Source organism: Helianthus annuus, chromosome 16 (genome assembly GCF_002127325.2).
Source record: "Helianthus annuus cultivar XRQ/B chromosome 16, HanXRQr2.0-SUNRISE, whole genome shotgun sequence".
In the NCBI taxonomy this organism is placed as follows: domain Eukaryota; kingdom Viridiplantae; phylum Streptophyta; class Magnoliopsida; order Asterales; family Asteraceae; genus Helianthus; species Helianthus annuus.
The window spans coordinates 136,107,163-136,179,251 of record NC_035448.2 but is presented as its reverse complement, the minus strand read 5'-3'; the positions used below and the strand labels follow the sequence as shown (position 1 = coordinate 136,179,251).

General features: G+C 36.9%; 4 protein-coding genes across 6 annotated transcripts; 1 reads left to right on the top strand and 3 right to left on the bottom strand.

Moving 5' to 3' along the window:
• Positions 1-4,149: 4,149 nt before the first annotated feature.
• LOC110917210 lies at positions 4,150-5,454 on the bottom strand. 3 transcript variants are annotated; one of them, XM_022161806.2, is made up of 2 exons: positions 5,370-5,454; positions 4,150-4,856 (listed from the first exon to the last, which is right to left on the bottom strand). In XM_022161806.2, the coding sequence occupies exon 2, from the start codon at positions 4,830-4,832 to the stop codon at positions 4,215-4,217; it is 618 nt and encodes a 205-aa protein (XP_022017498.1). In that variant the 5' UTR covers positions 4,833-4,856; positions 5,370-5,454; the 3' UTR covers positions 4,150-4,214. The 3 variants fall into 3 exon arrangements, with proteins under 3 accessions (XP_022017498.1, XP_022017497.1, XP_022017495.1); XM_022161805.2 differs by having other exon boundaries at positions 5,292-5,414; XM_022161803.2 differs by lacking the exon at positions 5,370-5,454 and adding an exon at positions 5,066-5,279.
• A 24,285-nt stretch (positions 5,455-29,739) lies between these two features.
• Positions 29,740-31,135, bottom strand: LOC110917372. The gene is made up of 2 exons (XM_022161941.2): positions 31,003-31,135; positions 29,740-30,387 (listed from the first exon to the last, which is right to left on the bottom strand). The coding sequence occupies exons 1-2, from the start codon at positions 31,088-31,090 to the stop codon at positions 29,852-29,854; spliced, it is 624 nt and encodes a 207-aa protein (XP_022017633.1). The 5' UTR covers positions 31,091-31,135; the 3' UTR covers positions 29,740-29,851.
• Positions 31,136-50,597: 19,462 nt separating this feature from the next.
• LOC110916795 (light-induced protein, chloroplastic) lies at positions 50,598-53,339 on the top strand. Its single transcript, XM_022161451.2, has 3 exons — positions 50,598-51,118; positions 52,602-52,797; positions 52,885-53,339. The coding sequence occupies exons 1-3, from the start codon at positions 50,679-50,681 to the stop codon at positions 53,197-53,199; spliced, it is 951 nt and encodes a 316-aa protein (XP_022017143.1). The 5' UTR covers positions 50,598-50,678; the 3' UTR covers positions 53,200-53,339.
• Positions 53,340-57,324: 3,985 nt separating this feature from the next.
• Positions 57,325-60,614, bottom strand: LOC110919656. The gene is made up of 3 exons (XM_022163919.1): positions 59,092-60,614; positions 58,583-59,046; positions 57,325-58,112 (listed from the first exon to the last, which is right to left on the bottom strand). The coding sequence occupies exons 1-3, from the start codon at positions 60,612-60,614 to the stop codon at positions 57,325-57,327; spliced, it is 2,775 nt and encodes a 924-aa protein (XP_022019611.1).
• Positions 60,615-72,089: the final 11,475 nt, after the last annotated feature.

Sequence of the window (72,089 nt, the reverse complement as noted above, 5' to 3'; positions counted from 1 at the left end):
TAAAGGTTAATAGACACGCCACTAAGCATAAAGCCATGGCGGGAAAACCAACGGTTATATTTTTAATAATATAGACACATTACGGGTGTACGCCTACACCCGTGTGTCGGGGTCGTGGCCATTTCGTAAAATGATGCGAAGGATATCCGGGACATGATCATTAAGCTCCCAAAGGCGTAAAGCCAACAAAACAAGTTTTTAAACGGGTCACATTGATAATACCCAACTACTAATGAGTTGGGGTCAATTGCCCGACCAAGCGGTATTTTAAATACCGTAACCCAAGCCCGTATAACGGAAAATAAGTTAAAAGCATTTACCTGAGCAAGTATTAATCCTTAATAAACAATGCAAGTTTCTTTTACTGGTCTCCTATTCTGGAAAGAAGGTTTAAATCAACCTATTAGAATCCTGACGGGTCTTTAATTTAGCCTTAGCTTAGACCGGTCAGTTTCAAAGGATATTTACGGTTTAATCGCGTGAAAGGCGAAAACCGGGAATGGAATGTGATTCAGACCCGACAAGTTTGAAGACTTGTTTTATATGGGTAATATAATCACACTCTGGATTTTGAGGTTAAAACAATAAGGTTTGACCCGTTTCGGCTAGTTTATGTAAACTAGTTACATAAGCCGAACCGTGCGCGCAAAAGGCGTAACGGTAAACCGTAAGAGTCCTACACAAATTTCCTAAGTCAATATGCTTTAAAGAAGTTGTGGTATCAGTAGGATACCTTCCATAATGCCCGTAACGAGTTTTAATCCAATATGTGCCCCGTAGGGGTATTTCGGTCATTTTAAAGATCATAAAAGAGGTTTCTGAGTTCTACAGGAAATCTGAGTTTTCCGATCAGTTTATAAAGTCCAAAATACTCTATTTATTATTTAAAATCAGTAGCAACTGGAATCGGGTCAAAATACTTTGTAGAACTCAAGTTATGCTCGAAAAGGGTATATTCGGTATTTACCGAACCGATGCCATAACCGCAGGTTATGAGTAGGTTAAAAATCATTAAAAATCTTTAAAAATCTCCAAATATCATTTTACATCAGTGGGTCAAAGGTTTGGTGCCGAAATTTGGGTTTAGATAGGCGTTATGCTAATTGCGCAATTTAATTACTAAAGTTTTCGTAATTGCGCTATTTAGCATAACTCCCATTCTAGACCTCGGATTGACGTGAAATTTTAGGGACATGCTTAGAAATCAGTAACTAAAATTATTGTCCTTTCACATGTCCAAATTTCTCGTTTTAAAGTGAAAAGGGCGTTACGGTCAACTTTTAAGCATTTAACGGAAATGTGTTAAAGACTTGGACAAACAACGAACCGGTCACAGAGGGTTATACCATCATGTAACCTGGTCCTAAGAGAGTCCTAAGGCATATCTAAAACATACTATAACGGGCCAGAATTGAAGTCAAAGCAAAAGTCAAAGTTTTGCGACTTTCGGTTCCGAACCGGGTCAAAACAGTAAATGGTCGGATCAAACAAGCTTAGACTAGTTAATATACTTATTATCATGTTATATGAGTGTTACACCAAAACTTGTTTATTTTTTTTAAAATATCTACTCGGCGCTTTTTTGATTTTTTTTGCCCAAAACCCTTAAAAACATGTATATAACATGTGTAAAATTTTTCAAGAAAAAAAACATCGGGAGCTTTGAGTTTCCCGGGTTTTCTAAATTAAAGTGGGTTTTCTGTAGATACTTACATTATATATATATAGGGGAAGGATTATATATAGGGGAAGGATGTATAAAACAATTATACATATATAGATTATATATGTTTAAAACAATTATGTTTAAAAGATTATATATATATATATATATATATATATATATATATATATAGAGAGAGAGAGAGAGAGAGAGAGAGAGAGAGAGTTTCAATGGTTGGTGTGCAACAGCTTGGGGCTTTAATGAGTATTAGGTGTTGTCAACAGCATATAACACATTTAGTCTTGTAAATGGCCCGAAGTACATCATACAAGTATTCTATTGACAAACATCACCTTAAGGCTTAAACTGTACTTGTTTGTCTCCTACATATTACAAAAGGTGTGAACCTTCAACTAAAAACTACACAAGTCAAGTTAAAGTTCTATGTGTGCATTAAATGCTTTGATCTTCAACATATACACTTTTAAGCAATAGTTTAACATACGAAATAATCTCAACCCCCAAGAATCATTTTTCTAAGCTTGGATAACAATTCCTTCAAATCATAGTTAAACTTGAACAAGTCTTGCTTATTCGGGATTGGGGTAGAAAAAATGAAGTCGAAAATATGGCTAGTATAATAAAGTGTAGAGTGGGTGAAAGGCCGTTTACGTTCCTTGGCCTTCCAATCGGTGCAAACATGAAAAAAAATATAAAGTATTGGAAACCGATTCTCGACAAATTTAATGCAAAACTATCGACATGGAAAGCAAAAACTTTATCGTTTGCCGCTAAGAGTAGTTCTCACAAAGGCGAGCCCTACCAAATTACTATTTCTCATTGTTTCGGGCCCCCAAAAAGTTATATTGATGCTTGATTCAATAAGAAGGGATTTTGTGTGGGGGTAGAAAAGATGGAAAAGATAAAATAAGATGGATTTTGTGGAAGAAAGTAGTAGTACCCAATAGTGATATGGAGTGGGCTCAATGGATAGATCTATTCTGGGAACTAAACAAAGTCGAACTAAAGGAAGAACAAGATACATGGAAGTGGAAAATAGATAAAAAAAAAAGAGGAATTTTCGGTGGGACTAGTAAGGAATCAAATTATGAAAACAACAAATGTTGAACAACACACATGGGTTCAATGGAATAATTGGGTGGCACCATAAATGAACTACTTTGTTTGGAGAGCAAGTCTGGGGAGAATTCCGGTAAAAACTAAATTGCGAAAGCGTGGAATTAGCTTGCCTGATCAGCGATGTCCAAGGTGCGAAGTTTATGATGAGACGGCAAATCATGTTTTAACAGAATGCACAAAGGCGAAAGAAGTTTGGTGAAATGTACTAATATGGTTAAAACTTCCAACGACAACAAACATCAATACATGTGAAGATGCAATGAAGGCTATTGAGACAATGGCAAGGTCAAAAGAATGGAAAAAAGTGGTGAGCATGATATTTATAATAACCACGTGGCACCTATAATGGCGAGAAATGATAAAGTATTTAATAACTATAATAGCTCGGGAGACAAGACAATAGAGCGCATCAAGGAAGACTCATATCTTTGTATTCAAGGAAGGACGAAATATAGAGGAATACCATAGGATAGGTGGGAGGATTTTAATGTAAGAGATAAAATATTATAATCAAAGAAGTGGGGGTGTATGTAGTTAGTTTCTATTTTAATTTCGCATGTAACTTTGTTGGTTTTTACAGCATTTGCTGCTGGCCGATTCTATAATCATAATATCCAACATGCAAAAAAATGTACTAAGGAAGCAGTTAAATGCAAATTAAAATCTTGACATACAAACTAACATAACGGACTAAGCTATTTTCTTTAACTAGAACACTAATAAACACACAATCGACGCTAATCTACCTATCGTCTTAAACTAAATTCCCATTTCCAAAAGTTTAATACCAGATCAAATCTTGGAAATCAAAATCAAACCCGCTTATATTTGGGGATAAATAGAAGACAAATTAAAGTCTTGACATACAAATTAATATAACGGACTAAGGGGGTGTTTGGCAAGTTCTGAATGGTTAAGTGCTGAACCAGTAAGAGGCCTGAATTATTAAGTGCTAAATCAGTAAGAGGTCTGAACTATTAAGAGCCCTTATAATGCGTAACCATTCAGAACCATTTGACCTATTCAGATTAGAGGTCTTAACCATTCAGACTCTGTATAATGTTTAACCATTCAGAGGCAAATGTCTGAACCATTCAGACATGTGCTCGCGAAATAAACAGTCTGAACCATTAAGTGCTAAACCAGTAAAAGGTCTGAACAATTAAGAGTCTTATTAAGAGGTAAATAAACAGCCTCTAAGCTAATTTCTTTAACTAATCTACCTAACAGTACAGTACTAATACCGCACCATCAACTCTATCGTCCTAAACAAAATTCCCATTTCCGAACGTCTAAAACAATATCAAAGCTTAGAAACCAAAATCAAATACGATTATATTTCGTGATAAATAGAAGAAATCTTTTTAATTAAAAATAAAACTGATTTTTATAACAATATAACGAGGGAAAATTAATAAATGTCGAGAATCTCAAGGATAGATCGGTTACAAAGGGGACAACTACCTCGGTTCAACCATAACTCCCTACAACACACCCTACAAAACGTGTGTCCGCATGGAATCAACGCTGCACCCTTCTTCCTTCCCATGCACACGCAGCACATCTGATCCTTCCCCAAACCCTCATCCCCATCATCCTGACCGTCCGTTTCCCTTTCTGTTTCTTCCAACAACCTCATCAATGATATCCTCAACGGTGTCCCTACATCCGTTGACATCATAAACACATCATTGTTGTCAGTTCCGGAAACTGTTGCTGACCGGAACTGACGTTCAGCAGCCAATGCGGCCGCGAGATTCATCCTGGGAGATGGGTGGGTGCACTCGGGTTCTGGGTTGGTGTCCAGCCGGGTGAGGTTGACGTCCATCACATTTATTTGTTGATGGACTGATTCGATGATGCGGTTCTCATTGTAATTGTAATCTTCGTCGTTGTCGCTGTCGTTGTCGTTTTGTACGCTCATGGCGGACGCACCAAAGCCCCATGTGGACCCGCAACAGACGATGCTCTTTAATCCTAGCCGTTGATGGAGACTCTTCCGTCGTCTTAACCTTCCACCGCGGTCCATTGCTCTCTCCGTTTCTTCGCTTTCCTGCATAAACAAAGAAAGTAGTTCATGAAATCGATCAATCTTAGAGTTTTTGGTGTAGTTCAAGTCATGAATCATAAAAAAAAAAAAAAAAGTTGTGTTATTTTACTAAAAAATCCCTATCACTTGCCCTTAAGAATTTGGTTAAACCCTGATCGTTCCCATAAAAAAAATTCTGAATCCGTCACTAATACGAATAAAATGTAACTTTCCTGTAAAAACAGAGCGAGTAGTTCACCAAATCGACTCATTGTATTGTGTTATTTCCACAATATAAATCAATCTTCAAATATTTGGTGGTAATGAAGTATGAATCATGAATAGTGAATCCCAATAAAAGGTGATGGAATTGATGAAAATTATCAAAGTAATGCACACCCGTAAACTTATGTTTGTATAAATAAGAAAAGGGCGTGGAGATCGAGAAAGAGGGTATACGTTAAAACGTAGTGTGAATGGATTCACGTGAGATTCATCAAAAATTGAGAATGAAATTGATGATGGCGCGCAACCCACCTCCAACACCACCTTTGTGATTCAAAAACTGCAGAGAAAGTGATAAATGCAGAGAGAGAAAGATTATAAAGACAAGAGTGGGAAAGAATGAAGTCAAAAGGGAGATGGGGGTACGAGCTTTTTTATATATTCATCCTTTTTATTTTATAAGTTGTCAAGAACTACCCCTATACTATATGTTACTTTGTGATATAAAAATGAAAGTGAGAAAATAGCAAGACAAGAAAAGAAGCCAGAGTCAAAAGATGACAACAAACTAGCATGAAGATAAAGGATCTAAAGGCAGATACAAACAGATCTCAAGAGAGGGTAAATTATGTATATTTGTATCTATGTAGAATGATGTAAAATAACACTACTCGTATTTTTTCATGTTGAAAGATATACATTATAACTTATTATATTTAAAGAAGTGGAACCTGAATATGAACATGACCCATTTAATTTAATTTATTTATCTAAATGAGTAGATCGGTGGCGTGTTGTAAGCAAATGGATTAAAGTTGTAAACAAGTTAATTAAAAGGTGTCATAACCCCGGTTAAGAGGTTATAAACATGTTGTGATAAAGTTGTAAATTAGTTAAATGGGTTATGTTGTTAACTCAATACACAACATGTTTGTTAATTAGGTTATCATGACCAACCTAAAATCTAATTGGATGTGTTTCTTGTGAGAACCACCACCCCTATAGAGAGAGAGGAAGGGGAAAATAATTAAATTAACCAATTTAATCAAAAAAATTAAGATAATAGCCTTGACTTTTTGGAATTATCAAAATAGTCATGACTTTCTTCTCATGTGCCATTAACTTTCTATCTCTTGAGCCAAATCTTAAGTTTAATGCGCCATTAGTTATGTCTCCTGCGACATATGGCGGATCACATGATATTCTCCTGCGCCATCTCTTAGTTTTAAGCCCCCATAGCTTCCTCCTGCGTCACCATTTTTTGATGCGCCAATTCTTTGCCTCCTGCGTCAAATGGACACGTGTAGTACCCTAGTAAAGTGGTAATTTAACAAACTCCATGGCTATTTTGTTAATCTTCTTTGTTGATGTTGCTAATTTGGTGATTCTCCCTCTATACGGTTCCTATATTGATAAAGTATATTAAAGAATTGTTAGCTTTCGTCTATCCTATATTGTGATATATCACATGTTCATGTGCAAAGTCTAAGACGTATGGGATATTATGCAAGCATATCTTAAATGTAGTGTCGAAGAAGTGGCATGTGGAAACCATTCTTGATCATTATGTTTACCTAAGTGAGCACTTGATGTTAGGTAGAACTTATTGAAGATACACATAGGGAGAATGGAGTTACTCCATTAACGTTACGGTGTTTTCGATATATTTAAAGTTAAAAAAGCAATCGAATGACCCGTCTAAGATAAAGAAATTACATATCAACTTCATGAGAGCTTTAGAAGAACAAGGTTTTCGAGCAAAGTTCAGATAGTTTGAGATTGCATCACAAGATACTCAAGAGGGAAGTTCACAAAGTAAATAAATAGTAAAAATAATGCTTCAAAAATTTATTACAAATACTAAACATTCTTTTTATGAACACTTTAATAAATCTGGGAGACGTACAAGGAAACAAAGATTTTGGATGCAGTTCAAATTATTATGTGACAGAAGCACTTGATTTGTCATACCTTATAACCCTTTTTTATTCTTAATTTGATGCCTTGGCTTTCATTTTTATTTAAAGATGATGAAGTTGACGAGAAAAAAGATAATGTATTTTTTTTGTCTTCTTTAGTATGGTCGTGTTAGGTGATTAACGTAACACATTTTTTTAAAGAAAGAAAAGAATGACAAGCTACATCGTCTGATGATTAAAACAATATTCGAGAGCTATCTGTGAGTTTTTATTTGAGATTATAGGAGATTGCGTATTGTATTATTTTACTCTTTAAAAAGTTTAGGAATAAGCAATTTAGTAATGACAATCAAGGAATCAAGGAAGAGCTCGCTTAGGTAGCGTTTGGTATGCAGGAATGAGAGCTGGAATGAAATGGACCATTGTGAAGTAATGAAGAAAAGAGTGTTTGATTGGTCAATGGCAATGTTTTAAAAACCGGTTTTTAAGTCATACCAGGTTGGGCTTTAAAATGGTTTAACCGGTTGAACCGGGTTGTATCAGGCCGTTGAACCGCATTACTAGTTAACTCTATAAATTCCATAAAATACCAATTCATCTCAAAAAACAATCCAATCTCAACTAGGATTTATGTAACTGATCATAGTTTTATCTAAAAACAACTATTTTTATTGTAAACTATTAAGCATTTTAAGAAAATTTTTATTAGTTATAAACAATATTGCAATGTATGAAATGAGTAACAGTTTCAACAACGATGAAATATTAGAATAGAAGGCACTAGGTTAATTACCGGAAATATGGAAGATCAGTATTACCTTAATATCGTATTTTATTAAAATTAAGAAATCAAACCTTAAGATAATGCAAACCGGTTCAACGGTTTGAACATGTAGAACCAGATTTACCGCTGGTACATAAGACATACGGTATTTGGTTTTGCCGGCCTTTATCGTACCGATTTCGTGTCCGATATCCGGTTTAACTGGTATAACCGGCCGGTTCATACCGGTATTTAAAACATTGGTCAATGGAATGGAATCGTCCATTCCAAAATGCATTACATTCCTTCAAAATCATTACATCCATCCCTCCTGTTTTTTTCCATTCCATTCCCTCTTCACCATTCATTCACAACACCACAACCCATCACCGTTGCCACCATCCACCACCACCGTCATCCGCCGTTGTCACCCACTTCCGCCGCCACCTCCCACCGCCGCCACCCACCGTCCGTCCCTGGCACCGCCATCGCCGCTACCCACAGTCACCGCTGCCACCTCCGATCACCGCCACCACCCACCTTTGATCATCGCCACTGCCACCTTCGATCACCGTCGACGTCGCCACCAACCTCCGCCACCGCTGTCAACCGCCACAACCTACCGCCACCGCTGCTACCACCTACGACCACCGTCATCGCCGCTACCACCTCCGACCACCGCTGCCACCCACCACCGTGGTCACTCACCACCACCATTGTCACCACCTATTGCCGTCTCCACCCACCACCGCCGCCGCTACAACTGCCACCTATCACCACCCACCATCACCGTCCATCGTTGACCATCGCCATTCAATTTTATTCCTTCGTCTTTTCTCGCATACCAAACAAAAAAAGTAATGCTTCATTCCATTCTCACATGGCAACCAAACAAGACATTGAATGGTAATGATCCATTCCATTACCTCGTTCATTCCATTACCTCGTCCATTCCATTCCTCCATCCATTCTATTACCCCATACCAAACATAAAGTATAGTTTAGGAATATAAAGTATCCTGAGTGATTTTAAAATAAAATTACATAGTACTTGTAGTTTCCTAAAAGTAATACATGTTGTATTAAGTTTTTTATTAACAAGTTCAGGTAATATGGTTTTAGTTTTATAATATCTTTAAGTATTAAGGCTAACCCTCATTAAGTCCAAAGGAGGTTGGGGGTTTAGGGATAAAAAAAATTAGATATTACTAATCAGACGCTTTTGGTTAAGTGGTTATGGAGATATAAGAATGAAGACCAAGCTCTTTGGAAGAAGATGGTTGATGCGATTCATGGTAGTCGGAGGAGTTGGGACTTGGTCCCGGTTAATTCTTCTTGCGCAGGGGTTTGGAAAAGGTTGGTGGACGTTGCCAAAAAACTAAGGGTTAATGATCAGAGATTCTTTGATAATATGGAGGTGGAAGTTTGCAATGGTCGTGCTACTCGGTTTTGGATAGACAAATGGCTTGGACAGTACTCGTTGAAGGACAAATACCCGGCTTTATTTCGGTTGGAAAGGAACAAGAACACTACGGTTGATGCAAGAATGAGTCGATCGGCCCGTGGTGTTGTTTATCAGTGGGATTGGTCGGTTAGTCCATCATCAGCGCAGGAACTTTTGGAATTCACGGATTTTTTGGAATTGACAGATAACAGGTTACAGAACGACGATCGGTTTTTAACGAATAGGAAAGACAACTGGTACTGGATGGCTAACAAAGAAAAATCATTTACGGTTGCTGACGTGAAGGCTTGGATTGAGAAAGGAGTCGTTCGAGACAATTGGTACAAGATGGAGTGGTGCAAGTGGCTACCGGATAAGTATAACATATTTTGGTGGTGAGTAGAAATGGACAGAATTCCGATTAAAAGTGCTTTAAGGTGAAGAAATATTCAGGTGGGTAGTGAGCTTTGCGTTTTTTGTGAAGATATGGAAGAGACAACTGAGCATCTTTTTTACAGTTTGCGCGTTTACTTTTGGGATTTGGCAATGTATCTCGGGGTGGTGTAATATTCCTAGTATATTTGTTTTCGATATTCATGACTTGATAGAGCATCACAAGAGGATTCCTGGTTCGGATTTGAAGAGAAAGGTGTTTCATGGCATAGTTATCATCACATGTTGGTGGATATGGAAGGCTCGTAATGAAAAGATTTTTTCAAATAAATCGGCGACGGTGGCTTCTATTGTAGCTGATATCAAAGTTTTAGGATTTCTGTGGTTTAGAAATAGATTCAAACATACATTGGTGGATTGGAAGAAATGGTGTAATTTCGATTTCACGTGATTAGTGTTTGTATTGCCTTAACAGTCTCCGCCTTGGAGGTTGTTTTGGCGTTTCGTTGGTTTTGTTATTGAAAGTTACTTTTCAAAAAAAAATTAAACCTTTTATTAAGTTTAGGTAAAATAACCAAAATACCCTTCTAGTAAAAGAAAAGTACATGGAATATTCATGTTAAAATACTGAAAACAAAAATATCAGGTTCATTTGTGTAATTTTCTTAGATTAAACAAAATAATAAAAAGAGTTAAGTGTCATTTACGTTCATGTGGTTTGTTCATGTTTGTCATTTCAGGTCAAATTTTAAAGTTGCACCATTTTCGTCCCTGACATTTTGGAAATGTGTCATTTCAGCCCAAGAAAATAACTACAGTTAAAAAATTCAGTTACCTTAGGGGTAAGCCCAGTCAAAATTGCAGCTGGCCGGGATCGAACCCGTGACCAACTGCTTAGAAACAAACGAATTTGACCCCCTAAGCTAACTAAATTTTTTAACTGTGGTTATTTTTTGGACTGAAATGACACGTTTCCAAAATGTCAGGGAGGAAAACGGTGCAATTTTGAAATTTGGCCTCAAATGACAAAAGTGAACAAACCAGATGGACGTAAATGGCAGTTAACTCTAATAAAAATGATAAAGAATAGAACTCTCCTCCTCATAAGCCAGTCCACGTTAACTACTCTGTAACACCCCAAAACCCGAATGTTTATACTTGTCGTATGTTCCTATATAACTTAGTATGAAATAACTAACTAGGCTAATTAACCTAGTTAAGTGTGTGGTTAAAAGTCTTAAATGACCAAAATAGTGCAATTTATGTTAAGTGACAAAGATGAGGGGCCAAATGGAACAAGATGAAAGTTAAGTTACTAAATAACAAAACTCTCACACACAAACACACATATCATGTGTTCGAGAATGAGCAGGAAGCTCCCATGGAGCCAAGAACCCTAGCTTCATCCTTTTCATCAAATTGGAAGGATAAATGAAGCTCAAATTCAGAACCGAGCGCGAATTTGTGATCACCTACACTAGGGGATCATAAGGTATGTCTTAGATTCTAGATTTGATGATTACCCACGAAGTGGGTTATGTTGTAGATCATGAATTGGTATAAAATTGAGCATGAGTATGTGTTAGATTCATCATTTGGAACATGGATTATGCATGGTTTAGGTTAATTTGATGTTTAAGGGTGAAACCCGTTTGTTATGGTGAAGATGATGACATGGGTAAATCATCTATGTCTAAATTCTTGCTTAAAATTGATGTATTTTGATTTGTAAGATGGATTCTTATGAGGGGAATTGAAAGAAATGTGATACTAGTATGTTTGATGTTTATGCATGTATGATTCATGTTGATTAGAAGGAAGAAATTGATGAATTATGTATGAAATTAGAAGGATATGCATGAACTAGTTGTACACTATGCTTACAAGGTAGTACACATATCAAAAGTTTGATGAAATTATGAAGAACTTAAGATTAGATCACTTGTAAGTGATTAATAAGTAGTTATGAAGTGGGTTTTAGATGATGTAATGTAAATTGATGATTTGCTTATGTTAACAATGTTTGGAATCATACATGTGTGTGAGTGTTTAAAGAAATTGGATAAGAAATGGTGAATTGTTGTTAGATGAAGTGAACAAAATGTGATGATAATATGTATGATGTTTAATTTTAAATACCACATGTTGATTAGTAGAAGGATTTGATGAACTATGTATGAATTTAGAAGATTGTGCATAAATTAGTTGTACGTTATGCTTAAAAGATGGTACGCACCCCAATCGTATGATAAAATGTATGTATTGTCGTCCGTATAGTCGATTATGATGTTGCGGGTATATAATGATAGGTCAAAAGTTAAACTAAATGAACCGTTGACTTCTAAAAGTCAACCGTGTATAAGAAGGATGGTTAGACGAGTTGTCATAATTGTAAGATTAAGGTAAGTTATATGGAGCGTGTTTGACGAATGTGTGTTTAATGCGATGACATGATGGTTTACATGAGTTTGAAATGATATGAATTTGGTCACATGTATTATGCTTGCTAGAAGTAACTAATGAAAGTCAAATAGGAATTATGCGATCGTTATGATCGTTAACATGCACAATTATGTATGCTAATAAGAATGTGATTTCGATGACATGGAAGTATAGGAATCATGTCGAGACGGAATCAAGCACGGAAGGCTAACGGGTCAAAAGTGGCGAGGAAACGAGTATGAACATGGACGCACGAGGTAAGTGATTTTTGTAATCACTTCTTAGTTGTTTATGTAAAGTTATGTGCAATTTAATTAAGTATGATGATCGAGGTCAAGTAGGAAAGAATTGTATGAGACCGATGAAGTATTAAACGGATCTTAGTTTTGATCCGAGCGAGGTATGTGTGATTAAGAACTGTAGCTAAGTAGTAGGATTGGTTACTTATGCAAGGGAGTCCTTTGTTGTTAAGGATAGAGCAAAGTTGACAAAAACGCCCTTGATGGGTAAAACAAGCAAATGGTCTTAAAAGTTGATTACAAACAAGCTATTTGATTAAATGAATGTTTTGAAAAAGCAAGAAAGCGAGAAGTATGGTTGTTGTAAGCTAAAGACCTTAAAATGCGCAAATACCCTTAACGGGTCAAAATAAGCTCTTGAGCGAAAATGGGTCAAGAGGATGCAAGACATCCGAGAATTTAATCTTGTATGATATACAATGTTGACATTATTAGGTTCATAAGAAGTCTTGGTCAAACAAACAAGTTTTGTGGATGAAGGCATGAACGGGTCGAATAAATCATAAATGAATAATAAGGCGATAGCGTGTAAGTTAAGAATTTCCTTAATCCGGATATGGGATTTTAAGTTCATATGATAGAATGTGAATTTACAAGCATGTAGGAAGAAACGGGAGGTCAAACGGGTAAACGGTTCAAAAGTTACGCGCGTTTTAGTGCGTACGGACGACGAAACGAACCTGCAGAAAACTGCAAAAACTAGAGGGCGTCGCCGACGGGTAGGGGGCCGTCGCCGACGGGCAAGGGAAAATCAGTTTTTGTGCTGACGGGTTAATTACCTGTCTACGGGTTTTTGGGCTACGGGTAAATGCAAGGCCCGTCGCCGACGGCCCTAGGGGCGTCGGCGACGGCCTTCCCAAGTCCCAAAAGCTGAAATCTTGTTATTTAAGTTAATTTATGTACCGTGGGCTTCGGTTTGATATCCGTGGACTACGGTGGACTTTCCAAACATGATTTTGATGGTTCCTTAGATGTTTATGGGCTATAAAGCTAAGTCTAAGACCCATGTTCATAATGTATGATTATGTAAGAGGTACGCGTGATCTAGTACGTGTTCGTTAAAGTATGTACGTATGTAGATGTGTATGTATGTATGTATGTATAAAGATATGTACGAGTGTATGCATGTACGTAACGATGTAGGAAGGGTATGTATGTATGTAGAGGTGTATGTATGTATGCAAATGTGTATTTGTGTATGTATGGAAGTACGTGTGATCGTAGGCATGAATGTAGAGACGTATGAATGTAGGTACGTATGTAAAAGCGTATTTATGTATATATGAAGATACGTATGATAGTATGTATATATGTGAAGGCGTAGAAATGTATGTATGTATGCAAATGTGTATTTGTGTATGTATGGGAGTACGTGTGATCGTAGGCATGAATGTAGAGACGTATGAATGTAGGTACGTATGTAGAAGCGTATTTATGTATATATGAAGATACGTATGATGGGGAAGGTTCAAATGAAAACCACTAGTTAACGCGAAAACTCGAAAACTAATTAAAAAAAGCCAAAAAAACATGCAAAAAAATTTTTTTTTTAAAAATTTTTTTTTTCAATCAAATTTTCGCAGGTTTTTTTATTAAAAAAAAAAATTTCAAAAAAAAAAAAAAAAAAAATTTTGTGTAGTGCACATGTGTAATACTGCACATGTGTCTGTGTACTACACATGTGTATTATTACACATGTGCACTACATAAATTTTTTTTTTTTTTTTTTTGAAAAAAAGTTTTTTTTTATATATAAAAACTAGCGATTTTTATTAAAAAAATTGAAAAAAAAAAAAAAAAATTTTTTGTGTGTTTTTTAGGCTTTTTTTAGTTAGTTTTCGAGTTTTCGCGTTAAAAGTGATTTTCATTTGAACCATCCCCTACGTATGATAGTATGTATATATGTGAAGGCGTAGAAATGTACGTATGTATGCAAATGTGTATTTGTGTATGTACGGGAATAACTGAATATGTATTATTAGTAATCAGGGCTTATGCTTTATTTTTTTGTAAAAGATACATATTAAAACGTACTTTCAAGTAAGTCATGACGTTAATAATGAAAGAAATTTTATGGCATGAGTTTCCGCTGCGACTTTTTGTCAAATATGAATTAGGGTGTAACATACTCCGGTAACCACTCCGACGGCCATGCAAAATCAACTCCAAACTAAGTCCATGTTTGGCTTAGCTTTTCAAAACAACTTATAACTTTTTGGAAAAGTTAATAAATCACAATGGAGTGACTTTATTGACTTTTCCCCTCACAAAATAGTTTCACCCAAACACTTTTTAACTTTTCAAAAAGTTAATAAGCTAATAAGTTACTAAAATAAGCAATCCCAAACACCCCCTAAGCCACATCCACCCCATAACTTCAACTAGGGCTCCCGGAAATTCGATTACGGGTGCGATCAAACCAACCTCACACATATCGCCATTCTTCTCCACCAAATACCAAAATTGATGGTCTTTAATAACCAAAAATATATCATCTTGGCCTATCTTATTCTCAAACAACATTGGTACAATGAATAACCAGCATACCAGAACCAATTCTTGTAAAAATAGATCGGGTCAATCACTCAATTCACCGACGTTCAACCTATGATTCTCATTCAAAACCCATAAATAGGTCCTTGTTAACTACTACACCTGACTCGATTGCCATGAAGGAGATGATAAACTATCTAAAAGTCGTGAATCGATGTTTTGGTTCGATCTGATTTGCAAGTTACAAGTTTCAGTGATGAATTTGATTACGGGGACGAAGAGGATGGGTGGGTCGCCGACATTCATGAGGGGATAAGCACGTTCGATCTGATTTGCGAGTTAGTACATTTTGGTGGTGATTTGATTTGAGTAATGGTGGTGGTTGTCACCAAAGAAAGTAAGGTGTTGTTTGTTTTTTCCAAGAAGAGCTTCCTTGCCTCTTATGTATGCGTCGCATAGACCACGCAGACCTTTGGGTCTGAAGACTGTTTGTTTTCTCGAATACCTTTCATTAAAAAAGGTCTGTGCGTCCTCTTTTTGGTGCAGATGTGGGTCAAGCTCTTCTTACCTCTTCTTGTCTTTTTTTACCAGTATCAAAAACACACAAACCCTAGAGCTCCTTCTCCATCTCCTCCACCCCAACCGCCGCCTCCTTCCTCCCGCCCCACCGCCTCCCTCCTCCCTCCTCCTCACCGCCGCCGACTCCTCCTCCCTTGGCTAAATAAAAAGCTACATAGAAGAAATTACTAGGAAATAACCACGTAATAAATATCCCCTCCATTGGGTATATCAATAAAACCACAGGTTGACTTTTCCCTCGCTGGTACCAAACTCACAAAGAACAACAATTCACACATGGAGAAGAAGAAAGGCATGAAGAACATCTTCAAGAAGGTTCACAGGTACCAATCACGATCCAAATCGATCATCAAACGATTCACCACCACCACAATCATCAACAACCACGTCATCATCATCTTACGCCACCGCGGACCACCGTACACTGTCAACTGCCATCGGTCAACCCTACGTTCAGTCGCAGTCTGCTGCCGCAAGTCCTCCACTGGCGTCTCCTACCGTCAGTGTTAGAACTCGTCAACCGCAGGATTATTATTCATCCGAAGAGAAGTATCAGGTCCAGCTAGCCCTAGCTTTAAGTGTGTCGAATTCGGAGTCCAGATGTGATTATTCGGATAGTGATCAGATCCGTGCGGCGAAGTTGTTGAGTTTAGGGCAGCATGATAGTGGTGGTCGTGTGGTTGATAGAGGTGATGGTGCTGCTGATAAGTTGTCTCGGCAGTATTGGGTGAGTTGAGTGTTGTTAATTGATGCAATCGTTGTTCGATAGTCGATTAACTCGTTTTGCTATTTCTAAACAACCGTTTGATGCTAAATCGTTTAGAATAGTGATTTTTGTAGTGGATGGTATGGAGAAAGTACTTTGGTTGGAGAAGTTAAAAACCAAACAGTCTTCTTCTTGCAGACTGCAGAGGTTTGGTCCACCTCTTCTGCTACAGATGTCTGCAGATATGGTCCGCATACTACAGATGTTTTACCTCTTAAAAAACAAACAGCACCTAAGGGTCACTGACAATTTGATTTCAAAGGGGCTTGGAGTTAATTACTAAAATGGTCCCAATGTTTAAATATATAGTCAATTACAAAAACAGGCCTTCTGCTTATTAAAAAAGGCATTTTTAGTTATTTTAAATGTGTTACAAAATTGAAATCATAGAATGTGTATCTAATACTCGAAAACCTTAGGGGGCGAGGCGCCATGTAGCAAACCCATTCAGTATTTGAAGCCATGCAGCAACACTGTCACCACCCCCCAAGGGTTCGGCTTAGGGTACTTTACATGACAAACCTTTATCGTGATTGTTTGGAGAGAGAGTGGTTTGAAGGCATGTGTGATTGGTGGGTGTAGTAAAAAGGTGGGGTCTATGGTTCTAGGGTACTTGTGGGTAGGCGACGCCAGTTTTTTTGGTGGTTCTAGGGTACTCTGGTGTAGAACTGACATAGCAGTGCAGGATTGGACGGGCTAAGGTAATACCATTGGGTACCCCTTCCACCCTTAGTACTCAATGGTGTTATGTTCGGTAAACCAATAACTACAAGTGTTCTCAGTTCGGTTTAAAAATGTGGAATCATCATTTAACAATCGTTTTTGTTGTTATTTTATCTTCCTTTGGATTTTCCAAAATTCCATATTGAAGTGAAGAGACTAGTTTGCAGTGTATAGCGAAAAATTGATGTATTGGACCGAACCATTAGATTTGATCTATATATTATTTTCTTTTTAGATATTTCATATTAAGTAATGGTTTTGTTATTAAATTTATGGACATCTAATAATTGTTCGGGTGCTACTAAATACACCCCTCTCTCCTACTAGTTGTACCCCCTCTTCTCACATGCTTACGGATGATGCCAACACTTTTTCTTTCACATAGAGAAGCACAAGTAGTCAGGGAGTAGGTGCATTTAGATCAAGCCTAATTCTTCACGTCTGTTCCCAAATTGAACTAAATTCAACTCACTTTTTATTTTGTTGCCATTTTAAGCTATATTTTTTTAAATATTCAGATATCTAATTATTCTTGCTTTTATTTTTGCTAGTTTGTTTTATGCATCTTTGAAGCAACCTAATCGTTAGTAATGATAAGGTTTTAAATTTCAACTATTTAGGTTCGGTTTTGAATACAAAAACTGTTACTAACGATTTAGCTCATAGTTTAACTTAAAAACCATGAAACTGAATGGTGCACACACATACCTATAATCACAAGATACGTGACTCTACTTATATATTTACTTTTACTCGTATATGAGACTTTTCCTTTACTGCATGCAATATGTGTGTATCATTAGCAAACATAGCTTCAATACTACCAAGCTTACAAAATCTAATATATACTTGACTCGAGTAACATCTATTTTCTTCACGTATTGGACACATATTTAGCAACATAGTATCTTGTTTTTATTTTAAAGTCTTAAAACTTCTGACACTAAGTATCAGTAAAACATACTCATCTAAACACATATAGAAAGGTCATAATGTAAAGAAATTGGATTTTAATAATTCCAACTTTGACCTATTGGTTAGAATTACTCCCAACCCAGGAAACGTTCATAGACTGTCCCCACTTTGAATGTATTTTCTGATGCATGCAAATGGTACATATAAAATATGTCAATTACACATTTTTTTAATTTATAAAAATGAAAATCACCTAAAACCAAACTACACACATAATCGGCAAATGTACCAATCGTGTATGTAGTACAGTAGTGGTAAGAACCAAGTATCGATCTTAAAGACATAGTAGCTCCTAATAAACTATCATTTGTCAATATCTAACCAATGTAAGAGTGATTTGTCAAGAAACTAATGATTGCACGTAAACACGAATTGTGAATTTAGAGAAATCAGATTATAGAATTAACCATTTAGACTTTGACTCATCTTGACTAGAATGACTATGGGTTTTAATTAGTTATAAAGACTATTTTACTAATTAGTTAAAATAGCGTGTGAGTGCTAAAACGGATTAGAGCCTGCTAGGGTTAATACCACAAAACTGTGGAATTAATGTTATAGATACACACTAAAACCTAATCCTTTGAAGAAAGTTTTAGTTATTATCCTTTATGACTTAGGGTTTCTAGGTTAGGTTCTAGACTAAACAACGAACATTATGACTTACGAACTAATCAAGATCAACCATTTAGAAAACTCTAACTAGTTTCCAGACCCTTTTATTCAGACCCTTCCCGTAGGCAGCTCACACGTTTTCTCAATTAAATTACCAAGTTTTCTATTACCAATTAAGGTTTCAAGCCCTAGATTAACGAGCGCTAAATAATCTAAGGATAAAAGAAATTGAATCCAACAAGCATACCTCATTGAAAGATCGATTCAACCACAAAATTCAATAACAAAATCAATACCAACATGCAATCATACACATTATAGGATCAAATAACCAACTTTACTAATGTCACACCCCAACAGATGGTGGAAACATCGGAGTGAGACGAAAACGAGATTCTAAGAGACTTCATAACGACTATTTGTGACAAGTATTTAATAAGCAAAATTTCATCTCATTTCTAAATCGGAAATACAATGTTTGGAAGCAAAATACAACATCATGTAACAAAGAAACAAAGTACAATACATAAACAAAATTTAAAGTGCGTTTCTAGTCATCCTACTAGATTTCTTTCAACGTATCATCATCAAGTTCCTGCATTAAATTTTAAAGTACATGTCAACACATAAAGTATTGACGAGCATACAAGTTTGAATTACTAGCATAAGTATGAAACGGGTTAAATGAATCCACATGGCATATTGTAAACTAAGACATATCATTACAACACTAGCATGCATCTCATAATTGTCAACCCAAAGATTCCCACCAGCGTAATCTTGTCGTCGCGACGACAAGGCCGTTTTTGTATGACTTAACATGACCTCAAGAATACAGGCGGTGTGCTACTCCTATAGCGCTATGCATGTTAAGGGAGGCTTGTACGAAGTTAATGACAAAGTATAGTGCAAGTAAGGATTCTAGCATGTATGAATTTTAAGCATCATGTATTAAACATGTATAATGGATTGTTTGTTTGTGTCAAACATGTTTGTATGTGATTGCATCCAAAAGTGTCGAAAAATAAATAAAAGGGTCATGCACATTCACGGTTTGCAAAGCTTCCAAGTAAACGTGAGTTGACGAGTTGTTGAGGGCGGAGCACCAAAATTACCCTACATTGGGGAAACAGAGGCGTATGAGTATATGGAGTTCGTAGAGAATTTGGATTTGGAATTAATATGGAAAGTATATGTGTAACAAAATATATCTTGTCAAGATGCTCATTTGGACATTATGTTTTCATGTGTTTTCATGGGTCCTAAGTTGCCCATAAACGAGGAGTCTAGAAACTAAGATAATCTAACCTACGTTCTTGGCATCCGACCATAATCCGGTTAGTATCAAGAGTTCGGTTAATAGGTATATTATATATATATATATATATATATATATATATATATATATATATATTAGTATATGTTCTAATTTCGTCCATCATGTCTTAACATGTAAGTCAAGCATGGAGGTAGGTTGATTTTCATCCATTAAACCTCATTGTATGATTCACCAAAGCACAAACTCATCAACTTAGATGATGAGTTCGGTTGGTCATGAATATAGGATTAAAGTTAACTAACTAACTAAAACAATCAAGTGTGCAAACTAGATGCGTGTATCTCGAGCATGGAAAGTGTTCGAGGATGTGATGTAGCGTTATCACTTTATGGAAGTTGTTTTTGTACGAAAACATACAACTGAGCTAGTGGAACAAGTTTGGATAGCCCAAGCTTCCATAGTTCACACTTTTACCAAAACGCAAGTCTCACCATATTGAAGATGGTGAGCTTGGATGGTTCCAACACTGGTAGGTTGTATAAAACCTTATCAAAACAAAAAGTTTAGAGGATGTTTGCACCTCTAAACTTGTAGAAATCAACCATACTCAAGCTCTCTAACCATAGACTTGGTTAGGAGCAAGGTACGTACAAGATTTCACAAAGTTTGTAAAAGTTTAGTAAAGTTTCTTCCAAAACAGAAAGTTGGACCTCAAAATGGTGATGTTCCACCTTAGTTTACCATGGTAAACTTGTAGAAACACTACCAGAGGTGTTCCAAGCTTTCAAGAAGAAGAAGAGATGAAGAAATTTGGAAGAAAGTAAGGTGAAGGCTCACTTTTGCACTTAAAGAATTCTGCCTCAAACTTGTGATTTCAGCTGATTAGAGAGTGTGTTGAGAGTGTTTGGAGAGTTGGAAAAGTGAAATGGAGGTGTAGAAGGTTTGGTTTTATAATGGAGGATTAGGGTTTGTGTAATAATGAGGTTGTAAGGTGATTGGGGTGAAGAAGAGGTGAGTAAAAACGGCCAATCCATGAGCTGCCAACAATTTTCTGCGGATTCAGTCTTCTTGCCACCCGTGAGGAAAAAAGGCTTTTGGCTCGCGGGCCGCAGGAAGCCCCTTTTTATGACCAAGTTTGTTTTATTACAAATTAGCCCCCAAACTTTGTAATATTTATCATTTTATGCAATTTCCTTGTAATTTAGCCCATTTTTAGGTTTTTAAGGTATAACAAGGTACTGTACGAGTTTTTTGCATGTACGGTTTGTGTATAAATGAGAATCAAGCGTATAATAATTCTTAGTTTGCATAGAACACGTATCCAAAGATCGATTGCGTATAAGTATAAGTATAACAAGTGTAAATATAAAAGATGAATTTCATTAAGATCTAAGTCTCGAATTACAAGTTTGTAAGTGAATAAAGAATACAATACGATTACAAGTTTCCAAAAATAGAATACGATTACAACTTTCTAATTAAGGAAAGTACAAAAATGTGAAGCGTTACACCTAAAATCACCCAAACATACGTAAAACCAATGTATAAATCAAACCTGAACAAGAATCATCTTAGCCTAAATAGCTTACAGAAGTTTGGTCTAGCATAGTAATGTAAAACAAACCAAAACTAAATCTAAAAGAAGTCATGAATGTGATAGAAACAAAAAATGAAAGCAAACCGAATTGATATAAGCAAATCAACTGGATAGATCTTCAATTCTTCAAGCTCCTAGACCTCCAGATTTTCAGTTCTGCTCCTAAACAGTTTTCTCAGCCTCGAAATTGCGTTCTCTCTAGTTTAGTGTCGTCATAGGGTCTTAAATACTGAAATTTAGGGTTTTCACGTGTTTGGGCCCATTTGGGTCTAGTATGACTCGTACCCTTTTAGTGGATTACGGGCAGTTACAAATCCCAATAACAACTTTACGAGCGCGCCGGGAGATTTTCGATGAGTACTACCCATACCCATATTAGAAAGTACAGCCCATACCTTTAGATCTATGGCTCAAAAACCCCATATTTGGATTCCTCTCGTCAAAACATTTAAGATTCGTATATAATGTGTCACGTAACTGCAAAGTTGGGGTTATTAAAATGGAATGTCCCATAATGTAAAGGAAGTCTGTTAACGAGGACAAGGGTCCAAACATATCGAATTCATGGAATCATAAGATCAATTTTCCCTGTGTTTGGTTCGTAATGTACAGACAAATACCCATGTGAGTTGTGCTATGTAACATGTTTAATCGTAACGACGCAATTGCTACGGGTAATAATGACACGTAGAAAGTTGTGGGGACTAAGCCGAATTTAGTAAGCATATTTCGATTTAACTTCAACTTACTACTTAACAACTACATAACACAAAAAGAGTAAATGATGGGATTAATGCCAAACGTTCTTCTCATATTGCACGTTACTGGTGATGAAAGCAACACTACAATCTAGCCAACATCGTTTCTATCAACTTATACCATGTCAACATTATATCAAACATGTTGTTGGTTTTCACAAGTTCTCTTTCGCTACATTAGAAACGTCTTCATGTTATTCTCACCTTTAATATAATAGTGATGGATGTTAACAATGTTTGTTTGGAATACATGTTTTCTTGGTAGAGAGAGAGAGGGGGGTGTTGGGAAGAACCTAGAAATAATCACTTTTATAATAGTTTACACCTTGTCAAAATGAGTTGGTATAAATACTTACTAAAGGTGCTTAGTTTGATTTTTTTTAGCTTTGGTGCCTTTTTTTTGTTTTATAAAACATACAATCATTAAAATCTTTGGTGCTACCAAGGTCACATTTAAAATAGATTGCTAAACGTAAAAAAAGGTTTTCAGTGTAACATGTAGTTGGTTTTTGCATTAGAAAGACTTATGATGAGAGACTATATTGATCGGTTTATTTACATGCATTATATTTCATATTAGTTATTATAATTTATTACTTTACTATAAAATGTGGGTAAAGAGTACGGTACAAATTACCTAATCATACATTACATACGCGACAATTTTAGCCATACACGTGTCCTGATTCATTTTTCTTTAAGAAGGTTAAATCAGACAATTAATTCAATCATCTGAGGGCAAATTCGTCTCTTCATTCAATCAGCGAGAAGTTCGTTACACTAATATCCTGGTAATTATCATTCGAATCAGTTTCAAAATTTCCATAATTCTCAAATTGCAGTTTTCGTTCTGTTGTGTTAGGGTTTCATTCAATTGTTTTTTTTTATGGATCCACAGAGCAGCACTGGACGAACAGATGTTGATTTTGAAGAAACTCGACCGATCGGTGATCATGCTCAATTATCTGCATATCAGAGAGTTTCGATTGAGGATGTTTTAAATCCGCGACCTGCAAATCCAAATCTAATTGCAAGTACAAGTGCTGTAAACGAGTGTTCTAATGGTAATTATGTTAATTCAGATCTCTAAATTGTTCGTATACTTGTTTTTTGTTTAATCGTAGCAATGATTATATTTTTGACATGAAAGCAACATGTACAAATTCGCATGTTATGAGTCTTTCAATTCGCATTTGATGTTTGTTTTCTTTACGCATTTTCGCATGTTATGGTATGATAAATCGCATGTATAAAACAGATTAATCAAAATCATCATTTCGCATGTTATTATTCATACAATTCGCATGTGTGTTATTCTTTTCGATGAAATTATGCTGTTATTAATATATCGCATGTAACTAGTCCGATAATTCGCACGTTTTTTGTTTTTCTCATTTGATTCATGTAGATGAAAGGGTTTACACTCCGGAGGTTCAAGCATTAGCTACACCTGTGGTTGGAATGCAATTTATCTCTATTGAACAAGCATATGCGTTTTACCAATCATATGCTAAGTTAGCTGGGTTTTCTATTCGGAAAGGTGGTGAAGTACACAGTGGTGATATAATCAAAACTAAGTATTTTGTTTGTTCTAAAGAGGGACATAAGCCACTGTCTATTGACGATCGTTTGAAGTCAAAAAAGCAATTCAAAACAAGGAACATGGGGACTATTAGAACTGGATGCAAAGCTCAACTTATGATTTGCACTGTGGATGGTAGATTATATACAGTAAAGCGATTTGTTGATGGCCATAATCATAAGTTTGTATGTCAAGATGATATTCACATGCTTCCAGCTTACAGACAATTGTCAGATGTCCAGGAGGATATGGTTTGGGAACTAGGCACTTTAAACCTTGGTCCTGTCAAAGCTTTCCATATAATGAGGAAACGTTATGGTGGTTTCGAGAACGTTGGTGCCACGGTTGATGATTGCAAAAGTTTTAGGAAGCGAATTAACAGCTATATAGGAGAATATGACGCTGACATGGTGATTAATAGGATGACTGACAAAAAACAGTATTTAGCTGATTATTCGTTTGAATATTCTGTTGATGATGACAAACGGTTAACTGGTTTGTTCTGGGCTGATGGTTTGTGCAAGATTAACTATATGGAATTTGGGGATGTGATATCGTTCAATGCAACTTTCAAGACAAACAAGTAAGTGTTTCAAGACAAACATGTTTTTTTTACTAATTTTCGCATGTTATATGACTTCATGAACTTGTAATATCGCATGTGCAGACATTGAACAGGTGGTGTTGAATATATCGCATGTTATACTGTTTGTTTCGCATGTGTTTTTTTATTTTGCATGTTTTCATTGTGTTTTCGCTTGTGTTTGTTCAGGTACAAGATGGTGTTTGTTCCGTTCACTGGCATTGACAACCACTGTCGAAATGTAACACTTGGAGCTGGGTTGTTGGCATCGGAGAGCATTGAATCATATAAATGGCTTCTGAATTCATTCTTAAAGTCATTTGGTCGGCAGCCAAAGGTTGTAGTGACGGACCAAGACCCTGCTATGAAACAGGCTATTGAGGAGGTTTTCACTAACAGCAGACACAGATTGTGCATGTGGCACATAATGAAAAAAGTGGCAGATAAGGTATAGCATGCTAAATTGTCTTTCGTTAGCTTTATTTTTTTTATAATATAGTTTTTTGTTATAGGCTGATATAAAAAGCATTTATTGTTATAGGTTGGACACGGGTTGTGCAATAATGATGAGTTTAAAAGGAGGATGTGTGACATTGTATGGACTGATTCCATTGAGCCCGAAGAATTCGAAAGACAGTGGAAGTTGGTGATGATTTATTTCGGCCTCACTGAAAACAAATGGATTGATGATATGTTTGTGATGAGATCCATGTGGATTCCGGCTTTTTACCGGCACGAGCCAATGTCGGGACTTATGAGAACAACTTCAAGATCAGAGAGTGAGAACCATTTTTTTTGCCAGGTGGCTAATTCTCAACTATCTCTCGTAGAGTTTATGAATCATTTTGACGGTGCAATGGGTGTCCAAAGGTTCAATCATAGAAAGAATGATCATATTTCAAGATATACTGAGCGAGCTGATTGGAGCGAAACTACTTTGGAAAAAGATGCTGCTAAGATCTACACCAGGTCTATATTCTTTGATCAGCAAATAGAGATTCAAGGAACAATTTCCGAATGTCTGCCGATGGACACCAAAGTCGAGGGTCCACAGATTAGGATATTGTTGAAAGACTTTAAAGCCCATGGAGATGGTTTATTAGAGGTATTATAGTACATATAGTTCAAACATGCGATTTTTTGATAACCTACATGCGAATTTCTTTTTCCAGATCATGATTTTTTAGACATGCGAAATTGTTATGTTACACATGCGATTTTAATTTTTAATATTTTTTTTTGGTTTTTCCTAGGTGTGGTTCAAGAATCTTGAAAATGATGTAACTGCACAGTGTAGCTGTTTGCGTTTTGAGCGGTATGGGCTGCTATGCAAACACATCTATTTTCTTTTCAAGATGTTTGGTGTTAAAGAAATACCAAACAAATATGTTATGAAGAGATGGACGAAGGATGTGGTGCCGAATGAGTTAAATGTGAAGTACAATTTAAATGTGGGTGGCAAGGATGTGCAACACAAGGCTAAACGGATTGCTCGTGAAATCATCCACACAGGGGAGTATTTGGTTAGCAATTTGATTTCCGACCTTGATCAACTTGTTTTAGTAAGGGATCAAATGATGCAGCTTAAAGAAAGAGTTGATTAGAGTCGTATAACCAAGCAACTTGATCCAAAATTTGACCGATTTTCAAAGTTGATTGGTTATCAACAACCGGTAACTAATGCTCCTCCTACTGTCCGTGTGTCGACTGGTATAAGAAACAAAGGTCGTGGCTTGCATAAAAGGATTAAATCCAAGAAGGAACAAATGATCAGCCGCAAAGGGAAAAGGTCAAGGACATGTAGTGTATGCAATGAAAAAGGTCATGATATTCGGACTTGCGAGATTCTGAAAGCCAAACAACAAGGTAAACAACAAAAAAAGAAGATGAAGGGCGTCCAGATTGAAAATGTTCGCAGAGACAAAGATAACGAGGTCGAAGACGACAAAGAGGAAGATGAGTTTGAAGATTACAGTGGTAGTAGTGATGATGGATCTGAAGAAGAAGATCAGTGGGAGGAGGTTTCAGAAGATGATGAGGATGAGTAATTTTTTTAAAATGTACATGCGAGTTTATACGAACACATGCGATTTTACATTGATCTGTTTATATCATTTTCATGCGATTTTAGTATATAAACATGCGATTTTATATGCGGCAGTTTATAATTAGACTTACATGCGATTTCACTTTTAATACATGCGATTTTTGAGTTATCTTGTTTTTTTTTTTTTTTGGCAAATATGTCTGAATCATTCATGCGATTTTATATTATAAGCAAGCATAATATTTGTTCAAAACACATACCCAAAATATAAAATAGTTGTTATTGTCTAACACAACTAGAAGCATAAAACGATTAAACAGAATTTTAGTTACTTGAAGCAAAGATTTTGTCACGTTCAGCAGAACTGAACTCCATCTTCTCCTTTACAGTGTTTAGAGCATCTTTCAGGAAAGAGAACGCTAAGTTATCAGCTCGAGATTGCTCCTTTATGTGATTCAAAGCTGCATCTGTGAAGCTTGATGGTGGTTCTTCAAGTAGTCTTTCCCACATATCTTGATTTTTCTTGATTTCTTCAAGAATTTTCCCCTGCACATCAAGAACTAGATGAGAAGAGGTGACATCGGTGCTTATTTCTGTCAACGTGCGAGTTGACAATAGCTCTTTTATTGCAATGTTTTTGATTTTTTCTGAATCTTCAGATGCCATTTTTGTTGTTCTGTTGTTTGTGTTTTTTTCGTGTTCTATGTCTTAATATGGAAGATAGTTATATCTGGGTTTTTTTATATTAAAATAGTAAATTTATTATATAGGTAGGGTGGTAAGTTCAGTAGTATTTATTGTAAAACTGATCATTACATGTCAAATTACAGTCACATCGATAATAAATTAAGTTTTTTTTACATAAAATACTTCTATTTTTTTATTGTAAAATTGATCATTACAATGTTTTATTTAAAATCGCATTTAAATCGAAAACAAATTCGCAAACTTTAAGAAATCTAAAGATAATTAACTTTTTTTTTTCTGAAATCGCATGTGTAAAAGCATGAATTCACAAACTAAAAGAAATTTCAAAGATTATTAACTTTTTATTGAAATCGCATGTGTAATGTCATGAATTCGCACATTATATGTCATCTTAAGTATTTGCAGTGTTTTATTCAAAATCGCATTCGATTCGAAAACAAATTCGCAAACTTTACAAAAAAACATCCTTTCTTTTTGTCTGAAGTGTTTTTCGCAGGTTTGTTGTGTATTTCGCATATTCTTATTTGATTTTCACCCTGCATCATCTTCTTCGATAGTTGGTCCATCGATTTGTTTCAGTTTTGAATTTTCAAATTCAGCAGAAGTTCAATTCGCAAAAGGATTTGTTGAATAATTGTTAGGTTTTTGATTAAGAATCTTACGGTATGATTTTAAGGTTTTGTTTGCTGATTATCAGGGTTTTTTGATTTCGTAAAGGACGATTTTAACCTTGGCGGTTTCATATATATATCTTTATTTGATTAATTTAATAGTTAAACACAGGGTTTTTTGAGATGATCCGACGGCCGTGGTTATAGCGTACGTAATATACGATTAGGCATATTGTATGATAACCGGCCTCATAAAATGTGTTGCTTATAATTGTTTTATTTATATATTAAAAAATGGTAAAATGATGCATTAACTAATGTGACTTAAATCTGCTTTTTATATATTATTATTTGTAACACATCAAAAGAATATTATAACAATAAAAGATTAAATTTTCGTTTGGTTACATCACGGGAAACCAATCGAGATTTTAATGGGCTAACTACTTAATCTGGCCCATCGCTTTATAGCTTAGTAGTATTTTAGGGTGGGATATGGCTTTGGGACCAATAGATCCCGTGTTCGATTCCCACAAGGAAGGTTTTCCTATATTTATAGAGTTTACTTCTGAATTGGTGTATAGACATTATGTCTAGTGGAGATGGATATGATCGAGTGGTTCCGTTGGTGACACAATGATACTCCAGTGGTCCGTTACTGATCCAAATTTGCTGTTAAAAAGCTACTTAATCATGGGCTTGGCTTCTTAAATGGGTTGCTATATTTGAGATATGGGTGAAAGTGACTGGGCTACAATTAAAAGAAAACATGTTGGGCCATGAGTTTAAGTGGCTTACGGGTTTAGGCCCAGAAGAAAGACAAAGCAGAGGCTTGAAGAATTAAAAGGGCAGTCCCCACTCCCCATCTTGGAGATCACCCAGAAATCAAGTTATAGAGCCATCACAGAAATTAAGGATAAGTTGTATTATAATTAAATTGTTATTTCAGTTTATATTATAACCCTTATCTTACATACAATGATACTACGGAGTGAAAACGTTAGTATATAGTATTTTTATTATTTTATTAGTGAGTAATTACAGAGTGACAACGTTAGTATTTAGTTATTTTATTATTTTATTGGTGAGTAATTTGAATATGTTCTTGTGATTAGGGTTTGTGATTAGTTTTTGTTTTTTTAGAAAAGGTTAGTCTTTCTTAGATTTGTTTTATGGTTCCATATTATACGAATCGATTTTAATTGAGACAACATTTTATCACGAGTTCTTTTTCGGTCAGGGATCGTGAGGTTAATATGACCGGATTCATTTGTCTTGTGTTAATCTCATTAAGTAAACAATGTGAATGGTATGTTTGGTTCATATGTGAGCTATGTTTGGCTTGTTTTTTTTTTTTTTATTTAACACAAGAATTTGACGTGTTTGCACAATTTGGTTTATAAATATCTTGAGTTAGAGGTCACGATCTATATTTGAGATTTTAAGTTCCACTAAGGTATTCTTGTAAAATTCTTTGAAAAAAAACCTCACAATTATTTGTATTATAACATTTTATTCATTTTAATTTTACTCTTAATTTTTTTTGAACGGCCAACAAAATCATCCCGAGCACTCTCGGGCCACCCACTGGACCAAATGGAGTACTCCGAGAGTAACCCAAGTCCACCACCAATTCCGGGGAAAACCCGGTAACCCACATGCCCATAGACATGATGGTGAAATTACTGGTAAAACCTGCTTGGCTCAAGGATCGAACCCAGGTTTCTCTGGATCTCCTATCATTGCCACCAGTGTCTCACTCTGCACTAAATGAGAGTTGAACCTACATCTTCCAAGAGAAATGCAAACCTTCCACCACTTGATCTAGAGATCATTCTTTTTCTAAAATCTAAACTTCTTTTATAGCAACATATGTTTATAAATCATACAAATTATGCCTAAGAGACAAATATATTAAAAGAAGATTGCGTTGTGTACACGTATAGTTTTTATAAGTGATGTGACTTTTACCTTTTCATTAACAAATAAACAAAAACATATAAACAGAAATAAATAGATCTAAATAAAAACGTAGTTAAATAAAATAAATAAAGCTAATTTAACATGTAGGAGATATATTTTATATGTATATAAACAACAATAAAATTAAAAAATTAAAGAAATCTTTATTCATTGTACTCAAATCAAATCACACGTCTTACAAGTTACAAGTTAGAGGTATAATATTCAAATTTCAGCCCAACTCATTCAAGTGTTCTTAAGCAATCCAAGACTGAATCAACTTAGAGAAATAAAGACCCACCACAAACCCAAATACAAGAGCCACAACTTTCATCACATCGTTCCTAGACAGGTTCGGCTTCATCGTCGTCTTCTTTGACACATTTTCACAAACACCTTTCGAGTCCTTCAATTCATTAACTCTCCCTTCATAATTTCCATCTTTTTCCTCCACGTCATTATTGGAACCTTCGGCTTTAGAATCGGGTTTTACCTTGGCTTGTTCCTGATGCATTTTTGGTTCGTCCGTGGGGTTGACATTGTTAGGTGTTGGGGTAGGAGCGTTCGTGGGGGTTTTTTCTTCTAGTTTCGCCACTGGACTTCTTGTTTTTGGTAGTCTAATGTTGAGTATGTTGCCTTCGAATTTGGCACTGATTTTGCTAATATCACAATTCTCGGCAAGTGGAAATTCTTTTCGAAATCGGGTCCATGTGTTATCATTCACTTTGCGTTGACCACTAAGTATCAATGTCCTTGATCTTAACTGAACTTTGAGTTGTTCCTTAGCGAAACCTGTCGAGTTTACACACAATTACTAGACAATGATCTTGATAAAGTTATCAGTTTAAAAGTGTATTTAAAGATAGACTTATTTGTAACTTTTTTACATGGACTTATAATAAACATTCTTAAAGTTGGATAATCTTAATACACTAGTTGGCTAGTTAGAGGGTTAGCAAACCCTGAATTAGGGTTCAAGAACCTTGTGGCTCACTTGAAAACTAATCTTATTTTGTAACCGAGCTCGAGCTCAAGCCTAGATAAGCTCGATCGTTTGGCCTTTTTAAGTTGTGCCTAAATTTTAATGTTTATAAGTTATGAGTTAATTGAATTAATATTAGTCCACTAGAGACCACCAAAATATTAAATCTAATATTATTAGTTATTGAAATATTAAATATTTATTTTAATCTAAACGAGCTGGATCAAACTTTTTTATGAGCTGGGCTCTCGCTCAAATTTCAGCTCATTAGATATAAATGAATCGAGCTGACCCATTTAACTTTGAGTATTGGTCCAAGCCGAAGATGGCTCGGGTTAGGTCTGCCCGCTCGTTAAGCAGACCTACATCGAAGCCCTCTTTATTTTCATTGGTGAATTAAAACAAGCAAGAGAAGAATTTATTACCGGGCAAATAAAGAAGAAGAGTGTCGCAATCATCCTCGTTCACCCACTCAATTGAGGGTTCGAATTCGGTCATTCCTTGTGGGTTCATGTTTGTGTTCGGTTATATTGTTTTAAATTAGCTGGTGTTTGAATTGCAAATATAGTAACTAAGATGATGTTTAAATATAGAGCATTTGGTTGGATTTTGAGGTTTCATTGGTGCCTAAACTTGTGAATTATGATTTTCTTTCAAGTTAAATATACCTTTGCTAATATGGTTTCCTTCCATTTGATAATGGTTTTTTTATTATTCTAAATATTCTCTCTTTTGTACTTTACTCTTGTTTTTTTTCCTAACTATATTAGATATCATATTGATTTTTCAGATTATTTTTAATAATTTAGATTTCAAAATTGATATAGTTAATGGTGCATTGGTGCTATCCGCCTAGAAAATATTTCTTTTGAAATTAAACTATATTTTGCTAATAATTAATTTATTCTTAGTAAAAAGTGTTTCATGTACACATAGTATTGATATCGATGGAGTGTCAGAGCTTCACTAAAAATTCAGGGGTATCTCAGTTAGTTTTTTTTTTTTTTTTTTTTTGGATTAGGGGTATCATTTGAATAAAAAGATAAAAATTTTACACTTCGTAGACGGCGTTGAATGGTATTTTTATACTACGAAGATGGAGTTAAGGGTAGCCCGGACTACCCCTCCTTACACATTGACTCCGCCCCTGTATCGATGCATATTATTTTTCTTCTAGATATTGTTTTAAAATTCCTGCAAATCTTTTATCTCTTGCGTGTGTTACTACGACGAACTTAGAATATTAAAACATGCAACTTTTTAGTTTATACTTTTTTCTATATTATATGTTTGTTCTTGAGTCCAAGGTTTTGGATTCTAATTATTATTCCTAACATCTTTCAAAAATAAAGGTCATGTATGTAATTAAACGTCTTAGAACTTTTTTTTTCTTTTGAGCGGCAGAACTTTATGTATATGTTTATTCTTAATTTCATTTGGGAATTTGTTTACAAATTATATGGTTCCTTAGGTTATATTTTGTCACGGGATCTTACTTTTGTTTGAAACTAGTGTTAAGCGCCGCCCGCGTTGCGGGGCGCTCAATCGAATATTTTTTAGTTTAATAACATGTACGTCTTTATTTCGGTCACTTATACATGCTACTTATAACACAATCTAAAAAAAGATACATCGAGTGAACCAATTAAACCAAAACACTACGATAGTTTTGCAAAAAAAATAACTAAAACGATGGCAAGTATGTAATTTAGAGCTGGGGGCAAAACAATAATTTGTTAGGACCAATTAGCGAGTGTTAGGCGCCTGTTTGGCACGAATAAAAACTACACTAAGTCAACCAAGTAAAATAAAACACTACCATAGTTTTGTCAAAAAACAAAAAAAAAAAAAAGATGGCAAGATTGCAATTTTTAACTATAGTAAAATCGTAATTTTGAAATGGAGGCAAATCATAGTTTGAACTGAGAGCAAAACCATAATTTTATTTTGAACTGAGGGCAACATCGTAATTTTTAACTAAGGACAAAATCGTAATTTTAAGCTGTGGGCAAAACCAAAATTTTATTTTGAACTGGGGTGAAATCGTAATTTTAAATTGGGGATAAAATTGTAATTTGGCAGGACCATAGCTGGGGGCAAAACCATAATTTTATTTTGAACTGGAGGCAAAATCGTAATTTTTACTTGAGGGCAAAATTGTAATTTTAAGTTGGGAGCAAAACCAAAATTTTATTTTAAACTGGGGGGGGGGGGGAATTCGTAATTTTAACTATTATATGCTAACTTAATAAAAAATATAACTTGTTATTTGCCGCCAGTTTTGGCCAATAACAAAACAAAACTATTTCTCATCTGGGAAATGTATATGTAGTAAATATTTTCATTTTAGTTGGTTATAAGTGTTACATTTTTTAAGTATTATATTCCAAAAGATATTTTAATATTTAGGGTGTAAGTGGTAGGGTTATTGTAAAAAAAATGTGTTTTGTGAGAGGTGAATGAAAGAATCTAAACCATTTGATCTATAATCTAATGTTTGAGATTCTAATGACAAATTTGTAAATAGTGTTTACTATTAAAATAATTAATTTTCTATATTAAGGGTATAAAAGTAATTTAACATTTTTAAATTCAAGATCCCACATGCAATGCACATGCAAGTTCCTCCGTCTTTTTAAACGTTAATAACTTTTTATAAAAAAAATTACACCATAATGAGTGTTTTTTATCTTTAATATGAATACCAAATTGTTATACTTATATAGAGAAAAAAATTACGTTTCGACCGGATATTTTAGTTCATGGTGTTTTGTCTATATTGTTTTAATTGTATAGTGAATTAGTGATTCAAGGTGTTGTGTTTTACAGTAAAACACCATGAACGTATATAAGACATCATAACATTGCAAATACAATTGGATTCAGCAAACTACCATTTTCTTATATAGAAACACCATGAAACTAAAATAAAAAATCATAGAAAACAAGACACCATATAAGTATACAAATACACAATTCCATGAGCAATAAAAAAAATATCATTAAATTCAACGCGCTAACTTTTTCATTTTACAAGACACCATAATCTATTTTGAATTCCTGAAATAAAACACCATAGAAAACATGTTTGAAATTGAACGTAAATGGTATTTCCAATGTTATGGTGTCTTATATACGTTCGTGGTGTTTTACTGTAAAACACAACACCTTGAATCACTATACAATTAAAATAACATAGACAAAACACCATGGAATAAAACATTCGATCCAAATGTAATTTTTTTCTCTATATAAGTATAGCAATATGGTACTCATCTTAAAGATAAAAAAACACTCGTTATTATGGTGTAATTTAAAAAAAAATTACGTATAAAAAATTATTAACGTTTAAAAAAAGACGGGGAACTTGCATGTGCATTATATGTGGGTTTTTGAATTTAATCTTTAATTGGGTTTTTTTTATTAAATTACTTAACTGCCCTTATCCTAATAAATTAAATAATGACATGTGTTCTCATGATGTTCTTTCTTACCCTTCTCACAAATTTCATTTTTTTTTTAAATCCTAAACCAGGGTGTTGGATCAATTTATAATTTTTTTGACAATATTAATGAGTAATCAACATATACATTAACAAAACTATATAATTAAGACTAACGAACGACGTCAATTGTTATTATATATAATATACAATACAATTGTTTAATATTGGTCATCTTTTTATTCTTCCACACCTAGACTATCCGTTGTAGCTTAAACTAACACTCGGATTAATTCCGTAATATTGCTTCACTTGGCGTTGACTTGACACTAGATAAAACCCCTGCTGAAGCCACCTAGCCCTGTTGTGGTCCAGGTGAGGGGCTCAACAAACTTTCAATTATTTTTTATTTTATGTTTGTTCTTTCTAAATTTGTAAACTAATATTACTAGAAAGCAAATTTTTATAAAATATCACATTAAAATAAAAGGACTACAACTAACAAATAATACTAGTGTAATACAAGATCTCAGGGTCGTCTAGCCCACAAATGCTCGACCAACTCGTGGCGAAGGTTTCCGTAATTCCATGTGTCTCACGATTCTTGATTATCAATATGTTTTGGAGTTTTTGTTCGTCAGTGATTATTGATTCACCCTAGGGGACATCACCTTGGTAGTTTTGATAAATAGTCATACCTTGGTCCTCCAGAATCATGTTATATAGAATCAGACAAGTGTAGACGACATATGTTATTTTCTCTCGTGTCATAAACCGTATTGGGTTGACAATCAAATGAAATCTAATCTTTAGAACTCCTAACGCTCTTTCAATATCTTTTCTTGTTGATTCTTGCTTCTTTGTAAAGTACTTTCGTTTGTCATCGGTTGTAGACGAAAAGGCTTGAACAAGTGTCGACCACTCCTTGTAAATACCATCAACCAGGTAGTAGTCGTACTTGTACTTGAAATGTTCGTCGTTTGCATAAAACGATTGTGTGGCCTCAATCCCATGGATAATGTTATCGAATATTGGGGATAATCGATAACATTTAGGTCGTTATTTGACCCAACAACTCCAAAAAAAATGCATGCCAAAATCAAAGATCATGCGAGGCCACTGCTTCAAGTATAATTGGGGGCGGAGTGATCACCTCGGTGGAACTGACCTTGCCAAGTCATAGGATACATAGTCCATCCAACATGCGTACAGTCAAGGCTACCGAACATTTCGGGACAACCATGTTTTTCACCGTGAACCTCGTATATGCGTTGGAGATCAAACAATGTTAATTTACGCAAATATCTTCATAAGTAAATGGATACGATCCCTACGTAAAGATATATAATTTAAACATGCGTTGTCAAATTTAAACTTAGAATTTTTAATAAATATAATTTAAGTAAAGATATATATACCTTGAATATATAAAATGAAGTGATTCGCATACAATTTTTTGGACATTTCTAGATATTCATCAATTGCGTCTGACGCCGTAGAGAGGCAGTACATTTTTGTATAGAGGAGAACCCGAGTCTACCTCTCGCATCTTCCCTTTGTTGAAAAAAGGATATCGCTCTGACAAATTATTCGCTAAACGCCTAAATAATTGTCTACTCATTCGAAACGTCGCCTAAAATGTTCTTCACCGGGGCTAAAATAGTGACGTATCAATGCTTCGTTAGCTCCCTCTCGGTCACGATGAAGTGGCGGTTGTCTCGTTAAGCCTCATCGCCTTTGAGACCGCTCAATCAAATAGTTAACCGTTATCCTACCCGCTTCAATAATCAAATCGTCTTCTTCGGAAGAATCGGATGAATAAAATGCATTCCATTCCATTTTTGTGAGTAAGTAGTAAGAGAGGTTTTTTTATAAGAATATGGATGAAATTTGGGTAGAAACTGGTTATTTATACAGTTTTTGTAATTTTTTTTATTAATTCTAACGATAGGCACGCATACCCACGTATCCCTAACATTCAAATTCTCCCGCTAGCCCACTCACGCCCGCTCGCTCGCTCGCGTCCCATATCACTTGACACCGTTGTGGTGTTCGCGAATCAGGTTGGCAGTCGCGTGGCTAGCACCACCCGGTAAAAGGACCACAACAGGAGGAAGGGGTGGTCATGAGTTATCATAATATCACACACCACACCCAATCACCAATTAACACCTCGATCCATCATAGTCAATCAAAATTCACTCTATCACACAAGGGTGGTCATCACTCACTTTTTTTTCTGAAATTTTTTAATTCAATTAAAATTAAGACAAATAATTAAAAATTGCATTAAAGTTAAAAATTTACAATTAAAAAAATCTGCCAAAATAAAAAGAAACGTTGCATAAAAAAAATCAAACTACCGAATTTTACAAAAACAACCTACAAGTTACATGGCTACTTTCACTTCGCACAAATTTCTTGTTTGAGTTCTATGAGAACCGAGGGATACAGTTCTTCGACGTGTTCGTGCGGTTGGCCCAACACACTTTCAAATCTTTATACTTCTCGATCTCAACCCAGTGTTTCATGTATTGTTCTTCTCTTTTTAACTTTGCATTCGCCAACAACTTGCGTCGTTCTCCTCCATGTCTAACATTTTCCCGACTTTAATTCGTTCATAGAATCCAACTTACATTCTTTCCCTTTGCTTGATAACTCGAAACTTTTCTTGCGTTGCGGCCTTGTTGGTGTTGTGTCGTCGGTTGGGTTGTCATTTAAGTTGATGCCGGGAATGTTCGTTGCTGACCCATCCGTCGAGGTTGTGTAATTTCCCGACTCAGACGTTATTTTATCTTTTTTGAGAACGTCCTCTTCGAGTACCTGTTGGTCCATCAAGATCAACCAATGGAATGGAATGGGTACTCATTTGTCATGAGTCCTCGCAATTTCCCAAGCCTTCAACTGAATAAATCCGGTTTTCTACGAGTAAAGTCTTTGGTACTCGTTTAGGGTGGGTTGAGTGCGAAGCTAATATATATTAAAAATACAACTAATAATAAGTAAAGATATATATTTTATATTTTATAAAAATAAATAACAAAAAATATACCTTTTCCGCGTAGCATGCATTGAATCGACTAATTTTTCTATTTATATCCGTCTACTTGCCCGTCATTTGATTCATGGTCCGAGTAGTAGTACCATGCAATCTTCCAAAATGAGCGATAATTCGTTCTCAAAAACGGTCTTTATTTTGTTGAGTTCCGACATTTTTTTCCTCGGAAATATATATATATATATATATATATATATATATATATATATATATATATATATACACGCCTTCACCAAGGCACATTCGTCGTCTTTCGTCCAAGCTTGCCGCTTGGTGGTTTCTTTCCCTTTGCCTCGTCCTCCACAACTAGCCTCAACCTGTACTTCTTCATCCTGTAGTTCTTCATCGGCTAGTGGTTCTTCTTCTTCGTAGTCTTCATTTGAATCGAGATCACAAACCGGGTTACGATACGAATTGTTTTGGAAGTGTGAGGTAGGCTCGCGGATATGCGAAACTGTCGTCCATAGGGTTGGGTGATAAAGTAAAATGACCGCTAACGACTTGGGTTGGCATGTCTGGGTGGGAGAAATGTTGTGGATACGGTTGGGTGGGTATCGGTTCGTCTTGTGAACGAAGCCTACCCAGTTCGCCTAGATTAGCACGAACATGTGGCCTATATTTTTTTTCTTCGTAGTGGACACTTTTTTACTTGAGCCTTCCATAATTTTTGTAGGTTGAAAAATGAAAATTGGGTGTTTTAAGTGTGTATTTTGAAAATGTAAAAAGTGTATAAAATGGGTTAAATTGTAGAGGTATTTGTAGGGTAGGAGATTTTTTTTTTATATAAGAAAAACCATGCCCCCAACAGTATTATTACCATCCCAACGGCTGATTTCCACCATCACAACCTCTATACACACGCAATGACCCAATGAGCATCACGAGTTGCAAGCCCATCACGCATGATAGCTGCTATCACTCATCACGAGTGGTTATCACAAGACTACCCCAACCACCCTTATACAAAGGAACACTCAGCCAACGGAGAGATGTAATCGGCAAGGCTGGCCTTGTGTGGGTGTATCCATATACTATATATATAAATTATTTAAAAACATTTATCTTTAAATTTAAAATTTAATACTCAGTAACCTTTAAAACATATTAGCCCGTTACTAAACCCTATAAACTTTATAAACAAATTAGTCCATCTAACTATCTAAACCCAGTTAACCCACTAAAATTATTAAACCTTACTAAAGATTAAATCTTAACAGCGACAGCAATTCAAATTACTAAATTTCAAGAACCTGATACATGGGACGAATAAGCAATACCCAATATCGATCAATTCTCAATATCTCATTTCTGTCAATCATGGCTTCGGATGATCTGTGATTAACGGAATCATGGTTCATTACAATTCGGATAAGGAAAATTCTATAAAATCGTCTGCAATTCATCTCATATATGAATTTAGGTTCTCCTAAACAACTACCCGGTAGTTAAAAACGTAAAAGTAGAAAAATATATGAAGAATTAAGAAAACAAAATACAAGTTGCTATTTTAAGAGCCATTTTTACTAGTCGGGAATCCATAATCTCATAAACGGCTCTAATAATCGGCTCACGAGGAGCCACATAAAGAGAACACAACTCCCTTGTAAGTATATATTTGATTATTTGAGTAAAAATTTGTCCTTACAAAATCATAAGGAGATTGTTAGGTGCACATATGCTATGTATATACTTTAAGATTATATTTGTAATTTATACATAGAACTTATTGTACACTATAACAAGCTAGTTATAAGTCTTCATATGCCCTTAGTATAAATCAAATCATATATGTTCTTACACTTGGACGATTTTTCTAAGTTTGTTTTGAGATCGATCAATGTGACACTAAGTGAAGATAAAAGGTGAGTAGATCTTTATATGGGTTTGTCAAAGTAAGCGGTTTCACTCGTCAATTTAGAGAGCTAGTCAACTAGCAACTTAAGTAAGGAAATTCGCCAAAATGATAATTTTACCACTCAAATTATTAAAATAGATAATTAGCCGACTAAGACCGTGGGGTATGGTGGGGCTTGAGTTGACACGTGGAGTTCGAGCCCCCCCCCCCCCCCCCACCGGTGAGTGACGTGTCCATGGGGTATGGCGGGGCTTGGGTTGGGGCGTGGCTTGGCAGTTTATTAAAAAAAAAAAGCGAATAGGACATGGCCAACAAAGCAAATAGGAGCCCGCCACATAGGATCGCTAGCCCGCCCCACGCCCGGCTTCAAACTTCCGCCCCTTGGTCCACGCCCCAACCCAAGCCCCCATGGTGATGGCTTGGGCGTTTTCAACCAACCCATGCCCCAACCCAAGCCCCATACCCCATAGTCTAAGCTTCCAATTTTTTAGGCGTAGCCTCCAAATTTACCGACAAATCTGCTAGCTTAGCCTCAAAATTGTAGGCTTAGCCGGCTTGTTTTCTATTTTGAAAAAGTCCTCGTCAAACTTGATTATTTTGGAAATTTTTCCCTTAATAAATTGTAAGTATCTATAAAACTTGGTCAATTAGGCCACAGGGTGTGGGGGCGTCACCCCCCAGCTCACCTTCTATAGCGCCTCGGGCACTATACATCCACACCCAACTTTTTAAGGGGGGCGCCATAGGCTGGGCTCCATTGTGTTAACGAGCAAGAAACACGTGGATCGAGGAGAGAATACATTTGACTGTTTGAAACGGTCATATTTAAAAAAAACAATTTAATTCCCTTTTTAATAAACTAACATTATAAATACCACACATTCCTTTCACTTTTTTATTCCATTCCATTCACTTTCTCTATACTTTTTATACTATTCTCAGAGCCGTTCCAACGTTTTTGTAGACCCTAAGCGGACTACGAAGTGGAGGCCCTTTTGCAAAACATATAGAGATTAATAGAAAATTTAGCTGCTAAAGTTAACCTTCATTTAGTAATTAGCTCGAATTTTGCCCATAAATTCTCCTCCAATCCCGACAGACCCGACGCCATGAGTGATTACCGTTAGTGATAGCCGATAACCTAGAAAATCGAAAGAGCAGGTTGCGATAGGAGGTAGGAACGACGATTGCGGCTCAATTTTAGGGATTTTTGGCGCTGATTCACGGAATTCGGATAAGGTCGAGTGGTAGATGGTTGCTACAGACTGCAGTTATGTCTCGAGTTTAATTTCGAAACTGTGTCTTGCATGTGGGCCTTTTTTCCTAAACATTTTTTATGTGTGTAACTTTATCAAACAAAACATGGTTTAGTTTTGCTTTTTATATGAGCCTAATACATATATAATATATATAACTTTACTAAAAATTGGAGGCCCTTGATTTTTGTGGCCCTAGGCCTGTGCCTAGATTGATAAGCCTAACGCCGGCCCTGACCATTCTCTACATTTTTTTAAATCATTCTCTACAATGTTTCCCAACAATCCATGGAACCCAAACGATCAGTTTTGGCAAACTTTGCAAAACAACGAGCAAGAGGACCGGTATCGCCGAGACCCGCGTACGGGTGAGCTCGGATATTATCCAATGCCACCAAGCACCCCAAATTCTCCTCATCCCACCACTCAACCGACGCCCGGTTTTTTTCGGGTATTATTCTCAACCCCCATTTTTTCCCTCAAACATACCCCAAACCCAAAACATATCCGAAACCCAAAACACAACCGAAACCGAATCCGTTCCCGAAACCCAAGTCGAACCCTCTTCTAGAAAAAAAGAAGTCATAAAAAGAAGGATGAGGCCGAAAAACGTACTACTAAGAAGGTCGAATTTTGGTCGCCTAAGGAAGAGTTCGAGTTGGCAAAAGCATGGCTCGACGTATCAAAGGACGAGATTGTTGGTAAATTTTAATTCAAACATATTGTTTTGTAAATATAATTTTTAATTCAAACATATTGTTTTTTAAATAAATTTTTTTATAGGAAACGACCAAGACTTAAAGGTGTGTTGGGGTCGTATACGTGAAAAATTTTTCGCCGCAATAGGTCGTGGCGAATATCAAACACCCGACTCTTTTTCGGGAAAGTGGGGTGCTATGAGGACAAAGGTTACCAATTTCAACAACATATATATACTAATCTCGTCAACAGTAGTCGAATGAAAAGTGGTGCGAGCGACATCGATGTCATGACCCAAGCCCACAACGACTATAGATTGTACCATGGGCATGTTTTTACGTTGGTAACAACATGGGAGCTTCTTCGCAAATCTCACAAGTGGCATCTTGTACCACCGTTCGACCCAACCCGCCCTAGATCTAAACGGTCCAAATCGACATCCACCACCGAACCATCTGGGTCCGATGCTCGTACAGTAATTAATCTAAACGACGATGCTGACGAATTTGAAGAACCAGAAGAGCTGCCTCGACCAACTGGTAGGGATAAAAGTAAGGCAGCGGCACGTGGAAAGTCTTCTACAACGCCATCAGATGGCCCCTCAAAGTTGAGCGAGTTCGAGGCAAGTCTCAACAAAATAATCTCCATTACGGAAAAAGACCAACAAATAAGAATGGAGAAACAAATCCAAAAAGACATGGATTTTCTCGCAAGAGATTTGTCAAATCTACCATAGGAGGACCGAGTCATTTTGGAGGCTCGTAAGTCACAAATTCGGGCAAAATATATGTAGTTTTTTTTCTAGTATGTTGTGTTTTTTCCTTGTGTTTTTTTAATGACTTTGTAGTTTTTTTTTTTTTTGTTTTTTAATGAAGTTATGTTTTTTTTTCATTTTCAAGTTATTAAAATTGCCATTTAATTTAAAAAAATATTTAAATAAATAAATAATTAGGTAATGATGACGGGGGCTCCATCCACACCCTGCAAATTAAAGGGGAGGGGGGCGTGGTAAAGCCCTCAGGCTGACATGGATCCTACGTGGCGCTTAGGTGGACTGATAAAGCCCCTAAGGGGCTCCAACCACACCCTCCAGCCTTATGACCACCTTAGCCACTTTACCCATTTAGCCGAGAACATGGTTTACATAGTCATCTCAGAGATTAATCAACATCAACATATCATAACTAGTTAAGTGGTAAACTCTCACCGGAGCCAATCAAATTCATCCATGTTAACTTCCCTCTCCAACTCCCCTCAAGCACTTAATTAGAAGGGGTGCTCCCGTCGATGAGTGGTAAACAATTTTTCTTAAAAGAAAGATAGAAAGAAATGTGTGATTGGTGAGAATGAATGGGCCCCCACATGCAAACTCTCTCTCTCCTCATTCTTCACTGGTGGCTTCTCGAATTTCAATCACCCCGTGCGGCAAAGAGTGGCGGCGGCGATGTTCCCCGTACAATAAATAGGTTCACCGCCCTCTTTGACGGTGTGAGTCAACTCCAAGTCCAAGACTACTAGTCAGCGTGGAAGGACCGACAATTGTGAAATTTGAAACAAAGTGATACCAATTTATTATACAAAATCTTGAATACTAAGGCCACCCGGGGTGGCATGGTTTTTGTCCGTGATGAATTTCTATCACGCGTGCTCTTGTACAAAACACTATCGCCACTCCAATGGATCACGCGTTAAACATAAAACGAGTTATATTTTTAACGCGTTATTGTTTTGATTGTTGTGAGGGAACTTGTTGGTTGTGGGGGATATTATTGGGTGTGGTGGTTAGTGATGACCATTTCCATTAAAAAATGTTGTGAGTGATGGAATAATGGTTGATGAAATGGCGAAACTTGATTGGATGTTTTGGGTGATGAGTGATCACCACCCCTACCCCTAACAAAGGCAATATAATCGCACAAATTACTATGAAGTTCCAAATCAACCACAATGATAACATAGACCATTATGAAGTTATAAATCAATTTAAATCAAACCCACAAAGAAACAATTTAGATCTATGCAAATTAAGTGATTTAATGTTATCGAAACCAATATAGCTTTAAACGTAGATCTATGTGAATCATACAGTGATGGGAATGAAGAGGAAGAGGTGAAGAAAATAAAGGAAGAAGATGAAGTGGTTATTATTCTTGATCAATTCTGTTTAAATATAATGGAAAACATATAAACAATACATGTTACAGACAGACCAATGAATAGTCCAGATACAGATGCAACCATCATGTAGTTCGACATGCTAATTAACGTGATCTGGTTCTCGTTTAGAGTGTATGTTCTTGATGGTGGTACCAAATTCTTAAGGGTAGAGAATTCGTAGTAACGGAGAGATAGGAGGTCGAATATGTGTGATGTTATGATTATTGTCTAACCTAAAACTCTCTCTAATCATCTCCTTAAATACACCTAAGGAGAAACCTTATTAGTTAATAAGGGTAAATCGGTCCATCGACAATTACCAACTAATATATTATAAGGTTTTAATATATTTTGATATATATTATATAAATGATAAATAATAATGATGACTACTAGATTAAATACATATAAATGCATATTTAATCTTAGAATCATGTGACGATAGTCATACTAGATAAAGAAAAAGAGGGTGCATGGAGAGATCCAGAGCGAAGTGATGGTGCGACATTAAGAGGTCTGGAAGCGAACCAGGGCCGTTTCAACGTTTTTAGAGGCTGTAAGCGAACTATTAAGCAGAGGCCCTTACGAGACTTGAACCAAAAAAAATAATAATCGGCAATAGTAAATCGCAAAATCAAGTCGTAAAATCGCGAATATCAAATCACAGTTTTTTTATGGTTACTTAATCGCAAATCGCCATCTGCGGCAATTGATTACTCTCAATATCTCCCCCAATCGCCATTCACGTCGATTGCAGTTAGTGAGGTTTAGACATTTTACTTGTTTGGGTTATTATGTCTTTAGCTATGTGTTTATTCATTTGGGATAAATACACATGTAACATATGAAAAAATGTTTTGAAGGCCCTGAATGCTAAGCCTATCGGTTGAGCGCTGAAGTGAACAATGACTAGAAAGTGGATGAGGGAATGATGCTGAGCCAATGAGTGATAAATTTTGGCGACTAAATGAGAGTAGAGAACTTAAGATTCCAAAATAAGAACGGTGTGTGTTAGATTTTGCTTATTTGTGCTATTAAATGGGCAAACTATATACAAACATGTTGAGCTATGAAGTTTTTTATCGTTCTTAAAAAGTTTTAAAAGCACTTCTCGTCCATTAGAGAAGATTTTGCCCGGAAGGAATTTTTCTTTCTAAATCAAAGAAAATAAAGATTCTTAGTTTCTTAATAAGAGTGAAAAATATCAACCCCACAAAAAACAAAAAAAAAAAAAAAAGAGAGGCAAAAGGAAGCAATCAGCTGCATGTTCTCATCATGACCATTATCCTTTGCTTCATAAAACAGAAAGAAAACGTCAAATTTTTAATTAAAATTGACATTTTTGAACTTTATAACTAACTATATAAAAATTTTATTATTAAAACTACCCTCTGAATGAGCCGGTACCGTGGGCCACATCGGACTAGCGTGGGTTGCGGCGTTGCCTGCTAGCGTGGCTATGAAGTCTGGCGTAGGGCAGGGAGAGAGATGATATGGATGGCTGGGACTGGCTGGGCATCTTTGACCCAAAAAAAAAGCCACGCCACCTCACATCCAAAAAAAGCCACGCCCAAGTCGGCCCAACCAAACTACACCATGTGAAGCCCACCTCCATCACTTGTCAACCCAAACCCCACACCTAGCATTTATATAAAACTTGTTGAATGGGGAAATGTCACGTTATTTTGTATGTTTGGTATACTCATTCCCCTAACGTTGCATTTTTGGCCAACGTTTAATTTACTTCATTGAACTTATTCAAATTGTAAAATCATTAAACAAATCAATAATTCAATAGTTACATCTCTTAGAAAAATCACTCAAATTGTAAAATCATTAAACAAATCCTAAATTATTCAATAGTTATATCTCTTAGAAAAATCACTCAAGAGAGTTTTAAAACTTTAGACTATTTTAACCCTCCAAAATAATCCGATCAATTTGAAATGTAAACAATAATACTTCATATTTCGTGGTAGGGTAGGGATAGTGTACATTAATTCAAAAGTGTGATAAGTGTTTTAAACCATTAGATCTTTGATCTAATGATTGAGATCAATAGGGACTAAATCATAAATTGTGTTTTAATTATTTGGACTGATTTGAAAATTGTAGAGGTAAGAATGTCTTTGCATATGTTTCAAATTAGGTAACATCTCCTAAATTCTAGCGATTCACTCATAAATTATAGCGATTCAAATTTACACTTATTTTAAAATTTGGACATTCTAAAAAATCCAGAAATATGTAACTGCTACAAGAAATATATAACACTATACATCCATCATATAACACTATATAACACCATATAACACCGTATAACACGATGTAAACACTATATAACAATATATAACACTATAATCTATCATAGACATGCTATCAGACAAATATAACACTATATCACTATATAACACTATACAACTCTAAAGGGTGAGAGTTCGCTACAAAGTCCATTTTTCCTATAAAGTGTAAAAAGTCATCAAACACTATAATGTTAACCATAAAGCACACTCAAAACCCACATCTAACAACGTGAAGATTACTAAAATGCTATATTTGTGTGGTTTTGTGTTGTGTTTCGGATGATAAGGTTTTGATTATCGAATGACTAACATTAGTGTGTTTTATGTTGATTATCATGTTGTGTTTTATATGCATAGTTCTACGATGGTGTATTTGAAGTTTTTATGGAATGTTAGGGTTTGGATATTGTGTTTTAGTGATCTTCAATCTGTTATTTGTGGGTTTTGAATGTGTTTTATGGCTAAAATTGTGGTGTTTTATGACTTTGTACTAGGCATGAGCAAATAGTATAAAATACCGATCCCATCCCGATCCCAATACCGATAATCCCGATCCCGACATGTTTCGGTATCGGAAGCGGTATCCACATTTTGGTTTTTTCGGTATCGGTACGGTACGGTATCGGTAAAATACCGTCTTTTACCCTCAAAATACCGATACCGTACCAAACCGACATGTTTCGGTATCGGTATCGGTATCAAGTATTCATGAAATTTCGGGATCGGGATTATCGGTATCGGGACGGGATCGGTATTTGCTCATCCCTACTTTGTACACTTTCTAGGAAAAATGGACTTTGTAGCCGAACCCCACCCTATATATAACACTATATAACACCATATAAATACTATATAACACCATATAACACTATATAACACCAAAAAACACTATATAACACCATATAACACTATGTAACACTATATAACAATATATAACACTATATAGTTCTGAACGAGATGACACAAATTCGTAGATTAATTCTTAATTCGCATTCCTATAATTAAGTGTGACGGTTAAAATGTTATCAATTAATTAAATCAATAAGAAAATTAATTGTTTACCCTTTTGAATTAATTTAGATTGAGGACATATGTTATCACCACAATATTTCTCACCTTTCTCATACTTTTAGATTAATGTACAGGATCCTCTACCTCTAGTGGTATACGTTTATAGTTAAAATTATTTAACTTATCTAGTGATATACGTTTATTTATTCTTATAAATATGTAAATTATAATATTATTTATGTAGAAAACAACACATCAATTAATATACTTGATTATTTAAAAAAGAACGTAACATGTTGTCTATGTAGAAAATGACACATCAATCAATATACTTGTACATTACATTACACTGTAATTTTCAATATCTACATTCTCAAGATGGCGGTAATAATGCTCGCCAATTATTGGTTGAAATGGGCGGCTAAGATAATAGTGCCGTATAGCTGTCTGGCACTCCCCTATTGGCCCAATAAATTTACGCTTTTATCCAGTTTTAAAATTACGATTTTACCATCAGTTTGAAATTATGTTTTTACCCCCACATAAAAATAAATTTACGTTTTTACTCCCCGCTAAATATTTAAATTTTTCCTTCGGTTCAAAATTACGATTTTGCCCCGCTTGAATTTACACTTTTGCAATTAGTTTTTTCCCTTAAAATTACGATTTTGCCATCAGTTCAAAATTATGTTTTTACCCTCACTTAAAAATAAATTAACGCTTTTGCTCCCAGCTAAAAATTTCAATTTTACCCTCTAATTAAAATTACGATTTGCCCCATTTAAATTTACAAATTTTCCATTAGGTTTTTTCTCACATTTACGTTACGATTTTGCCATCAACTTAAATTTACATTTTCTCCATTGTTTTTGTTTGTTTCCTAGTTAAATTACAATTTTACCCCCAGTGTAAAATTACAGTCATGTCGGCAACTGACTGGCACTCCCCCATTAGTCTATTTAATTTACGATTTTATCTCTGAATTAAAATTATGATTTCGCCCTCAGTTAAAAATTACGTTTTTCCCATCGTTTTAGTTTTTTTTTTTTACGAAACTATAAAAGTTTTTTTGTTTTAATTGGTTAACTCCATTTAATTTTTTCCCGTGTCAAGGATAGTCCTAAAAAATTACAGTTTTGCCCTGAGCCGAAAATTACGGTTGTATCATCGTTTTAGTTTTTTTTCCTAGCAAAATTATAGTAGTGTTTTTTAATTGATTGAGAATTATTCGGCCATCGCCCCGCAACGCGGGCGGGGCAACCACTAGTTAATAAACAAACCTAATAAACAACACTTTTAGTATTTTAATAATATATAAATTTTTTTTAATACTATTATTATTTTAATATTATAATAAAATTATTTTACTTATTATTTTTTAACTTTAATAATTTTTTTTATCACGGATTGGGATAAACTTGATGACACTTTTATTAATAAACAAACATAATGAATACTATTTTTAGTATTTTAATAATATATATAGTTTTTTTAATACTTTTATTATTTTAATATTATAGTAATAATTATTTTCTTAATTATTTTTCTTAACTTTAATGATTTTTTCTATCATGAGTTGGGATAAGCTTGGTGTCAACCGGTACATGTATCGAAAATACTGGTATGGTCCTGTCCGGTATCTGTACATGAAGGTAAAAACCGTCACTAGCCTGGTACAGAAAACGCCAAAAGTCGTTACCGAATTAATATTGAAAATCTTTAGTTTGGGAAATTCGGTACTGCTACATGGTACCATTTGCTTATCACTGATCACGGATATTGTACGAACAACAACGGTGCCGTACAACTTTTCTTTTATTGATTTTCTTCAACTTTTAATGATTTCTTTTTTTTAGTTTCAGGGGTAGGGATGAACTCGGTGCCAACCGATACCGAATCGGCACTGGTACCGAAAATACCAGTTACGTTACCGGTATATGAAGGTAAAAACAGGCAGCGAACCAGTACCATTAACGCCAAAAGTCGGTACCGAATTGATACTTAAAATCTTTCGGTTCGAGAAATTCGGTACCGGTACCCCGTACCATTTGCTCATCTCTGACCACAGGTTTCATACGAACAACATCATTACCATACAACTTTTTTGCTTGATTTTCTTTCGGTTATCTTTTATTGTTTTTTCTATATTTCTTTTTATTCTTGACAGCGGTTCCGTGCGCAACACGCTTATAGTGATTTCAAAACACATGTAAACACATACTAAATGACAAAAGAAGCTCGCCGCAACACGGCGATAGTGATAAACCTACTTAAATTAAATTTAGTATAAGTCAATCAAAATCAGAAACTTCACGAACAAAATTAAAGAAAAGTCCATTTTACCGGCTGGAAAAAAAATTATGAGACCACCGATTTCGTAATAATTTAATTAAAAAATTATATAAAAATAAAACATTAATGCTATTAAAATTTAAAAATATAACACCTAAATTAATTTCTCAACCATATTCTAACAAATGGGACAAAATGACAAAATCTCTTTCTGGCTGAAGGGGGGACATAGCCCAAATTTGTTGAGTGCCATGGGCCACGGGCCTCCGTGTTATGGCACCAAGTTCTTCTTATATAAGGCTCTTGGCCCACAAAAGGGTTATTTAACTTGTTTTGATGATGATACATGTTTACATATATATTACAGCCAATTTAGTTGTTTTTACCATCTCATTTGGTCGAATGTGATTATAAAAATTACCGAAAATGTTATTTTTGAAAATGTAAAATAACGTGTTAAATGGGTTATGTTCGAAAGTTGGAGAATCGAATTCGATATTGAACTTGATAATTTTATACGAGATGTAATTCCATATGATACACATAAACCTAACATTGTTTTGTGCATTCGTGGAGACATGGACATCATCCTTTTAGTTATTTATAAAAGTTACAAATACCATGAAAGTGAATTATTTTAGATCTATCAATTTATAATGATTGGGAAATACTGATAACAATGTCCTAAAGTCGTTAACTATTAACTCACACATGTGGTGCTTTGTTGGTAAAAGATCTATTTCGTACTAGGAATATTTATGTGAAAAATGTTACCATCTTATAAAATATGTTTTGACTAATGAAAATATTTCCACACAATGTAGAAAAAACATCATAATTATCATACCCAGTAAATCTCATCAATAGCAAAGCTAAGGTAGGGTCTGAAGAGGGTAAGATGTAGACAACCTTACCTCTACCTCGTAGGAATAGAGAGATTACTTCTAGTGAGACCCTCGACTCGATAGTAGTTTTGCATCAAGCCTTGGACATAAGGTACATAACACTCAACAATCGAGACAAAGGTCGATTAGTGCATGTACCCTTTTGTCTTTCGGCTATCAACGCTACCACATGATCCATGATTAACCGCCCACCGCTTTTAACGTTATTTTCACGATATTAGTAAATAACGTTAAAATTAGTGCAATTTCACTCCCCCCCAAGGGCCCACACATATATAGATTATATGCGCACACTGCAGCGGGGCCGACAATGTAGAAAAAACATATGTCTCACAAAATAAAATACATATCGAAAATTAAATTATCATATGTGGACAAATGTTCCACAAATCTACATTGATCGAAAACTACAAAAATAAATACCGGTATGATGTTGTTCGGTCGATATCGGTACGGTATCATCGTATCTATACAACACCTACTGGATAAGATATCCTAAAATACTTTATATTAAATACAAATATCGTAAAACACTTTATTTTAAGGGAAAATTATAAAACTAGCTATTGACCACACCCACTTTTCAAAACTAGCCACCTCATATGTTTTTAGAGCAACCTTTCAAGCACGGGATGCGTCTTTGGAGCGACGTCACTGAAACCCAATAAAAAATGGACACGTGACGTGAAAGACGCATGGGAGAAGTCCTAGGCGCATGGGAAAGACCTTCAAAGACGCATCCTGAAACCCAATAAAAAATAGACACGTAGCCTGAAAGATGCACGTGTGAGAAGTCCCAAAAACATGGGAAAGACCTTCAAAGACGTATCCTATGCTTGAAAGACGCATCCCAGATGCCGGACGCTTCCCCGTGCTTAGAAGATCACTCCAAAGACGTATGAGGTGTCTAGTTTTGAAAGAGGATGTGACCACCGACTAATTTTGTAATTTTCCCTTATTTTAAATACAAATGTATATACCATATGAGTTTACGATTATTTTATATATAAAAAATACTTCATGTTATATATATAACTTATGAGTCGTTTGTTTGGAATCAGTCCCTACTCATTTTAACATCGTATACAGAGTCTGTCTACTGCCATACTAATATCGGCAAAAATGACCGGAGTTTCCATGATCAGTCAATTTCCTACCAATTCAGTCTCCTTAATGTCTCCGGTATCGAAACCGAGCTCCAAGACACCTATGTTAACATCTCATTCAGTCAGATTTCCAGCAAAAACCTCCACAAAATCAAAGGTCCGTTTCGCAGGAGGAGCCAGAAAGAAATTCAGTTTCACTTTGCGTGCTGCGGGTGATGACGGTTTTGAACCCGAAGGTAACGAAACCTATTCTGTGGTTGCAGAGGAGCCGATCACGGAGATCGGGTTGTTGAAGAAGCAGTTGGTTGAGACGTTTTACGGGACGAATTTCGGATTGAGTGCTACAAGTGAAACAAGAGCAGAGATTGTGGAGCTCATCACGCAGCTGGAGGTGATGAACCCGACTCCTGAACCAACTAAGGCTCTGCCTCTTCTCAATGGCAAATGGATTTTGGCGTAAGTAATTTTCTTTTAGTTTAATATTATTGTGTGTTGATGATGGATTTAAATTTATTTGGAAAACTTTTACATGGTAATGGGTCGGGTACAGGTATAATAAACTGAGTTTTTATATTTCATTTATAAAGTTGTGTCTAATACGACATCTCATGCCGATTTAGGGGTTATGTAGTTAAACGTTACCCGTTGTGATGGTTGTTACCTGAAATTCGATCTTAAACTAATTTAAGAACCGGCTTCGAATATAAAGCACTCGGGACTGGTCTGTTAGGCTTTCCAATCTAGCCACGGGCCTAGGACCACCAAAATCAGTAAGTTTTATATGTTATATATATATATATTATATTAGGCCCCAATGAAAACAAAACTAAACTAGTATTTTTTTACTATAGGAACCCAGATAAAAATTGTTTAGGAAAAAAGCCTGCATTCAAGGCACAATTTCGAAATTAAACTACAAACGTAACTACAGCAACCATCGAGGCATCAACCATGCGACCCATCCCAAAGCTAGATAAATAGATTTTATTTAAACATATACTATATCTATGCAAAACATATAACTTTAAAAAAAAAGATTAATTTCGCCAACTATAAACTTTTTAGTTTAAACTGCTGGTCCCAACTCTAGGTAAAGGAGGAGGGTTTTGTTACTACTTACTAGATATGTTGTAAATGATACTTTTACAAAAAGTCCTCCTTCGTAGTTCGCTTAGGGTCTCCAAAAATGTAGGAACGACCCTGAGCACTTAATCACATTTCTTATAGTTTTATAATTTTAAGAATTTCAAGTTTCTACAAATTTCAACATTTATTTTTTTGAACGGCTAAAATCACCTAATACCATATTCGCCGTAACCCACAAAACTTAAAACTATTAGAATAGTAACCTGCAAGAAAGCAATCCCTGTTAATAAAAAAAATTCGGTTGGCCAAAGGATTAACACAAGGGCGGATATAGCTTGAGACAAGGGGTAGCCCCCGCTACTCCTTGACGCTCAGGCAGTAGTGTAAATTTTGGAAAAGTTGAAGTTTTTTCAATTTCGCTGCATCTATAGAAAAGAAATTTTGAAATGTTGTCCCTTATGTTTTTTCTAGATCCACCACTGGATTAACAGACCTTGGCCTCTGTCTAGTTCCGCCTATAGAGTATAGACAGCGTGTATCGTTCCAACGATCTATGCTTTAGGCATGACTTATGGGTCTATAAATGTTAGGTAAACTGCTTTTAACGTTTTTGGTACATGTTCGGTACTTGAAGTAGTACAATATTAAATGTCGGACCACCATTTTCAATGAAGAAAAGGGCCACACGGCTACTTCCACTAAATCATTTCAGTTTAAGTGAACCAAAATCATTATCAATGTAACAAGATGTGTCATTTTACTTGAAATAGGAACCTACATGCAAAAATGAATCTTAAATGATTAGTACGTATTTAACAGCATCACGTGATCGCACGTGAGTATTGTTTTGCAGCTATACATCCTTTGTTGGCTTATACCCTTTGCTGTCACATGGAACAATCCCTCTAGTGAAAGTAGAAGAGATATCCCAAACCATCGATTCCGAAAACTTCACGGTCCAAAACTGTGTTGTTTTTGCCGGACCAGGGTCCACAACCGCAATAAGTGCAAACGCAACGTTTGAAATTCAAAGTCCTAAGCGCGTACAGGTACACCATGTGACATCATTAAATGGGTAACCCCCAGGTTATGAAAGGTGGGTTTTAACTTTTAATCATTTGCGACTTTTTATATAGATAAAGTTCGATGAAGGGATCATTGGGACACCACAACTGACAGACTCGATTGAAATACCCGAGAGTATTGAGATTTTGGGACAAAATGTAGACCTTTCGCCTTTTAAAGGGTTGATCACGTCGGTTGAGGACACTGCGTCACATGTTGCAAAGACCATTTCGAGTCAACCACCGTGGAAGTTCTCCATCTCTGAAGGCAAGGTGGAGTCATGGTTGCTAACAACTTATTTGGATGAAGAAGTTAGGATCTCTAGGGGAGATGGTGGGAAAGTGTTTGTTCTGTTTAAGGAAGGTTCGTCGCTTCTTTCGTCTTGAATTGATTCGGGATCTTGATGAATATTTATCTCTCTTTTATAGAGATCTGTAAGAACGTTAACGCGTATTGCGTCTTGGATTGAAACATGCTAATATGATATTGAAGAATGAATGAGTGAATGCCTTATTTTATATCGTGATTGTATGTGTTACAAATGGGTTGAGCTGGGTTATATTTATTATTTAACGCGTAGAATAGGTGACTAAGAAATGTTTGAGAATAGGTGACTAGATGCTTTAGAATCAAATTAAAGCATTGACAGAGAATTTTAAAATATTCAAAACTATTATGAAATTGTACAAAGTACAAACCAAACCATTCAAAAGAGTGAACTGATTTTAATCTTTTGTTAAATTCCGTTAACCATGGGTCCGTTTTTGTCTTTGGGCTAAAATGTTCAGGCCGGAGAAAAGTTGCCCAACATAATAAAATTTGGGCCTAAAACCTTTTTGTATTTCTATATATTACACTTATTGTCTGACGTTACAGTCAAACACCCAGCCAAAGATTGTAGCTTATTTACAGAAGTGCCATTGGTAGAAAAACAATTGTTTTTGACGCCGGTTCATTGTGAATGTTTTTTTTCCTTTGGTTTGTTGCTTGCCTCAAGCTGGTTCTTGGAGCCTTGAAAGTTGAGACACCTCATTTAGGCACAAATATTTTGAAAACCCTATATAATAATACTAAATAATAACTTAAATTTGTATACCATTTTTTATCAATCAGTTAGATTTATTAATCTTTTAGATAAAGTTTCAGCGTAATTTAATCGATCACTTATATTCTTCAGTATTTTTAATAGTGCTTCCTTTATTGTTTGATTTGAATCATTTATGTTTGTCAATGTAAAAAAAAATATTTTTAATAGTGCTTCCTTTATTGTTTGATTTGAATCATTTATGTTTGTCAATGTAAAAAAAAAAATATGTTGATATGTTTATTTCTTTTAACATTGCAATATAACCTTTTTTTATTTAAACGGTTGTATACAAAACGAACTTTATTTTTGCATAGTAAACTATATGAGTACTGATATTGTAACGGTGTCGCACAAAAACGTATCGAACCAAACCGGTATCGACGTTTCGATAGGTATTCGACTTTATGGTCACCGATAGATAAAAATATGTATAAATATTCTGTTGTGCATATCACGGTCTTATTTTTTAAGTTTTCTCTTACTGTTGCTATAGCAAGTGTCGATATTATAACGAGCCGAACCGATATCGACCAAGTTCCCGCTGCGTAGTGCGGAGAAATCCAACTAGTTAGTAATATAGGATGAATTTATTATCAAAATAAAGTGGCTTCACACTATGTCCAAACTTAAAAATAAATAAATAAAACTAATTAAACTGGGGTTGGTGGTCCAGTGATATGGCAAAGCCTTTTAATATCCTTAAGTGTGAGATTTTGAGTTCAAGTTTTACAAAAAGTAAAAAATTTGCAGTTCAAAAAAATATATAAATACCTATCATGTTTTATTTGTACCAAATATGAAGAAAAAAAAGGACATGTAGCATGACGAAAAATTTGTTCAATACTATCCATGAACTTAATATTTATAGAACATAAATAGTAAATTTGTTTCTAACTTCTTTTTTACTAGTTTATATATTGTTTTATGCATTTAAGATGTTTGCTTGTTTTCCCTATGAGAAAATAGCAATAACCTTTTTATCATTTGTTGGTTATTTTGTTTGAATTTTAGAATGCAAAACTCATTTTCTAGAGTATTCAAGCTAAAAATAAGGATTGATAAAAGGGATTATAAGGGGTAGGGGTGGTCATCATTTATCATTCATAATTCATTTACAACTTCCAATCAAGTTCCGTCATATTATCAAGTATTATTCCATTACTAGTGAAGGATTTTAGTGGAAATGCTCATCACTCACAACACCCAACAATAAACCCTCACAACCCAACAAATCAAACAACACGTACCATTCTTCACGCGTGATAATTTTCACGCGTTATAAAATCGACGCGTTAAACTCGATGGTGGCGGCGGTGTTTTGTTTTCTATAACTCGTTATATATGTTCATCTCGGGCTAAAAGGTGACCGCCCCGGGTGGCCTAAATATGTACACTAAACACGACACAAGTAATTGGATGCAACATTGTTGTAATTGATTAGATGAGACTTTGCAATAGAAATATAAAATAGACGTATTGTTATATGCGAGTTAAAACTAATTACAATACTTAAATCAAAGATAAAAAGTTAGATGCACCAATAGAATAGGCTAGATGCATCATTGTATACATTTGCGTCAAAACTTATTGTGATACTAAATTAAAACTCATAAGATGAACACTCCATGGTATTGAATCTATATGCTAAGGAACTAACATATATATATATATATATATATATATATATAACTCATAAGATGAACACTCCATGGTATTGAATCTATATGCTAAGGAACTAATATATATATATATATATATATATATATCAACATAGACAATGAAACAAATACAACACTATTTTGCAGCACCAACATTGTATACATTTGCATCAAAACTTATTGCAATACTAAATTAAAACTCCTAAGTTGAGCACTCCATGGTATTGAATCTATATGCTAAGGAATTAACATATATCAACATAGACAATGAAACAAATATAACAACACTTTGCAGCCTCTAATTACATACGATTTATAATCATTCAAAACTATCGATCGTTCTAATCACTCATGCTTGGATGCAAGTCTAAATTTGATACGTGTGAAATGAAGAAGAAGAAGAAGAAGAACAGAGATGATAGCTCAACAACAACCTACCTGTTTATTCAATTATTAACGGTATATAACAACCCTTACAACGACTAACAGCTTCTTAACCTATTTTACACTTTAAGCCCCTAGACAATACAAACATTACAAAAGATGACTTAAAAGTCTCTGTTGACCATTTGACCGTATCAATACTTCCCCCTTAAAAAACTAACTTTGACCCCAAAATTAAAATTCAAAATCAGGGAATCTAATCTGCATCTCCTTCAAATCCTCCCAGGTAGCATCGCACAAGGGTAAATCTTTCCATTTTACCAACACCTCGACTCTTGCTCTATTATGCCTTTTAACCATTCGTTTCTCAATAATTGCAGCAGGGACAAATTTGAATCTCGGCTGGCTGGGCAAAGGAATCACTGTGGAATGATCACCTTTGGCTAACTTCAATAAGGATACATGGAATGTTGGATGTATCTGAGCCTCTGCCGGTAAGTCTAAACGATAAGCTACCTTCCCTATTTTCTCCACAATTAAAAATGGCCCATAAAATTTTGGAATGAGCTTATTTGTTTTGACATTCCTCAGTGTATTTTAACAAAAAGGTCTAAGCTTTAGGAAAACCCAATCACCTACTTCAAATTCCCTTTCTGTTCTGTGTTTATCAGCCAACTGCTTCATGCGGTTCTGGGCCATACATAAAGAGTGTTTCAGCTCTTTAATAGCTTCCTCTCGTTCGATAGATAGCTGATCCACTGCTGCATTAGGACAGTCCTTTGGAATATAGGGTATAAAGATAGGAGGAGGATACCCATAGAGAGCTTGAAAAGGAGTAGTTTTGAGTGAAGAATGGTAATTGGTATTGTACCAATATTCAGCCAATGACACCCATTTCAACCAAGCAGTTCCAGTAGCTAATGTCATACTTCTCAAGTAGGATTCAATGCATCTATTAACTACTTCAGTCTGCCCATCGGACTATGGATGATAGGCTGTTGAAAATGTTAATTGGATACCTTGCATTTTTGTAAAAGTTTCCCAAAAATTGCTCAGGAATATAGGGTCCCTATCAGACACAATTGTTTGAGGCCAACCATGTAGTTTAAAAATGTTGTCAAGGAAGAGTTGAGCCACTGTTTCAGCAGTATAGGGATGACCCAATGGAATAAAGTGACCATACTTGGTAAGCCTATCAATAACCACCAAGATAGAATCTTTTCCCTGAATCTTAGGAAACCCCCCAATAAAATCCATTGAGATATCAGAAAAAACATACTTAGGGACTGGTAATGGCTGCATCAGCCCAGGATAGGCTATATTCTCCACCTTAGTCCTCTGACAAGTGTTACAAGACCTGATAAAATTCCTGACTTGTTTATTCAATCCTTTCCATTTAAACAAGCTGGCAATCCTTTGAATGGTGGCATGCATCCCTGAATGTCCTCCCATAGCAGAACTATGACACAGTTTAATGATTGTACCTTGTAATCTTCATCTTTTCCCAACAAAACTTTCCCTTTCCTGGTAAACAAAACTCCATTCCAGTTGTAGTGTTGCAATAAGTTCCCAGCCTGCAACTTCTTCAACTTATGATATAAGACAGAATCAGTCACCCGAGATTGTTTTATTTTGTCTAGTAAGGTAGGATCCATTGTAGACAAGGATATTGTGAAGAGTGTAGGACCCTGGACCCTTGATAATGCATCCACTGCTCTATTCTCAACCCCTTGCTTATACACTATCTCATAATCAAAGCCCATTAATTTCGAAAGCCATACATGCTGCAATGGTGTAGTCAACTTCTGCTCCATCAGATGCTTGAGGCTTTTTTGGTCAGTTCTGATTATGAAATGGCCAATGGACAGATAATGTTGCCAGTGTTTAACAGCAAAGATGATGGCCAATAGTTCTTTTTCATAAACTGAATAAGCCTGCTGTCTTGGAGATAGAGCTTTACTTACATAGGCCAGAGGATGAAAGTCTTGCATTAAAACTGCTCCTATGCCCTTTGAGGATGCATCAGTTTCCAAAATAAAGGGCTTGGAAAAATTGGGTAAGGCCAGGACAGGAGGTGAACACAAGGCAGACTTTAGGAGGGCAAAAGCCTGATCAGCTGAAGCATCCCATATAAAACTGTCTCTCCTTAAAAGATTAGTGAGAGGTTTAGCTAGGATACCATAAGATTTAATAAATCTTCTATAATAGCCAGACAAGCCTAAAAAACCTCTCAGCTGTTTGATATTAGTAGGTGTAGGCCATTCTTGAATTGCTGAAATTTTCTTAGGATCTGTTGAAACCCCATCCTTAGTGATGATATGACCTAGATACTCCACCGAATTCCCAACAAAAGAGCATTTATTTTCTTAGCAAACAGTTGATGTTCCCTGAACAGTGTTAATACCTCCTTTAAGTGTGAAATATGTTGTTCAACATTCTTGCTGAAGACCAAAATATCATCGAAAAATACTAACACTGTTTTCCTCAGCAGTGGTTTGAAAATATGATACATTAGGGCTTGAAACGTAGCTGGAGCATTTGTCAACCCAAAGGGCATGACCAGAAATTCGAAATGGCCCTCATGTGTCCGAAACGCTGTTTTGTGCACATCTTCAGGACACATCCTAATTTGATGGTAACCCGACCTCAAATCAAGCTTAGAAAATACCGTGGCTTCCCCCAACTCATCAAGTAGTTCCTCTATTAATGGAATAGGATAACTATTTTTAATTGTGGCCTCATTAAGTCTCCTATAGTCAATGCACATTCGCCAACTACCATCTTTCTTTTTAACTAAAACCACAGGGGCTGCAAATGGGCTTGTACTGCCCCTGATGACACCAGTATCCAACAGTTCCTTGGTCATAGCTTCAATCACATCTTTTTGGGCCATTTGGTACCTATAAGGTTTCAAATTAATCACCATTGACTCATCTTTAAGTAAAATTCGATGATCATAGGGCCTTGATGGTGGCAAAGATGTAGGAACTCGAAACACATCAGCAAAGGAGTCCAATAATGTTTCAATTTCCACATTAGAATCTGATCCTTTAACTTTTGTTGTGTGCTGAAAATTACCCTCTGCATCAGCCTCTATTTGTAAGCTGAACAATTGACTATGCAACAACTTATCTTCATGACTTATTCACTGATTCATAGTCTTCATAGAACACAAGGTGATCTTATTAGTATTACTCCCTTTTAACTGGTATACCTCATTTTCCACCTTAAATTGCATTGTCAAATCCTTGAAATTCCACACAATGTCTCCCAAAGGTAACAACCATTGGACCCCAAGTACCATGTCATAAGTTTCTAAGGGAATCACAAACACATCAGCTTTAAACCACAATCCCTGCATCTGCCATTGGAAGTTGTGACATATCTTGTCACATATCAAGGGAACTCCATTAGCCACTCCTACTTTCATAGGTTTAATATCTTCTAAAGGGCAATTAATCTTCTTAGCCAACCTTTCATTGAGAAAGTTATGAGTTGACCCAGAGTCAACCAGGGTTTGTAATTGCCTAGTACCAATATTTCCCACCACTTGCATTGTAGAAAAAGATGGTACTCCTGTTAAGGCATGGATTGAAATCAATGGATCATCAACAGTAGTGTCTATCATAGTTTCTGCTCTTACCCCATCAATAAGATCAACATCATCCTCTTCATCCCCTTTCAATTCAATGCTATACAGCTGTTTATTTGGGCATTTATGGGTAGGAGTGAATTTCTCATTACACCAGAAACATTCTCCTTTTGATCTTTTCATGGCCATTTCCTTGGTTGTTAAGGACTTAGTGTTAGCCACTTTTTGGTTTATAGGAGGGGAAGGTAAAAGGGGTAAATGGGCTGTATTAACAGGAGGTTTGACTGAAGATATAGGAGTGGGATTTTGAACAGAATTTGAATTGGATGGAAAGAATTTCCCATTGTAGGTAGAATGATACTTGTGTTTAGTGGCTAATGTTTGATTAGAAGCATCTTGTTTCTTTGCAAATTTATAGGCTTCTTTCATATTTCTTGGTTCAAACATTCTTACAGGACAAGCTAATTCAGGTTTCAACCCATTCAAGAAAATACTCACAGCATACTCTTCACAAATTGTGACTCTCAACAGATTAGCATCAAACTTTTCACAGTAATCCTCTAATGATCCCGTTTGAATTGTAGAAGTAAGAATGCCCATAGGGTCAAGGAACAAAGTAGTGGAAAACCTATCAATAATTGTTCTAGAATATCCAGACCATGTTACCTCAGAAATAGGTTTGACTAATCTTTTAAGATAAGAAGAATGCCATTTCATAGCCTTTCCTTCCAGGTTGATAGCTGCATATCTGACTTTGAAGTTTTCCGGTGTCTCGTCCACATCAAAGAAATGTTCACAACGACAAATCCAATCCTCTACTTCTGACCCATCAAATCTTGGAAACTCTATTTTACCCAAACGATATAAACGATCACTTCTTGTGCTGCTAGTGATTTCTCCTTGTGAAGTTGAATATTCCCCATCTGATCTTAACTGATGATTAGTCAGTTTGTCAAGAATTTGCTTAATATCCGTAAAGGATTTCTCAGCTTTTTCAACAAATGCTTCGAATTTCAACAAGGAATTAGAGTGTTCTTTAATCACCTTCTCTAATTCAGTCTGATTACGAGTAGCTGCCATCACAACTTGGAAGAATTAATCAATCGATTGATTAATTCCGGTTGAATGAATGAACAAATTGATCGAAACAATGATCAATTTACGAATTAGAAGAATACGAATAGAATTGATCGAACAATTGATCAATTCCCACTGATTTTGAAACGAAGACGGACATAATTGATTGCAGAACAGCCGAGGATCGGTGCTCTGATACCAATTGATACGTGTGAAATGAAGAAGAAGAACAGAGATGATAGCTCAACAACAACCTACCTGTTTATTCAGTTATTAACGGTATATAACAACCCTTACAACGACTAACAACTTCTTAACCTATTTTACACTTTAAGCCCCTAGACAATACAAACATTACAAAAGATGACTTAAAAGTCTCTGTTGACCATTTGACCTTATCAAAATTGTATTTTATTATCGACAAGTAAAAACATAACTAAAAAGATAACGGTGAACTAGTTTAAAAATCCATTCATAGCATATTCAAGTCTTTAACCTCCAAACTTACTTTTAGGGGGTGTTTGTTTTTGGTGAGAAGTACTTCAGAACCTCTTATGTCTTCTCCACGCAGACCACGCACAGACATTTAAGTCTGCAGCTTGTTTGTTTTTTAGAAGAGGTTTTATTAAAAAACCTCTTCCCCACCTCTTCCCCACACAGACCTTTCCTTATGTCTTCCAACCTCTTCAAGAGTCTTCTCCCTCTTCAAAACACCATCTGGTGTCAAAACCCTAGCAACTCCACTTCTCCAGCCGACACCACCTCCTCCGCCACCGCCACCACCTCCACCTCCGCCACCACCTCCTCCGCCGCCCACCCCTGCTCCGCTACCACCTCCACCTCCTCCGCCGCCCACCCCTGCTCCGCCACAACAAAACCAGCTGCATCCAACTTGTTGGTGCAGTTTCTCATTTCTTGATGACGAAACCCAAAACAGAAGAAGAAGATTTCGGGAAGCCGAATCAAAAAATCATGGGGGGTTTGTAGTTTATTAATGGACAACATTAATGGCAGATTCTACAAGGACGATGGCAACGTCTCATCTTCTTGTGTTCTTTTTTTTTTTTTTTGAATTGTTCTTGTCTTTTTCTTTTATTTCTTTCGTGAAGAACGGTATGGTTGAGAAAGGGGTGAATTTTGTGCTTCTGGCATGTTGTTGATTTGTGTTTGAGTGGGTGGTTGATTTGTGTTTGAGTGGGTGGTTTGTAGATCTGAAATGTTCAAGAGGAAGAGGTTTGGGAGAAGAGAGGGAAAAAAAGTTTGCAGATGTGGGGTAAAGAGATTAGAATCAAACACTCTTTTTATTACACCCCGCAGACATTTGGTCCACCTCTTCTCGTGCAGACGTTTACAGATGTGGTCCGCAGACTCCAGACCTTTTGCATCTGAAAAAACAAACACCACCTTAGTTTACTTCTTATCCCTTGGGTAAAGGGAACATAAAAAAGTAGTAAAATGCTAGGAGCTAGCTTTAACGAAATTTTAGTTTGGTTGTTAATAAACTTACATTCAAAAGGTTAATTTTTTATTTTTTATAACTTAATTTCAACGTTATGTTCGCTTAATATGTACTGATGATAAACTTCTAAATTATAGGGTCAGGATATGCTAGAAAGTTTATTTTTGCTAGAAAGGCTAGAAAGTAACCTTGACCATCAATTGATTAATCAAGAGCTTGGATTAAATGGGTATAACTGATAAAAAAGAAGGAGACACGTGAGTTTGTGAAGGGGGTATTCTAGTCAATTCAAAACAATAGTTTCTATCTCCTTCATCCCCCCCCGTTTTTTAAACGTTAATAACTCTTTCATACCACATTATTTTTTTTTATAAAAATTGCACAAAAAAAGAGTGTTTTTTAATCTTTAAAACGAGTATATTATTGCTATATCTATAAAAAATCGAAAACCCGGATGCGTAAAACACAATAGACAAAAAGCATAAAAAATGACTTTTTTTTTCTAAAACGCAATTGACAAAAACATAAAGAAATGTCTTGTTTCTACAACGCAATATACAAAAAACACAAAAGAAATGTGTTAATTCTAAAACGCAATGGCTGAAAAACAAAAAGAAATTTCTCTTTTTGTAAAATGCAATGGACTAAAAACACAAAGAAATGTCATTTTTCTAAACACAATGGCCTAGAAACACAAAGAAATGTCTTATTCTAAAACACAATGGTCAGAAAACACAAAAAATGTCTTTTTTTCTAAAACGCAATGACCTCCAATAAAAGTTGCTCCTGGTAGGCCTAAGAAGAATAGAAAGAGAGACCCTCATGAGGATCCAAAAAGGCCAGGCAAACTAACTAAGCATGGGGTTATATTGACTTGTGGCATTTGTGGAGCAAGAGGCCATAACAAAAGAAAATATACTGAAAAAGGAAACATGAATGCGGGTGGATATTTATGAGGTTTAGTGTTTTATTTCAGTTGTTGTATATGTCAAATTATGTTGACTAGTGTGTTTTTATTGGTCACAGCTGAAGCTGGATCAAAAAGACAGAAGGGGAACCTAAAGAAGAAAAGTCAACTCAACAGTCAACTCAGCAGCCAACCCAACAGACCACTCAACTCAACAGTTAAACCAACAGTCAAAGAGGAAGTAAATAGTCAGCTAACAGAGGAAGACCAAGAGGGAAGGGCAACAGAGAAGGCTGTACTTAGTTGATCAAAGTTTGACTTATGTTTGGATAACTTGATGTTTTGTATTGCCTGTTTTGGACAAGAATCATTCAGGCTTAATGTTATGTAGTGACTTTATGTTATGTAATGACTTAATGTTTTATGTAATCTTTTGGTAAATTAATGTTACTGCTGTAGGGGTAATTTGGTAATTATACAGTACTGGTATATATACAGTAGTGTTTATATAAGTTTAATTACTGCAGGGGTAATTTGGTCATTATACATCAGTGGTTTATATAAGTTTTGGCTGCTGCAGGGGTATTATGGTCATTTTACAACAGTGGTATATATACAACAGTCATATATATAAGTTTTGGCTGTTGTAGGGGTATATTGGTCATTATACAACAGTGGTTTGGGTCAACACACAACACTGCAGTTTGGTTTGGGTCATTATATAGTTTACTACACACTAGTTTTGGTCAATACAAACCACTTTGGTTTTTGGTCATTACAAAACACTTTGGTTTGGGTCAACACACACCACTTTGGTTTTGGTCATTACAAACCACTATTGCACATTAGTTTTGGTGATTAAACAGTTTGGTTTGGGTTATTATACAGATTGTTGCACGTTAGTTTTGGTCAATACAAACCACTTTGGTTTTTGGTCATTACAAAACGCTTTGGTTTGGGTCAATACACACCACTTTGGTTTTGGTCATTACAAACCACTGCACTTTGGTCATTACAAATCACTACAATGCACATTAGTTTTGGTCAATACAAACCACTGTCAATGGTCACTGCAGTGGACTCTTTTGCACAATAATGGAATTCATATGCAACAAGGGAATTCTGGTTTTCATTCATAAGTGCAATATCGTGCAACCAAATTAAATTGCTACTTCAACATGTACATCCATATAGCCATAACAAAAAACATAGTAAACACAAATGGTTGCTTCCACATGGACTTTTTGCCACGAATTTGCCTTTTCAGCACCTTGTTCTCTTCTAATAACAATTTGTTTTGCAATTGCAAATTCTCATTCTTCAACTTTTCGTAACTTACAGGACTTGAACTGCAATTTGAATGAGCTTCGAAAAAATTGTCGAAATCTAGTTTCCACATAAAGGACTTGCAATCGGATAACTACAAACCAATATTACCACTTCAGTTTCAACAAAAAATTAAGTTCAATACATAATTAAACAACTTACAGGCCATTGAGGGCAACCATAAAATTGATCACCATGTCGAACACTTTTGGGTCCAGCCATGCGAAGAACAACAACAATTTTATGATGACAATACAAGTTTCCATCCAAATTAACCTTGAATATTTTAGGGGTTCGGTTCACACTCCATGAAGAATAGGAAGAGGAACTCATGTCGATTAGAACTTATGCTTCAATTGGCCAAGAATCGATTCGAACATATGCTTCAATTGGCCATGAATCGATGAGAAACCAAATGATTATGAGGAAATTAGGGTTCGTTATATGTTCTCTGGTGTTATAAAGAAGGAGATGAAGGTTAGTGACACGTCATTCGCCACGTAATCATGGCAATTATTTACTTGGCAACCACAATAACCTACTTTTTCTGAGCCTAATGCTTTGGCTTAGTAACCGCCTCTCACATAACAAACTCGTAGCCAACACAAAAACATTGTAGTGAGTTGCATTTTGAGTCAGTGATGATAAAAATGGACGATGGTTATCATTATAGCATGACAATTGTTTTATTTGCAGTCACAATGACCTAGCTTTTATGAGCCACATTATAACAAATTCTTACAACTGAGAATGTATATATGGACTTGAATATAATTTAGAAGGTTGTTCCTGGGTCGTTGATCTCAATCTTGACATTTGAATAACATGTTTTCTCTTTGGGGGTTTCTTATTATAAGTCATATTTTTTAATTTAAGTGGCAATGATGAAACTTTATGAGCCCTCTTTATTACTCATATTTATTTTGTTTTATTTATATATAGATGTTTGTTTTATTTTTAAAATGTCATTTTCAAGTTAAATTCCAGACGTGTTTGAATAGATCCAAAACATGTTGGAGGATGTCATCATGTCTAATCGTCAGTTCACGAAAAAACTTATTGACCTAACAAAGAAGGTGGCTAATATTCGTCAAACCCAGGTGGAATTGCAAGTAGCCATCAACACACTTTACCTATGTTATGGATCTCAAAAGGACGTCAAAGAACTCGATTAGACCTAAGTATGTTATGCCTTAACATAACCGATTATAATTTTCGTATCATCTTAATATACAATCAATCATGTTGTTATGAAACTCAAAAGGTTAGATATTTAAGATAATTAATTGAAAATTTTGTAGTATGTTAATATACAACCAATACTTGACAACTCACCAAGTTAAGTTTCCATTGCCACACGATGTGGGCAAAATACTAGTACTAGTTTTGAAGGGGTATGGTCCCAGATTTCGCGTCAGCACGACCGCGAGTGACCATTACCCTTATAAAAAACCCCCACCAGCAAGAACTTATCTGTGTCCGTGCGGGCACGCACGAACACAACAGTCGAATCCAATCGGTCAAGTGATGGAAGAAGACTTACCTTGTGTATGAAAATGGGTGTACGCATAGCGATGCGGCCTAGCACCGCATCCTATGAACATTTTCGTCACGACAAGGGATCTAGACAACAACAACAGTCACCATAAGTGGCGATGCGGCTTAGCACCGCATCCCGCAGTCTTCGCCAGAATGGGCACGCGGAAACAACAGCGGTTACCATAGGCAGCGATGTGGCGCGGCACTGCATCCTGCCCACGAGGCAAGTGGGACTAACACCACAGAGCAAGTGGCACCAATGACAGTCGCCTGTCAGCCCTTACGTAAGCAACAGACTGACACTCCAGTAGGACGTGGCTTCACCTCCACAACCGACAAGCCTGACACACCTGCATATGGGCGGCACGTCGCCAGTCTGACCACTCAACCACCCTCCTTCACTCCTCAGCTATACATACCCATCCCAAACCAGGTTTGAGGTATCTTTTCACAACTCTCTCACTACTACTACTATCACACACTTTGCTTCACAAGCAAATTACTGATTCTCACGCCGGAGAGTGGTAACAAGGAGCACCCCCCACCCCATCCTCCTTGTTACGAGTCACGGTTTGTTTTCTTGTGCAGGAGATCAACCAGCGGACGGCCCAGCCACCGATCCTCGGAAAGAAGGGATTAACCCTACTTGACGAGACCAGTGAGTTAACCTCCCTTGGTTAACCATTGTTTCATCATTGGCGCCCACCGCTACTCTTAGCACTTTTTTTCACGTCTCTTTTTTCTTGAGATAATTTCTGATCGTCCAAACAATGGTACCGGGAAAAGTCTAAACCCCGCAAACCCAGGGCCTGCGGGGACTGCTCCCCCAGCCCAAAACGTTGGCCACATAGGCACATCAGCAGCAGGGGGCACTCCCCCCGCATTCGCACCAGATTTTTCACAGTATGCTACTGTGATACCTTCGGGCATGGATCTCCATGCCTGGTATTACCAACAACAAAATAGGCTGGCCGCATAATACAACAGAGCTTGCGCTGAAGCGCAAATTCCCGGCGGTCCCACCCCCGCACCACATACACCTGCGGGTCGTATCTTGCAATACGACGGCAGGGTCCCCACACACCCAGCCTCTCGCAGTAGGCACGAGGACCGCGGTTCCTCTTACTGCGACGTCCGCACGCTCGATGAGGACGATTCTACATATAAGTCCCGCCGCAGGGGCCCAATACATAGCCGCCTAGGCCCTCATGGCGAAACTAGGCGGCAGTCTACAGCCCACCGCGGCTCCGGCATCCAGAGCCGCCTGGGACCACAATCCCACAACGAAGGGCATGGTCCTACCGACCCGGACGACCATACATATTGCGGGGAATCCCACACAACCAACAGTCGACTGGGAGCGCACAATTATGTTCCTCCTACTAAACCCCACACTACATACCTCCGCGCTGCTAATCGCAACCAAACCCAGGCCTACAGGCCAAAATCCGCGGTCGAAAACTCCAAATTTGTACCGGAGATTGCCCACGCCGATGTCACAACGACTAAACTCCCACTAACGATTGGGAAGTACAATGGTTCGTCCGACCCGGACGACCACATGAACATTTTTACCGACGGTGGGTGCAATGGCAAGTGGGACGAGGCCACTTGGTGTCATTTTTCCCCCAGACCCTCACTGGTCTGGCGAGGGCCTGGTTCGATTCTTTGCCAGTTGAAGCACTGGCTTCATTTGAAGACCTGCAAGCACGATTCCTTGCACATTTCAGCCAGCAGCGACGTCACAAACGCGATTCTATGGACGTCATGAACATCTGGCGCGGAGACAACGAAACCCTAGAGTCGTTTGTCGTCCGCTACAATAAAGAATGCCTCGAGATCCGCGGAGTTGCAGATCAAATGGCACGCAACCATTTCATTCGGGCCGTCAAGGACGATGATATGGTTATGACCATCTCAGGCAAGGAGGGCTTGTCAGAAAGGTGGGACGATGACATGGCCGCATTCAAGACGTACGCCCAAACCCAGCGGTCCCTCAAACCGCACACTGTCAAGGCACAGCCCCAAGCGGAAGGTCAATCCTCCCGCCAAGAATCAAAGCGCAATAACAAGCGCAACCGGGACACATGGAATCGTGGAAACGATTCCAAACCATATGTCCCACGCAGTCACCAGCCCGACGCAAGGGTAACAATCAATGCCCAACGCGATAACCGGGAATCCAAGAAAGAATCTCGGGACCGTAACTGGACCGAGATCAATCAGTCGCCAAGTGACGTCCTCCTCACGGACGCATAATTCTTGCGATCAGCCCAACCAATGAAGTTTAAAAAGAACCAGGATCTCACGCTTTACTGTGAGTATCACAAGGACTCGGGCCACCTAACCAACAACTCTATCAGTCTCCGACTGGAGATTGAGCGAGCCCTGAAGGAAGGGAAGCTGCAACACCTGTTGACAGCCGCGCAAAAGCAAACCAAGCGCATCACCCTCCCAACGAGGGCACCTCCAAGGGTAAAAGGACCATGTATGTGGCCTCAACCCACATGATTAATGGAGTACATGGAAAGCCGCGCAAGGCGGCAAGAAGACCGGACAATGACTGGAAAGACAAACAAGTCGTCTTTCCAAAATGCCGAGGCGGACCGCGCGACAGGCGCACCGTCGTCATTACAGGCTACCTGGCTCACTAATGCACGGAGCGATTATTCATCAACCCGGGCAGTACTTCAGACATTATATATGAGCAGTGCTTCAACCAGTTTGATCAAGAAGATAAAGATCGGTTGTAGCCCGTAGATTACCCTTTGGCCGGGTTCGCAGGGGAAACCATATTTCCCCAGGGCCAAATCACTTTCTCTGTGTGTCTTACCAACGGAAGGCACACGCAAACGGAGGAGGTAAACTTCATGGTTTTACCTCACACCTCCCGATACGACGTACTTCTCGGGCGTGAGTCCCAAGGCGATTTCAACATGATTACCTCCGTCCCCCACTCCGCCATCGTTTTCCCAACCGAAACGGGGGTCGCGATAATCTATGCCCGCAGAGAGGTTATGTCCACGGACGAGCTACGTCTGACAAAGACGGCAAGACTTACCCCCGACACCCAACCGGAGAAATGGGTTCTTAACGCAAAACGCTCAGAACAAACGGTCACGTTGGGACATGCCTTGTCCAACAATACCAGAGCACGCCTGAAGCAACTCCTCTTCAGGAACCAAGATATTTTCACATGGACACCCGCAGACATGACAGGGGTGCCAGGCGAAGTCGCGCAACATTTCTTGAATACCTTGCCAGGTATCAAGCCGGTGATCCAAGGCCAACACCACCTTAGGTCCGCAAAGAACGAGGCGATATACGAGCAGGTCAAAGAACTGCTCTCCGCAGGCATCCTGCGGGAAGTCAAATACCAGACTTGGTTATCCAACCCGATCATGGTAGAAAAACTAACCGGGGGCTGGCGCATGTGCGTCGATTATAAAGATCTCAACAAAGCTTGTCGCAAAGACTGTTACGCACTTCCCGAGATCGACGTGAAAGTCGATAACTGACGGGTGGTCCATAGGACAACCCTTAATGATATTAAAAGACGAATTTATCTTTCACTTAATCGTGCAATTATCTTGAATTAGATGACTACGGTTTCTTTTGTTTCAGGTGCAGTTCAGGAGCTAAAAAGGGGATAAAACGCAGCTTTGGACGGTTTGGAGATGAACGGGTCGTGCATGGAATGAAAGAAGAAACAAAACCCAACATTCAGGGCTCCACCGTAAATTACGGTGGCCACCGTAATTTACGGTGGCCCTGAAACTTGCATTCTCCTGCCGTAACTTAGTAGACATTCACCGTAACAAGTTGGAGTCCACCGTAATTTACGGTGGAGACCGTAAATTACGGTGGAGGCTGCGAGGAAAAGTGTAACTACCCACCTTGGGTCCGCAAAGAACGAGGCGATATACGAGCAGGTCAAAGAACTGCTCTCCGCAGGCATCCTGCCGGAAGTCAAATACCAGACTTGGTTATCCAACCCGGTCATGGTAGAAAAACCAACCGGGGGCTGGCGCATGTGCATCGATTATAAAGATCTCAACAAAGCTTGCCGCAAAGACTGTTACGCACTTCCCGAGATCGACGAGAAAGTCGATAACCTCGCCCCATTTCGATGGAACTGCTTCCTTGATTGCTACAAAGGCTATCACCAAGTGCAGATGGCAATCGGGGACGAAGATAAAACAGCATTCTGCACGCCTAACTGGAATTACTGTTATACAAAAATGTCGTTTGAGTTACGCAACGCGGGCGTAACTTATCAAAAGTTGATGAATGACACTTTTGTGGATCAAATCAGCAAAAGTGTCAAAATCTACATGGACGACCTAGTCGTCATGAGCATGGAAGAGGTTACCATGCTCAACGATATCGAAAGTACATTCCAAACTCTATGTGGCGTCAACATGAAGCTCAACCCAGGGAAATGCTCATTTGGAATGTAAGAAGGAAAGTTCCTTGGATTCATCGTCACCAAAGATGGATTCAAGGTAAAACCGTAAAAAGTTCAGGCGATCGAACGCATGCCATCGCCTTCTACAGTGAAGGAAATGCAACGACTAGCCTGCCGGATAGCCGCACTGAACAGATTTTTAGCCAATCACGCAGCTAAATTTTATCCTTTCATCAAAACTCTGCGGAACTGCTTAAAAATGGAACAGTTCCAGTGGACCGCAGAAGCTAAAAACGCTTTCCGGGAGATGAAAGAGTGTTTAATCCAACTCCCAACTCTAACCGCACCACGCAAAAAAAAACACTTATCTTGTACTTATCTGACGCAGACAACGCGGTAGGCGCGGTACTCATAGTGGAGCGAGAGGGAGTTCAAACTCCCATCTACTATATCAGCAAAATGCTCAATGACCCAGAGACAAGATACTCCATCATGGAGAAGTTGGTACTCGCACTGGTGCACGCACCAAGACAGTTATGACGTTACTTTGCAAATCACGTCATCACCGTATTAACCATTTACAGGATCGGGCCGATCCTCTCCAAGCCCGACATTTCTGGGAGATTAGCAAAATGGGCCATTGAGCTGGGCGTGCACACATTGATCTATAAGCCGCGCCCCGCGATCAAAGGCCAAGTTCTAGTTGGTTTTGTTGCCGAAATACCGGCGAATCGCATCCAAGAATGCGAAGAAGAACAAAACCCTACACCACCATCATCCTTATCGGATACCTGGGCATTATACACCGATGGTGCATCCAACGAGGATGGTGCAGGTGCGGGTCTGCGACTCGTCAACCCCGATGGCCAAGAGCTCACCTATGCAATCCGCCTCGATTTTAAAAGCACAAATAACGAGGCAGAGTATGAGGCCCTACCGTCAGGGCTACGTCTGGCAGTCAAACTCAGCGTCCAACACTTGGAGGCACACGTCGACTCACTACTTGTTGCAGGGCAAGTGCGCGGCGACTATGCCGCAAAAGGGGATATCATGATCCTCTACCTTGAACAAGCCCTGCAACTGAAATCAAAGTTCACTTCCTTCAATATTCGCCATATCAACAGGAGTGAAAACAAACCAGCGGATGCGCTTTCAAAACTCGTATCCACTAGCTTCCAACATCTGCCAAAGGAGATACGCATTGAGATTCTGCAGAATCCCTCGGTACCTCTGCGCGAAGTTAACATCATCCAGTACGGTACAACATCCTGGATGACGCCAATCATTGTATACTTACAATCAGGTGTTACTCCTGAAAGTAAGGCAGAGGCACGCAAGTTGCAATACAAAGCGTACCATTATCAGATGGGAGACGGTATTCTATACTGCAAATCATACCTGGGACCACTCCTACGATGCGTCGACCCCCAAGATGTCACGTATCTAATCAGAGAGATACACGAGAGAATATGTGGCATACACGCGGGCCCACGTATGGTGGTGGCTAAAATCATGAATGTCGGGTACTACTTGCCCGGCATGCACCTGGACGCGGTCAAAGTCTTGCGCAAGTGTTTCAATTGCCAGCGACATGCTCCAAAAACCTTGCTCCCCAAGAACAACCTGATCCCCGTCACCACCGCATGGCCTTTTAAAAAATGGGCAATCGATGTGGTGGGACCATTTCCAGACGCACCAGGTGCGGTAAAGTTTATCATAGTGGTTGTTGACTATTTCACAAAATGGGTAGAGGCAAAACCGCTCGCCTCTACCACCGCCATGATAACAAGGAAATTTGTTTTGAAACATATCATCTGCCGTTTCGGTCTATCAATGTGC

Coding starts and splice junctions, on each gene's coding strand:
- LOC110917210 (XM_022161803.2), bottom strand. CDS start 5,104: ATGAGTCGATTTGGTGAACTACTCGCTCTGTTTTTACAG. Junction 4,857..5,065: donor TACTCGCTCTGTTTTTACAG/GAAAGTTACATT, acceptor TTGTTTATGCAG/GAAAGCGAAGAAACGGAGAG.
- LOC110917372 (XM_022161941.2), bottom strand. CDS start 31,090: ATGAACCCACAAGGAATGACCGAATTCGAACCCTCAATTGAGTGGGTG. Junction 30,388..31,002: donor TCTTCTTCTTTATTTGCCCG/GTAATAAATTCT, acceptor TAAACTCGACAG/GTTTCGCTAAGGAACAACTC.
- LOC110916795 (XM_022161451.2), top strand. CDS start 50,679: ATGACCGGAGTTTCCATGATCAGTCAATTTCCTACCAATTCAGTCTCC. Junction 51,119..52,601: donor AATGGCAAATGGATTTTGGC/GTAAGTAATTTT, acceptor ATTGTTTTGCAG/CTATACATCCTTTGTTGGCT. Junction 52,798..52,884: donor AAAGTCCTAAGCGCGTACAG/GTACACCATGTG, acceptor CTTTTTATATAG/ATAAAGTTCGATGAAGGGAT.
- LOC110919656 (XM_022163919.1), bottom strand. CDS start 60,614: ATGGCAGCTACTCGTAATCAGACTGAATTAGAGAAGGTGATTAAAGAA. Junction 59,047..59,091: donor TCTATGAAGACTATGAATCA/GTGAATAAGTCA, acceptor TCAATTGTTCAG/CTTACAAATAGAGGCTGATG. Junction 58,113..58,582: donor TAAGCTTGATTTGAGGTCGG/GTTACCATCAAA, acceptor ATGGTATCCTAG/CTAAACCTCTCACTAATCTT.